Here is a 72,089-nt window from a genome sequence, read left to right on the forward strand (position 1 = left end):
GATATTTACTTCCTAGTTCAAGCATTTCTCCTTTATTGAATTAAAAAGGCATAAGGGACAAAAAACAAAATTCAAGCTAAGTAATGGACAACAAGCATTATGCAGATCAGCATTCTTGACAAACAATTCCACTTACAACCAAATAAACACTTTAGTAAGACATACAAGAATTCCCAATTTAAAGTACTTCTTCAACAACAAGGATTAAGTGTAGACACAACCTTTTGGGTTGCCGCTTTTCATTCTTCCTTCTGTTGTATCTCTTTTGAGTTATAAGGCAAATTGTCTTCAAATGTTGGCTAGTTTCCTGCATAATTCTCAAAAGTTGCTTGCTTCTCAAGCCCTTAAGTGAATGGTTAGTATGCATGAATTGAGTGTGTCTTTTGGATTTAGTTTGGTGTGGGAACACCAAACTTAATTCCTTGCCACTGCCTCTGATGCAATAAGTTAACCAATTATGAATTCTCTTGGCCTTGCTAAAGGTTATGGAGCTAAAAACTAGAAATTAGCAGATTAGTTAACTAGTTTATCAGATTGCTTTAAGCTAGCATTATGCATAAGGTGAAAATGTTTTGTATGATGAGGTTTTTAGTGGAATACCAAACTTAGAATCCTTTATTCTCCCTTAGATTGTTTTGGTGTGCAATACCAAACTTAGCTTCTTGCAATACAGATAAAACTAATTAACCTTTTCATTAAAATAGCTATGAAAAGAAAACTACCTCAGGTTGGGTCACCTCCCAACAAGCACTTATTTATTGTCATTAGCTTGACATCCTTCATTCTTGCTTAGCTTAGGTTCTGAACCTCTTTTTCCTTGTCCCATTACCCTCCTAAGTAAGGCTTTGCTTTGTGCCCATTTGCTGTGAAATGACTCTTTGTTGCTTCATCTAGCAATTCAAGATTTCCATAAGGAAAAACCTTTGTCACCAAGTATGGACCAGTCCACTTAGACTTAAGTTTGCCAGGGAAAATCTTGAGCCGTGAGTTGTACAGGAGTACTTGCTGTCCTGGTTTGAACTCCTTCTTTAAGATCTTCTTGTCATGCCACCTCTTGGCTTTTTCCTTATATATCTTAGCATTTTCATAAGCTTCTAGCCTAAATTCGTCTAACTCATTGAGTTGTAATAACCTTTTCTCTCCTGCTACCTGAGAATCAAGGTTGAGGAGTTTAGTAGCCCAAAAAGCTTTGTGTTCAAGTTCTACAGGGAGGTGGCAAGACTTGCCATAGAATAGTTGAAAGGGGGACTTTCCAATGGGTGTTTTGAAAGCTGTCCGGTATGCCCAGAGTGCATCTTCTAGCTTTTTAGCCCAGTCTTTTCTTGTGCTTCCCACTGTTTTCTCTAAGATCTTCTTCAACTCCCTATTTGCTAATTCAGCTTGGCCATTAGTCTGAGGGTGGTATGGTGTAGCTACTTTATGAATTATCCTATATTTGCGGAGGAGTTTCTGATGCCAGGGCATTTTGGCCAGTTTCACTGACCTTTTCTTTATGGTTTTAGGGTAGTTTCAAGCACTTTCTTAGGAAATAAGCAAGTTTTGGGTAAATAATCACTTACATCTTGATTCAAGCAAACATTGTGAATTTTACATGATTTCATGAGAATTATGCATGAAGTAAATGACAAAATTGAATGATGCATGTCTCATTACTTGGATTAGAACTTTGATGCACTTTATTGCTTAATTTCAGGACAAAGGAAGCAAGGAAGAACCACGTTAGTAGCCACGTTAGTCTAGCTAACGTGACCACTAACGTGGAATGGAGGCTAGCTTGCAACGTTAATGAGAAAAGTGATCGCCATTAACCCCTTCGTGAGCCTTCGTAGCCCACGTTAGTTGCCACGTTAACTATGTTAACGTGGAAGCTAACGTGGAAGAGAAGTAGAACTCCAACGTTAGTGGTAAAAGTAAGTGCCATTAACATTCCAGAGTGGTAGCTGGCCACGTTAAGAGTCACGTTAACTCAGTTAACGTGAACTCTAACGTGGATGAAGAAGATAATGCCAACATTAGTGACACTCACCTTTGTCACTAACGTTGGACTAAGCTCATATTTGCCACGTTAAGAGTCACGTTAACCTAGTTAACGAGGACTCTAACGTGGAGGGAGCAAGGAATCACCAACGTTAGTGACACTCACCTTTGTCACTAACGTTGGATTAAGCCACTATGAGCCACGTTAGTTGCCACGTTAATTACATTAACGTGGAAGCTAACGTGGAGAAGAGGGATGATGAGCCAACGTTAGTGACACTCACCTTTGTCACTAACGTTGGAGATGGCTATCAATACCACGTTAGACGTCACGTTAACCTAGTTAAGGTGAACTCTAACGTCGGAAGAAGGGGCGTTTTGAAGCGTTAGTGACAAAGGTAAGTGTCATTAACGCTCTCGAAGATTTGGCAAGCCTACGTTAAAGGCCACGTTAACTATACTAACGTGAACTCTAACGTAGGGAGAAAGGGGTACTCTCAACGTTATTGGAAAAGGTAAACCCCAGTAACGTTTGCGAACGGCCAAGAAGCAACTTTAGTGGTCACGTTAGTGCCACTAACGTTGAAGTTAATGTGGACCATTTTTGGGTTAGGAACGTTAGTGAAAAAGGTGATTGTCACTAACGTTCTCGACCCCACAGTTTCACTTAATGTTAACACCACTAACGCCCCAAGCTACAGTCCATACCTACTGCACACTTTCTCTGCAAGTAAAGCTAAGCCCACTGAAGAAGATAACTGCTTCAACTCAAGATCCAAAGGCCCATATCCAAGACTTGAAGAAGCAACTAGAAGATCAGAAGAATAGTATAAATAGGGAGAACTTTGAACTAGAAGGGAGCTTTTGGGGGCATTATTAGAATTACTCTCTGTATTTTTTACTTTCTCTGCAACTTCTAGTTTAACTTTTCAGAATGCATTCTCCATCTTTGTTTTCCATTCCCAGAGCTATGAACAACTAAACCCCTTTCATTGGGTTAGGGAGCTCTGTTGTAATTTGATGGATCAATAATAGTTTTTATTATTCTTCTTCTTTCTTTTCTCTTGATTTTACTAGAAAGCTTTCAATCTTCATCCAATTGAGTAGTTATCTTGGAAAAGAAGCTATTCATACTTGAATCTTTTCGAAACCTTGGAAGAGGAATGAAGAGATCATGCTAGAAATGCTTTCTCATGTTGGACCAAATTGGGGTTTGGATGGATATAGTGACATATAATCCTATCAACACTTTGATTTGGAAATACATGTGGTATAATCAGTGACCATACCTCATCTCTTCTCATGAGCAATTGGACCAAGGAATTGGCTATTGATCAAGATTTGAGAGATTGAATTACCAAGGAATTGGAATTCAATCACTTAAGATTGCCAAGGAGATCAATGAATGCATTGATTGAGGAAGAGATGAAAATGAACTTGATCCGGAGGATGCAACATCTCCTAAGCTCAATGAACTCCCCATTTCTGATCTTACCCATTCTCTTTAATTTCTGCTAATTACTTTTATGATCATCTTCCCCATTCCCATTTAAGATTCTGCAATTTATTTTCCGTCATCTATTTTCAGCTCTTTATTTCCAGCATTTACATTTTTTGCTATTTACTTTCCCACCTTTAATTTCCTGCAACTCTCAAACCAAATTCTGCTTAGCTCAACAAGAACATTCCTCCAATTAAAGTTGCTTGACCAATCAATCCCTGTGGGATTCGACCTCACTCTATTATGAATTTTTACTTGACGACAATTCGGTATACTTGCCGAGGGAGATATGTTAAGAGACAAATTTCCGTGCATCAAGTTTATGGCGCCATTGCCGGGGATTAATTTTGTATCAACAATGATTAAATTGGTGGATAAATAGATTGAGCATTTTCCTTTTGTTTGATTTAGTTTCATCTGAGTAATTTACTTTCAGTTTTAGTTATTTCTTTCCCTTTACCTTTCACCCATTAGTGGTGTTACCTGCATTTTGTTTTAATATTTGGTTCACTGACCCACTAACTGTTTGATATATTGCATCACTCACACTAACAGTATTTCTGCAGAAAATATTGTCTGCATCTATCTTTCTTGCTTGTGCCTTATTGGGTGTATGACAGGTAGAAGAAGCAGGGCTTCAACTTCCTTTGATTCTGAACCTGAGAGGACCTTCCTTAGATTAAGGAGGGAAGCAAGAGGGAAGACAGTAGTTGGTGCTGAGGAAGAGGAGGAGCACTTTGAACCAGACATGGATGAGAATATGGAGAACCATCATGAAGAAGAGGCTCACAACCATAGCAGAGAAGGTCCAGCACATCAGGCTGGACAAGAGAGAAGAGTTCTGGGTTCTTACATCAACCCAAATCCAGGAAACTGTGGAAGTAGCATCCAAAGACCAACCATACATGCCAACAACTTTGAACTAAAGCCACAGCTCATCACCCTTGTTCAGAACAATTGTTCATTCGGAGGAAGTGTCCAAGAAGACCTAAATCAACACATAACCACCTTCCTGAGGATATGCGATACTGTGAAGTCTAATGGTGTTCACCCTGACACCTATAGACTACTTCTGTTTCTATTTTCACTCAAGGACAAAGCATCTAAATGGCTGGAATCCTTTTCAAAGGAGAGTTTAGCAACCTGGAAGACATGGTAAACAAATTCTTGGCAAGATTCTATCTTCCTCAACGAATCAACAGGTTGAGAACTGAGGTACAAACCTTCAGGCAGCAAGATGGTGAGACTCTATATGAAATATGGGAAAGGTTTAAGGACCTGACAAGAAGATGTCCACCAGATATGTTCAATGAATGGGTGCAGTTGCACATTTTCTATGAAGGCCTTTCGTATGAATCAAAGAAGGCAGTAGACCACTCATCTGGGGGATCTCTGAACAAGAAGAAGACCATTGAATAAGCCATAGATGTCATTGAGACTGTAGCAGAGAATGACTACTTCTATGCTTCTGAAAGAGGCAACACTAGAGGAGTGATGGAGCTGAACAATGTGGATGCACTGCTAGCTCAAAACAAGCTTATTACCAAGCAGTTGGTTGACCTTACCAAAAAGATGGAGAGGAATCAAGTGGCAGCAATCACCACCTCAGCAGCAGCTCAAGAAGGAGTGAATGAAGAAGTAGAGGGTGACCAGGAACAAGCCAACTACATTGGAAATTCACCTAGGTAGCACCATGACCCATACTCCAAAACATATAATCCCGGTTGGAGGAACCACACAAACTTTGGGTGGGGAAACCAACAGGATCAAGGACAAGATCAGAGACGCCACAACCCCAACAACAATGCAGCTCACCAACACTCCACACAGAGGTCATATCAATACCCACCTAACAACACCTCTCAACATCCATACCAAAGTCAAAATGGCCCTTCTCATCCTTCCAATCTCAACTCTCCATCATCGGAAGAAAGACTATCAAGGATTAAGACTCTACTTGAGGGCATATGTAAGGAAATCCAAGATAACAAGGTGTTCAAGGAGGAGGTGCGAGCCAATATCAAGAACCAGGGAGACACCATCAAGAGGCTGGAGTTTTAATTGGGATACCTTTCTGAGAAGATCCCCAAACCTACTGATAGCTTTCCAAGTGACACAGAAAAAAATCTGAGAGGTGAAGCAAAGAAGGTCAGATGGGAAGATTGCAATATGGTTACTATAAGTGATAAGGAGACTGAGAAAGAGCCGAACAAACCATTAGAATAACCTGAAGATACATCAGTAGGAAAACAGGAAGAGAATCATCAAGAAACCACAATCACACAGAAGGAGCTGCTGAGTCTTTATGCACCCTTTCCCCAAATACTCAATGGTGGTGTAGAGAAGAGAATATACTCAAGGTTTCTTGACATGTTTGCATCTTTCCATGTAAATATACCATTCATCAAGGCCCTCCAACAAATGCCCTCATACATTAAGTATATGAAGGAGCTGCTAACCAGGAAAAGCTCACTCAAGGGAGGACAAACAATAGTGATGAATAAGGAGTGCAGTGCTCTCATTCAAACAGAGTTGCCTACAAAAAGGAAGGACCCAGGGAGTTTTCACATCCCCTGTGCCATAAGAGAAACACTGATTGATAAGGGACTCTGTGACCTAGGAGCAAGCATCAACTTAATGCCTCTATCTCTAATGAAGAAGTTACAGATCAATGAGCTAATGCCCACAGACGTAGTCATCAGGCTGGCTGACAAAACTCAAAAACAAGCAGTGGGAGTGGTTGAAAATGTGTTGGTGAAAGTGGAAAACTATTTCCTCTCCACAGATTTTGTCATATTGGAAATGGAAGAGAGTCCCATCCACCCAATCATATTGGGAAGACCGTTCCTAGCTACAGCCAGAGCACTCATAGATGTGGAGCGAGGAGAGCTAATACTGAGGATACATGATGAGCAACTCGCATTCAATATCTTCAAACCCTCACAAGAAGTAGACCAGGAAAACAAGGAACCAAGGGAAAATCACAACAAAGCACTGGTGGAAGAAACAAGCATTGAAGCACAAAATGTACACCTAAGAATCCCTTGGTTGATAAGCAAAACAGCTAGAAGGTGTCACAGCTAAAGGAAACTCAAGTGGAGCCAAAACCATCAGAATCATACGAGACCAGCAACAAAATCTCCCTAGGAAAAGAGACCACAAAGAGCAGGATAACAGCAAAAGAAACAAAGAAGAAGGCACCAAGGAGATGGTGGAACAAGAAGATCCCTACAGAAGATTTCTCTCCAGGGGATAAAGTGATCTCAGCTTACTTCCCAGATATCCCACCTCATCTCCCCACCATCCCATCTCAGCTACCCAAGGTTTTCACCATCAACAAAGTTCTCTTCCTAGAACATGTAGAGATCCTCGATGAAGCCAATGGATATAGGTTTACTGCAAGAGGAGAAGATCTGAAGCACTACCAGTCACCCTGACAAAAGGCAGAACGTTAAGCTAATGACGCTAAAGAAGCGCTTCATGGGAGGCAACCCATGTTTTACATGCTTTTAAAGTAGTTAATAAAACAAGGTTCATGAAATTTAAATCAACTTTGACATATCCTTGAATGCAACATATAGTGAAGAACAAGTTTGGTGTTCAAGGCACACTAAGAGAACATGAATGCAACTCATAACATGTCACTCTTAGCACCTTGAACAAATCTTCTTACACCACAGTGCCACAAACTAAGTTTGGTGTCACCAATGTTGCATACATGGACATTTAGTTGGTTAGTTGGTTTGCACTCATGAATAGCAATTAGTAACTAGAAACAAAAATTTTAAAATGTAGTTAGTCTTTCTCTTCTTTTTTTTTAAATTTTGCCGCCACTTTCCACAATTTTATTAATCATATTTTTTTTATTCTGTAGGAGAATTGATGGGACAATTGAAGGAGGATTCGGCCACCACAAAAAGAGAGGACTATACACGTGTCTTCAAGGAGATTGCATTGGGAATTGTCGCCATGCAACATTGGAAGAAGAACAAGCTTGGAAACTGAACCAACCCCATCATAAAGTTAATGATCCTTGTGCTCATCCATTGCTAAACCCCATCCGTCCATCACAAAATCACCCCATCAATCCACACCTTTCATTCACTCATCACTTTCCTATATAAGTGATTCCTAGTCCGTACTCCCCTTCACATTCCAATTCCCATTCTTTATACTTCACACCTTCGAAACCAAAATCCCTTCATCTCACCCTATCCAAACCCAACCGAATTCCACCATTTATCCACAACCCCTCAACACTTTCACACATCAACTCTTACTCATGGCATCATCGAGCTCCAAGAGGCAAAAGAGAAAGGAACCGGTTGAGGGCAGCCCTTTTGATGAAGAGAAATTCAAAACTGCATTCCATGAACTTGAATTTGAACGGATAAAGCTCAAAAAGATATTGCCTGAGTTAACATTCCAGTTCAACGAGGATGAATGCCCACAGATTCGAGAGAAGATCGAACAAAGGGGTTGGCAAAGGCTCACGAACCTAGAAGCAAAGATAAATGCAAACCTCATCAAAGAATTCTATGCAAATGTGGTCAGAGAAGACAAAACTAAGGCCCCAACCTTCAAAAGTTATGTGAGAGGAACAGAGGTGGACTTCAGCCCCAATGCCATAACGAGGGTTCTTCAGCTGAAATCGCCACATTTTGATGAGCCCAGGTATCACGTAAGAATAAATAATGGCCCCGACAATGATGAACTTGAAGAAATTGTGAATGATATGTGTGTTATAGGATCTGACTGGGAAAGGTATTCGGATAGAAGACCTCAGTTCATCAGGAGAGGAGACCTCATCCCGGAAGCCAAGGGATGGTTTGAGCTCGTGAGGAGATCTATCCTCTCAGCTGCAAATAATTCGGAGGATAACACTACTCGAGCTACTATGTTACATTGCTTAATAAAGGGTGGAGGCATCAATCTGCACGAGATTATAGCTGAGGGGATTCAAGAGTCAGCCGAGAAGAATGATCCAGGTGCTAGACTTTGGTACCCCATACCATCCTTAGACTGTGTACGAAAGCCAAGGTAGTCTTCGAGGACAACAATCCAAGTTGGGTAAACCCTGGAAGGTCAGTCACGTTACAGGGAATAACTTATGTGGCACCCGCCCAACAACAAAGAAGGCCTCAAATAAGGAAAAGAACATCACAAGAAGAACCTCACCAAGAAGAACCTCATCAGGAAGAATACCAGCAAGAAGAGCACTATGATCCAACCAATATAAATCTGGGCCACATTCAAGGAGCCATTGAGGACTTGGCAAGGAGATATATGGAAGGGCAAGAGCAACAACTACACATTCAATCCCAAAGGATGGATCGTCAAGAAGAACTCCTTTCTAATTGGATGAATCAACAAGGGGAGTGGCAGAAACAGCAAATAGAACACTACTCCCAGCTCACTCAAGCCATCAATCAAGTGACTGAAAGGCAAGAGCATCAAGATAAACACCTTCAAGAACTCAACCAACGTCAGCTAGCTCAAACAAAGGCATTCAATGAGTTCAGCGTACTTAGTGAAGGACGGCAACTACATAGGGAGGATTTCAACATAAACACTCAAACCAAGTTGAACTATATGTCTGGTCATATGCATAATCTACACTCTGCAATCCCTAGGTATGATGAGGTCCAAAAAGATCTCACAGAACAAGAGGAAAGGAAGGTGAAACAGCAGAAGAAAACATTGAAAAAGAAGATGGAAGATGCTGGCTTCTGGAAAAAGTTGATTGGAAAAAGCAAGGGAAGTGGGAGTGCAAGCACTCAAGAAAAATACAAAGAGGACAAACAAGAAGGAGAGCGCGAACAACCTCATGAGTAAAAGGTGGTGGAGTTCCCTCATTGTCCCATCTTTTTCAATTATTAAATAAGGAAAATCATGTATGAAATAGAACATGCTTCCATGGTAGTTTAGGATTTTCAATGCTATCTTTAGTATTTTTCTTGCCTTTTTCATATGTGTGCTGGTTCAAGTTATCTATCTTCATCTGCATCTTGCTTATTGTATGTTTGTCCTTTTAAGCTAAATAAAAAGAGATGTTATGAAAGACCAGAGTGGAGTTCAATTTGTGGAATAAGTCCTTAAATTTGTGGTGTAGTAATCACTTAGCTAAGTTGGTTCACCAACAAGGTGGGAAGGCAACTATCTGTCATGAATCATATGCTTGAAACACACCCCATGAGACTAGCTAAATAATAAGATCCCAATAAGAAAAAGGAAAAGAACACTAAGAGTTGAAAAAGAAAGAAAGGTAATAAAGAATAAGGCTAGGCACCAAGGGGTTGAACCTTGAGGGATGTGTTTGTGGTGCTCTTATACCAAGGATCTGCTTGGATGAATAAGTTCTTAGGAGTGCTTCATCATTTGGTAACTTGGGTTAACTAACCCGGGATTATCAACTGAAAATCCACTATCAAGAGCAACCTTGCTACAGAACATTTAGTAACCCAAAGAGGTGCTGGACACCATGACCTCAAGGAAAGAAAATAACAAACCATGTGCCTGTGGTGTGCATGTATGGGGGAGAGAGACTTGAGGGAGTAAGTCCTTAGGGGTGTTTCAACACCTAGCACCTTGAACCAACTGGTTCGGGAGTGTTGGCTGAAAACTTATCTTAAAGAGTCGCCCTCTCACAGAACACTTAGCCTAAGGATGCAATAAACCTTGGAAAGACAAAGGGATCAATAAATAACAGTCTCAAAGGGTGCCATCAAGTGAGTATTCCAAGGCATGATAAAGGTCCGAAAGCCAGTAAAGGAATAAACCTAAGTTGCTATGCATGAAACTCCATAAAACCAAGGACATGACTTCCACAAGAATGATTCATTCATCTTGTCATTTCATCCATCATTCTCTTGTTCCAGTACTTGCTTAGGGACAAGCAAGCTTTAAGTTTGGTGTTGTGATGCCAGGGCATTTTGGCCAATTTCACTGACGTTTTCTTTATGGTTTTAGGGTAGTTTCAAGCACTTTCTTAGAAAATAAGCAAGTTTTGGGTAAAGAATCACTTACATCTTGATTCAAGCAAACATTGTGAATTTTACATGATTTCATGAGAATTATGCATGAATTAAATGACAAAATTGAATGATGCATGTCTCATAACTTGGATTAGAGCTTTGATGTACTTTATTGCTTGATTTCAGGACAAAGGAAGCAAAGAAGAACCACGTTAGTAGCTACGTTAGTCTAGCTAACATGACCACTAACGTGGAATGGAGGCTAGCTTGCAACGTTAATGAGAAAAGTGATCGCCATTAATGCCTTCGTGAGCCATCATAGCCCACGTTAGTTGCCACGTTAACTATGTTAACGTGGAAGCTAACATGAAAGAGAAGTAGAACTCCAACGTTAGTGGTAAAAGTAAGTGCCACTAACGTTCCAAAGTGGCAGCTGGCCACATTAAGAGTCACGTTAACTCAGTTAACATGAACTCTAACGTGGATGAGGAAGATAATGCCAACGTTAGTGACACTCACCTTTGTCACTAACGTTGGACTAAGCTCATATTTGCCACGTTAAGAGTCACGTTAACCTAGTTAACGAGGACTCTAACGTGGAGGGAGCAAGGAATCACCAACGTTAGTGACACTCACCTTTGTCACTAACGTTTGATTAAGCCACTATGAGCCACGTTAGTTGCCACGTTAATTACATTAACGTGGAAGCTAACGTGGAGAAGAGGGATGATGAGCCAACATTAGTGACACTCACCTTTGTCACTAACGTTGGAGTTGGCTATCAATACCACGTTAGAAGTCACGTTAACCTAGTTAACGTGAACTCTAACGTGGGAAGAAGGGGCGTTTTGAAGCGTTAGTGACAAAGGTAAGTGTCACTAACGCTCTCGAAGATTTGGCAAGCCTACGTTAAAGGCCACGTTAACTATACTAACGTGAACTCTAACGTAGGGAGAAAGGGGTACTCTCAACGTTATTGGAAAAGGTAAACCCCAGTAACGTTTGCGAAGGGCCAAGAAGCAACGTTAGTGGTCACGTTAGTGCTACTAACGTTGAAGTTAATGTGGACCATTTTTGGGTTAGGAACATTAGTGAAAAAGGTGATTGTCACTAACGTTCTCGACCCCACAGTTTCACTTAACGTTAACACCACTAACGCCCCAAGCTACAGTCCATACCTACTGCACACTTTCTCTGCAAGTAAAGCTGAGCCCACTGAAGAAGATAACTGCTTCAACTCAAGATCCAAAGGCCCATATCCGAGACTTGAAGAAGCAACTAGAAGATCAGAAGAATAGTATAAATTGGGAGAACTTTGAACTAGAAGGGAGCTTTTGGGGGCATTATTAGAATTACTCTCTGTATTTTTTACTTTCTCTACAACTTCTAGTTTAACTTTTCAGAATGCATTCTCCATCTTTGTTTTCCATTCCCAGAGCTATGAACAACTAAACCCCTTTCATTGGGTTAGGGAGCTCTGTTGTAATTTGATGGATCAATAATAGTTTTCATTATTCTTCTTCTTTCTTTTCTCTTGATTTTACTAGAAAGCTTTCAATCTTCATCCAATTGAGTAGTTATCTTGGAAAAGAAGCTATTCATACTTGGATCTCTTCGAAACCTTGGAAGAGGAATGAAGAGATCATGCTAGAAATGCTTTCTCATGTTGGACAAAATTGGGGTTTGGATGGATATAGTGACATATAATCCTACCAACACTTTGATTTGGAAATACATGTGGTATAATCAGTGACCATAACTCATCTCTTCTCATGAGCAATTGGGCCAAGAAATTGGCTATTGATCAAGATTTGAGAGATTGAATTACCAAGGAATTGGAATTCAATCACTTAAGATTGCCAAGGAGATCAATGAATGCATTGATTGAGGAAGAGATAAAAATGAACTTGATCCGGAGGATGCAACATCTCCTAAGCCCAATGAACTCCCCATTTCTGATCTTACCCATTCTCTTTAATTTCTGCCAATTACTTTTATGATCATCTTCCCCATTCCCATTTAAGATTCTTCAATTTATTTTCCGTCATCTATTTTCAGCTCTTTATTTCCAGCATTTACATTTTCTGCTATTTACCTTCCCGCCATTTAATTTCCTGCAACTCTCAAACCAAATTCTGCTTAGCTCAACTAGAACATTCCTCTAATTAAAGTTGCTTGACCAATCAATCCCTGTGGGATTCGACCTCACTCTATTGTGAGTTTTTACTTGACGACAATTCGGTATACTTGCCGACGGAGATATGTTAAGAGACAAGTTTCCGTGCATCAAGTTTATGGCGCCATTGCCGGGGATTGATTTTGTATCAACAATGATTAAATTGGTGGATAAATAGATTGAGCATTTTCCTTTTGTTTGATTTAGTTTCATCTGAGTAATTTACTTTCAGTTTTAGTTATTTCTTTCCCTTTACCTTTCACCCATTAGTGGTGTTACCTGCATTTTGTTTTAATATTTGGTTCACTGACCCACTAACTGTTTGATATATTGCATCACTCACACTAACAGTATTTCTGCAGAAAATATTGTCTGCATCTATCTTTCTTGCTTGTGCCTTATTGGGTGTATGACAGGTAGAAGAAGCATAGCTTCAACTTCCTTTGATTCTGAACCTGAGAGGACCTTCCTTAGATTAAGGAGGGAAGCAAGAGGGAAGACAGTAGTTGGTGCTGAGGAAGAGGAGGAGCACTTTGAACCAGACATGGATGAGAATATGGAGAACCATCATGAAGAAGAGGTTCACAACCATAGCAGAGAAGGTCCAGCGCATCAGGCTGGACAAGAGAGAAGAGTTCTGGGTTCTTACATCAACCCAAATCCAGGAAACTGTGGAAGTAGCATCCAAAGGCCAACCATACATGCCAACAACTTTGAACTAAAGCCACAGCTCATCACCCTTGTTCAGAACAATTGTTCATTCGGAGGAAGTGTCCAAGAAGACCCCAATCAACATCTAACCACCTTCCTGAGGATATACGATACTGTGAAGTCTAATGGTGTTCACCCTGACACCTATAGACTACTTCTGTTTCCCTTCTCACTCAAGGACAAAGCATCTAAATGGCTGGAATCCTTTTCAAAGGAGAGTTTAGCAACCTAGAAAGACGTGGTGAACAAATTCTTGGCAAGATTCTATCTTCCTCAACGAATCAATAGGTTGAGAGCTGAGGTATAAACCTTCAGGCAGCAAGATGGTGAGACTCTATATGAAATATGGGAGAGGTTTAAGGACCTGACAAGAAGATGCCCGCCAGATATGTTCAATGAATGGGTGCAGTTGCACATTTTCTATGAAGGCCTTTCGTATGAATCAAAGAAGGCAGTAGACCACTCATCCGGGGGATCTCTGAACAAGAAGAAGACCATTGAAGAAGCCATAGATGTCATTGAGACTGTAGCAGAGAATGACTACTTCTATGCTTTTGAAAGAGGCAACACTAGAAGAGTGATGGAGCTGAACAATGTGGATGCACTGCTAGCTCAAAACAAGCTTATTACCAAGCAGTTGGCTGACCTTACCAAAAAGATGGAGAGGAATCAAGTGGCAGCAATCACCACCTCAGCAGCAGCTCAAGAAGGAGTGAATGATGAAGCAGAGGGTGATCAGGAACAAGCCAACTACATTGGAAATTCACCTAGGCAGCACCATGACCCATACTCCAAAACATATAATCCCGGTTGGAGGAACCACCCAAACTTTGGGTGGGGAAACCAACAGGATCAAGGCCAAGATCAGAGACGCCACAACCCCAACAACAATGCAGCTCACCAACACTCCACACAGAGGTCATATCAACACCCACCTAACAACACCTCTCAACATCCATACCAAAGTCAAAATGGCCCTTCTCATCCTTCCAATCTCAACTCTTCATATTCGGAAGAAAGACTATCAAGGATTGAGACTCTACTTGAGGGCATATGTAAGGAAATCCAAGATAACAAGGTGTTCAAGGAGGAGGTGCGAGCCAATATCAAGAACCAGGGAGACACCATCAAGAGGCTGGAGTTTCAATTGGGATACCTTTCTGAGAAGATCCCCAAACCTACTGATAGCTTTCCAAGTGACACAGAAAAAAATCCGAGAGGTGAAGCAAAGAAGGTCAGATGGGAAGATTGCAAGATGGTTACTATAAGTGATAAGGAGACTGAGGAAGAGCCGAACAAACCATTAGAACAACGTGAAGATACATCAGCAGAAAAGCAGGAAGAGAATCATCAAGAAACCACAATCACACAGAAGGAGCTGCTGAGACTCTATGCACCCTTTCCCCAAATACTCAATGGTGGTGTAGAGAAGAGAATATACTCAAGGTTTCTTGACATGTTTGCATCTCTCCATGTAAATATACAATTCATCAAGGCCCTCCAACAAATGCCCTCATAAATTAAGTATATGAAGGAGCTGCTAACCAGGAAAAGCTCACTCAAGGGAGGACAAACAATAGTGATGAATAAGGAGTGCAGTGCTCTCATTCAAACAGAGTTGCCTACAAAAAGGAAAGACCCAGGGTGTTTTCACATCCCCTGTGCCATAGGAAAAACACTGATTGATAAGGGACTTTGTGACCTGGGAGCAAGCATCAACTTAATGCCTCTATCTCTAATGAAGAAGCTGCAGATCAATGAGCTAACGCCCACAGACGTAGTCATCAGGCTGGCTGACAAAACTCAAAAACAAGCAGTGGGAATGGTTGAAAATGTGTTGGTGAAAGTGGAAAACTATTTCCTCCCCACAGATTTTGTCATATTGGAAATGGAAGAGAGTCCCATCCACCCAATCATATTGGGAAGACCGTTCCTAGCTACAGCCAGAGCACTCATAGATGTGGAGCGAGGAGAGCTAATACTGAGGATACATGATGAACAACTCGCATTCAATGTCTTCAAACCCTCACAAGAAGCAGACCAGGAAAACAAGGAACCAAGGGAAAATCACAACAAAGCACTGGTGGAAGAAACAAGCACTGAAGCACAAAATGTACACATGGGAATCCCCTTGGTTGATAAGCAAAACAGCCAGAAGGTGTCACAGCTAAAGAAAACTCAAGTGGAGCCAAAACCACCAGAATCATATGAGACCAGCAAAAAAATCTCCCTAGGAAAAGAGACCACAAAGAGCAGGATAACAGCAAAAGAAACAAAGAAGAAGGCACCAAGGAGATGGAGGAACAAGAAGATCCCTACAGAAGATTTCTCTCCAGGGGATAAAGTGATCTCAGCTTACTTCCCAGATATCCCACCTCATCTCCCCACCATCCCATCTCAGCTACCCAAGGTTTTCACCATCAACAAAGTTCTCTTCCTAGAACATGTAGAGATCCTTGATGAAGCCAATGGATATAGGTTTACTGCAAGAGGAGAAGATCTGAAGCACTACCAGTCACCCTGACAAAAGGCAGAACGTCAAGCTAGTGACGCTAAAGAAGCACTTCATGGGAGGCAACCCATGTTTTACATGCTTTTAAAGTAGTTAATAAAACAAGGTTCATGAAATTCAAATCAACTTTGACATATCCTTGAATGCAACATATAGTGAAGAACAAGTTTGGTGTTCAAGGCACACTAAGAGAACATGAATGCAACTCATAGCATGTCACTCTTAGCACCTTGAACAAATCTTCTTACACCACAGTGCCACAAACTAAATTTGGTGTCACCAATGTTGCATACATGGACATTTAGTTGGTTAGTTGGTTTGCACTCATGAATAGCAATTAGTAACTAGAAACAAAAATTTTAAAAAGTAGTTACTCTTTCTCTTCTTTTTTTTAAATTTTGCCGCCACTTTCCACAATTTTATTAATCATATTTCTTTTATACTGTAGGAGAATTGATGGGACAATTGAAGGAGGATTCGGCCACCACAAAAAGAGAGGACTATACACGTGTCTTCAAGGAGATTGCATTGGGAATTGTCGCCATGCAACATTGGAAGAAGAACAAGCTTGGAAACTGAACCAACCCCATCATAAAGTTGATGATCCTTGTGCTCATCCATTGCTAAACCCCATCCGTCCATCACATAACCACCCCATCAATCCACACCTTTCATTCACTCATCACTTTCCTATATAAGTGATTCCTAGTCCGTACTCCCCTTCACATTCCAAATCCCATTCTTTATACTTCACACTTTCGGAACCCAAATCCCTTCATCTCACCCTATCCAAACCCAACCGAATTTCACCATTTATCCACAACCCCTCAACACTTTCACACATCAACTCTTACTCATGGCATCATCGAGCTCCAAGAGGCAAAAGAGAAAGGAACCGGTTGAGGGCAGCCCTTTTGATGAAGGGAAATTTAAAACTGCATTCCATAAACTTGAATTTGAACGGATAAAGCTCAAAAAGATATTGCCTGAGTTAACATTCCAGTTCAACGAGGATTGGCAAAGGCTCACAAATCCAGAAGCAAAGATAAATGCAAACCTCATCAAAGAATTCTATGCAAATGTGGTCAGAGAAGACAAAACTAAGGTCCCCACCTTCAAAAGTTATGTGAGAGGAACAGAGGTGGACTTCAGCCCCAATGCCTTAACGAGGGTTCTTCAGCTGAAATCGCCACATTTTGATGAGCCCAGTTATCATGTAAGAATAAGTAATGGCCCCGACAATGATGAACTTGAAGAAATTGTGAATGATATGTGTGTTATAGGATCTGACTAGGAAAGGTATTCGGATAGAAGACCTCAGTTCATCAGGAGAGGAAACCTCATCCCGGAAGCCAAGGGATGGTTTGAGCTCGTGAGGAGATCTATCCTCCCAGCTGCAAATAATTCGGAGGTTAACACTACTCGAGCTACTATGGTACATTGCTTAATAAAGGGTGGAGGCATCAATCTGCACGAGATTATAGCTGAGGGGATTCAAGAGTCAGCCGAGAAGAATGATCCATGTGCTAGACTTTGGTACCCCAGCACCATCCTTAGACTATGTACGAAAGCCAAGGTAGTCTTCGAGGACAACAATCCAAGTTGGGTAAACCCTGGAAGGTCAGTCACGTTACAGCGAATAACTTATGTGGCACCCGCCCAACAACAAAGAAGGCCTCAAATAGGGAAAAGAACATCACAAGAAGAACCTCACCAAGAAGAACCTCATCAGGAAGAATACCAGCAAGAAGAGCACTATGATCTAACCAATATAAATCTGGGCCACATTCAAGGAGCCATTGAGGACTTGGCAAGGAGATATATGGAAGGGCAAGAGCAACAACTACACATTCAATCCCAAAGGATGGATCGTCAAGAAGAACTCCTTTCTAATTGGATGAATCAACAAGGGGAGTGGCAGAAACAGCAAATGGAACACTACTCCCAGCTCACTCAAGCCATCAATCAAGTGACTGAAAGGCAAGAGCGTCAAGATAAACACCTTCAAGAACTCAACCAACGTCAGCTAGCTCAGACAAAGGAATTCAATGAGTTCAGCGTACTTAGTGAAGGACGGCAACTACATAGGGAGGAGTTCAACATAAACACTCAAACCAAGTTGAACTATATGTCTGGTCATATGCATAATCTACACTCTGCAATCCCTAGGTATGATGAGGTCCAAAAAGATCTCACAGAACAAGAGGAAAGGAAGGTGAAACAGAAGAAGGAAACATTGAAAAAGAAGATGGAAGATGCTGGCTTCTGGAAAAAGTTGATTGGAAAAAGCAAGGGAAGTGGGAGTGCAAGCACTCAAGAAAAACACAAAGAGGACAAACAAGAAGGAGAGCGCGAACAACCTCATGAGTAAAAGGTGGTGGAGTTCCCTCATTGTCCCATCTTTTTCAAGTATTAAATAAGAAAAATCATGTATGAAATAGAACATGCTTCCATGGTAGTTTAGGATTTTCAATGCTGTCTTTAGTATTTTTCTTGCCTTTTTCATATGTGTGCTGGTTCAAGTTATCTATCTTCATCTGCATCTTGCTTATTGTATGTTTGTCCTTTTAAGCTAAATAAAAAGAGATGTTATGAAAGACCAAAGTGGAGTTCAATTTGTGGAGTAAGTCCTAAAATTTGTGGTGTAGTAATCACTTAGCTAAGTTGGTTCACCAACAAGGTGGGAAGGTAACTATCTGTCATAAATCATATGCTTGAAACACACCCCATGAGACTAGCTAAATAATAAGATCCCAATAAGAAAAAGGAAAAGAACACTAAGAGTTGAAAAAAGAAAGAAAGGTAATAAAGAATAAGGCTAGGCACCAAGGGCTTGAACCTTGAGGGATGTGTTTGTGGTGCTCTTGTACCAAGGATCTGCTTGGATGAATAAGTTCTTAGGAGTACTTCATCACTTGGTAACTTGGGTTAACTAACCCAGGATTATCAACTGAAAATCCACTATCAAGAGCAACCTTGCTACAGAACATTTAGTAACCCAAAGAGGTGCTGGACACCATGACCTCAAGGAAAGAAAATAACAAACCATGTGCCTGTGGTGTGCATGTATGGAGGAGAGAGACTTGAGGGAGTAAGTCCTTAGGTGCATCAGTTTTTCCATCTGTTTGTTGCAGAAATGGCCACCACCATCACTAACAAGACCCTTGGGCACTCTATATCTAGTGAATATGTGCTTCTTAAGGAATTGAAGGACAATCTGTGCATCACAGGTGGTTGTGGCTATGGCTTCCACCCACTTTGAGACATACTCCACTGCCACCAAGATGTATCTGAAAGAGTAGAAAGGGGGAAAGGGTCCCATGAAATCAACCCCCATAGATCAAATAGCTCCACATCCAGAATGAAATTTTGAGGCATCTCATTCCTTCTTGTCAGCCCTCCAGCTCTTTGGCATTTATTGCACTGGTGAACAAACTCTCTGGCATCCTTGAAGATAGTTGGCCAATAGAAGCCACTCTGCAGTATCTTTGCAGCTGTTCTTTCTGGTCCAAAGTGTCCACCATAGGCTGAACCATGGCAATGCCACAATATATCTCTCATTTCGTTTTCAAGGACACACCTCGTAATTACTCCATCAGAGCATCTCTTGAATAAGAAAGGTTCGTCCCACAAGAACCTTCTTGCTTCATTAATTAGCTTCTTCACCTGTTGCTTGGAGAATTCTTGGGGTATCTTCCTTCCCACTTTGTAGTTTGCTATGTCGGCAAACCAAGGTGCTTGCTGAACTTGAAAAAGGTGCTCATCAAGGAAATTCTCATTCACTTGCTGTGGTCTATCCTGATTGGCTTCTTGTGGCACTCTTGATAAATGATCTGCTACTTGATTATCACTCCCCTTTCTATCTCTTACTTCAATATCGAACTCTTGTAGCAACAGCACCCACCTAATAAGCCTTGGTTTTGAATCCTGTTTAGACATTAAATACTTGAGAGCAGCATGGTCAGTATATACTATAACTTTGAACCAATCAAGTATTGTCTAAACTTATCAAATGCATATACAATTGCCAAAAGCTCTTTCTCGGTGGTGGTATAATTTTTCTGTGTTTCATTTAACACTTTGTTGGCATAATATATGACATGGTGCAGCTTGTCTTTCTTTTGCCTCAACACAGCACCAATAGCAAGATCACTTGCATCACACATAAGTTCAAAAGGTAGTTTTCAATCAGGGGGTGTGATAATTGGTGCTGTAATGAGTTTTTTCTTTAAGGTTTCAAAGGCATGTTTGCAAGTGTCATCAAAGATGAAAGGGCTATCAAGCATTAGCAAATTCCTCAATGGTTTTGCTATTTTTGAAAAATCTTTGATGAACCTCCTATAAAAGCCAGCATGCCCAAGAAAGCTCCTTACTGCTTTCACATTAACAGGTATAGAAAGTTTTTCAATAATTTCTATTTTAGCTTTATCAACTTCTATACCTTTGCATGATACTTTATGCCCAAGAACTATCCCTTCAGGAACCATAAAATGGCACTTCTCCCAATTTAACACCAGGTTAGTTTCTTTGCATCTTTTCAAAACAAGAGTTAAATGATGCAGACAAGTGTTAAATGAATTGCCAAAGACAGAAAAATCATCCATGAAGACTTCTAAAAATTTTTTCACCATATCAGAGAAAATGGAAAGCATACACCTTTGAAAGGTGGCTAGGGCATTGCACAGCCCCAAGGGCATCCTCCTGTAGGCGAAAACTCCAAATAGACATGTGAAGGAAGTCTTCTCTTGATCCTTGGGGTCCACCACTATTTGATTGTACCCAGAGTATCCATCTAGGAAGCAGTAATAAGCATGACCTGCCAATCTCTCCAACATTTGATCAATAAAGGGTAGAGGGAAGTGATCTTTTCTTGTAGCATCGTTCAATCTCCTATAGTCTATGCACATTCTCCACCCAGTCACTGTCCTAGTGGGGATTAACTCATTCTTCTCATTAGTGATGACTGTCATTCCTCCCTTTTTTGGTACAACTTGAACCGGACTCACCCATGAGATGTCAGAGATTGAAAAAATTATCCCAGCATTCCATAGCTTCATGACTTCTTTTTGAACTACCTCCTTCATGGCTGGATTGAGCCTTCTTTGGGGTTGAACCACAGACTTTGATTCTTCTTCCAGAAGAATTTTATGCATATAAATGGCTAGGCTAATGCCTTTGATATCCTCAATTGTCCAACCCAAGGCTGTTTTGTGAGCTTTCAACACTTCAATCAACCTTGTTTCTTCTTCCACATTCAAAGAGGAGTTGTCATTGGCAGGGCCTCTTCTTCTCCCAGGAACACGTATTTGAGGTGAGGGGGAAGAGGCTTCAACTCCTGTTTTGGCTTCTCCTTCTCCTTATCTTCACTGGAGATTTCTGTCACTTCCTCTTCTTGTTCCTCCTCCACTTCTTCGTCCTGTAGTTCATGACAAGTGGCTTCTAACATTTCCTCTACCAGACTTTCTATCATATCCACCTTCATGTAGTTCCCTTGTTCAGGGGGGTGTTGCATTGATTTGAAGACATTGATGACCATTTGCTCATTATGCACCCTGAAGATCATCTCTCCCTTCTCTACATCAATAATAGCTTTGGCTGTGGCTAGAAATGGCCTTCCCAAGATGATTGAATTGTTTCCTTCTTCTTCTGTATCTAAAATTACAAAGTCTGCAGGGAAGATAAACTCCCCAACCTTCACTAATAGATTTTCCACAATGCCATTGGGTGTCTTGATTGATCTGTCAGCCATCACTAAAGACATCCTGGTAGGTTTGAGTTCTTCTATGGCGAGCTTTCTCATCATTGATAACGGCATCAGATTAATACTAGCACCAAGGTCACAGAGAGCTTTGTTTAAGGTCATCTTACCTATGGTACATGAAACTACAAAACTCCCTGGATCTTTGAGCTTTGGTGGAATACCCCCTTGAATCACGGCACTACATTCTTCAGTGAGAAGCACTGTTTTCTTCTCTTGCCAACTCCTCTTTTTGTTGATGAGCTCTTTCAAGAATTTTGCATATAGAGGCATCTTCTCTAATGCCTCAGCCAGTAGAATATTTATCTCCAATTTCTTAAAAACTTCAAGAAATTTAGGGAAGTGTTGGTCCTTAGTCTCCTTATTGAACCTTTGGGGATATGGCAATGGAGGTGTGAAGTTCACTCCCTGCCTGTGATCCTTGGTTGGTTCTTCCATTGCTTCCTTCCCTTTTCTTGAGATTTGTGGTTGGTCTTCTTTTTCTTGAGCTTGCTTGCTTGTTGTCATATCCTTGTTGCTGGCTTTCTCTTTCTCTGTTGGCTCTTTGTTGCTTTCCTTAGGCTTCTTGGTTGCTTCTTTGTTGTCCACCAATGTCTTCCCACTCCTTAGTTGTATAGCTTTGCACTCCTCTTTTGGATTAGGAATGATGTCGCTTGGTAATGAGCTTGATGGTCTCTCAATAGCAATTTGCTTGGAAAGCTGTCCAATCTGCCTCTCCATATTTTTCATGGAAGCTTCCTGGTTCTTTGTTGTCATTTCTTGGTGCTTCATCATTTTCTCCATTAAGAGCTCCAAGTTGGTGATCCTCTGAGAGTCTTGTGAGATTGGTTGGGTGTGGGGTGTTGAAGGTTGATGGTAAGTATTTTGGTTGGTGACTTGGTTATTGGATTGATGATGGTCAGAGTTGGGGTAAGTGTTTTGTGGTTTTCTGTATGTATTTTGGTTGTTATTCTACTGATTGTTGTGGTTTGTGTTTTTCCAACTGTTTTGGTTTGAATTCCTTTGTCATGGCTGTTGAGTCTGAGTGTGATTGTCTCCCCATTTGAGGTTGGGGTGGTTCTTCCAGGATGGGTTATAAGTGTCACCATAAACCTCATTGTGTTTAGAGCCTTGATTGTGCATGTAATTCACTTGTTCTTGCTGTTGATCTTCACAAGCTTCTTCACCTTGCCCCCATGTGGTTGATGGCTGACTTGTATTTACTGCTGCAACTTGGAGGCTATCAATCATCTTGGCCATTTGCTCAAATTGTTGCTAAATCTGCTGCTGCATCATTTTGTTTTGAGCTAGGATTAAGTCCACTCCTTCCAACTCCATCACTCCTTTCCTTTGTGATGGTTGGCGTTGCCTTTGGTGAGCAAAGAAATATTGGTTGTTAGCCACTATATCAATGAGATTTTAGGCCTCCTCTGCAGTCTTCATCAATTGTAAAGAGCCCCATGCTGAGTGATCCAGAGCCTCCTGAGATTTCAATGTCAAGCCTTCATAAAAAATCTGCAGTATGTCCCATTCATTGAACATTTCAGGAGGGCACTTCCTGATTAGAGCCTTGTATCTCTCCCATGCCTCATAGATGGGTTCAGTATCCATCTGTGTAAATGTTTGTACTTCAGTCTTCAATCTAATAATCCTCTGAGGCGGGTAAAATTTGGCAAGGAACTTGCTCACTAGATCTTTCCAATTGTTGATGTTATCTCTTGGAAAGGATTCCAACCATTGAGTAGCTTTGTCTCTGAGGGAAAATAGAAATAACAGCAGCTTGTAAATGTCAGGATGTACACCATTGGTTTTGACAGTATCACAAATCCTCAGAAAGATGGATAAGTATTGGTTTGGGTCTTCAAGTGGTTCTCCTCCATAGGAGCAGTTGTTTTGAACCAAGGTGATGAGCTGTAACTTTAGTTCAAAATTGTTTGCATTAACATTTGGGGTAAGAATGCTACTCCCACAATGTCTAGGATTTGCAAATGTGTAGGAAGCCAAAACTTTTCTCTGTGGTGGATTGTTGTTGTTGTTGGCTGCTCCTGCTGGTGGATTTGTTGGGTTTGTTGAGTGTTCCTCCATATCTTGGAATTCTTCTTCTGAATCCTCTTCTCCAACAATGCCTTTCCCTCTTTCTGCTCTTCTTAATCTCCTGAGGGTTCTTTCGTCTTGTTCACAAAACGAGGGTATAGCTCCCCTTGTCCCTGACATACAAACTAAACATAAAAATCACACAAAACCAGAAAAATAGTAACACTTCAATCCATTTCTAGAGTGAAGTTTTGGTTAGCTTAGGCAAAAATTCAAACAATTAATGTGTTAGTCAAAAATAAAGAAAAATTGCTTAATCTAGATCACCACCTCACTTAATCATTGTCAACCTAATCAATCCCCGGAAACGACGCCAGAAACTTGATGTGTTGGAAAACGATCCAACACAAAATTCACCGACAAGTGTACCGGGTCGCATCAAGTAATAATAACTCACGTGAGTGAGGTCGATCCCACACGGATTGAAGGATTGAGCAATTTTAGTTAGGTGGTTGATTTAGTCAAGCGAGCAAGATTTGATTTGAGTGATTTGTAATTGACAGAAGCTAAATTGCATGAACAGTAAAGGGAGAGGGGCAATTGACTGTAAATTAAAGGGCAAAGAAAGTAAAGAAGCTGAATCTTAAAGTGCAAACAGAAACTTAGATTGCAAGAAATGTAAATGACTGAAACTTAAAGTTCAAGAAATGTAAATTGCTTGAATTATAAAAGGAATTGGGAATTGGGATTGCAGAAATTAAACAAGAGAAAGTAAAATTGCAATGGATAGAAGAATAAAGGATGAATTAAACTAAAGTGAATCTCAAACAGAAAAGTAAATCAGCTTGAAGAAGCATTCAGCAAATGAACTAAAATGAAAATGCAGATCTCAGGGGTCAAGAGACTAGAAAACTAAGTTTAGATCTCACTACCTTCCTTGATCCAATTCAGAAAATAATTGCAGACAAAATGAAAGATGAAAATCAGTAAAAAAACTTGAATTGTGCAAAAAGGAACAAAGAGATCTCAAGGTGAGGTTGAGACAGAATTTCCTCAACTCTTCACTTTCAAGACTCAAGCAAGCTTTGCAGAAAAGAAAACAAGAAAACCCAGAGAGGGGGAGAACTCAATTCTCCTCCCAATTCTCCAAGATCCAAAATCAATTTACAGAATGAAAATTCTCAAAGAAGAAAAGGTGAAAGTAAAAGTTCCGGTCTTTTCTAAATCAAACTAGATTCTATTTATACACTTCCTTCTATTGATCATTAAGCCTTGAATTTGGGCCTTGGCCTTGATGGAATTGGGTTAAAGATAGCCCCGGTTGATTGCTCTTGGTCTTGAGAAGAACTCTGTTACATTATGGGCTTTAGGATCATTCACGTTTGAGTCAACGTTTGAGGTAAACGTTAACTCAAACGTTTGCGTGTTAGCATTATGCAGAACGGTGCTTTTCTGTCACTCATGTTTGAGTTCATGTTTGAGGTCAAACGTGAGCTCAAACGTGCTCCCTCCAAGGCAATTTTTGCAGCCAACATTTGACCTCACGTTTGAGGCAAACGTTGGCGCAAACGTTAGTCCTCCTGGGTGTGTTATTGTGCCAACGTTTGACCTCAAGTTTGAGGCAAACATTGGCGCAAACGTTGCTTCCTCCAGGGTTAATTTTTAAGCCAACGTTTAACCTCAAGTTTGAGGCAAACGTTGGTGCAAACGTTGCTTCCTCCAGGGTTAATTTTTGAGCCAACGTTTGACCTCAAGTTTGAGGCAAACGTTGGCGTAAACATTGGCATCTCCTGGGTATATTTTGAGCCAACGTTTGACCTCAAGTTTGAGGCGAACATTGGCGCAAACGTTGGCATCTCCTTGGTATATTTTTGAGCCAACGCTTGACCTCAAGTTTGAGGCAAATGTTGGCACAAACGTGAGCTCTTCCCAGGGTGGCTTTGCTGCCTTCATTTCCATTGCTGCCATTCCCTTTCTTCAACCTTCCTCCAAGCCTTTTGGTCACCTGTCATCAATCAATAAATACATCAAAGCTATGCTAAAATCATGAGACTTCTTCTCATCCTTGACATATAAGCAATTATAGCACAAAACCTCATGAAAATACATCAATTTACTCATGGTTGATTGAATCCAAATACACATGAATTTCTACCCAAATGGCTTACTTGTAACTCAAGAAAGTGTATAAAACTTATTAAAAACAACGGAAAAAGACTAGTAAAAATAGGCTAACATGCCTTGGCATCAGTTAGTTAGTAGTTGTTGATTGTTAAGTGCTCTTGCTTACTTGCATATTTTTGTTTTGCTTTTCATAATTGCATGGTTTTCATTGCCTCCTCAGTTGAATGACACGGTCGCTTCCAGACCCGAGCTTGGCCACTTTTGATCTAGAAATTAAAAGAACTTTAACTCATATAAGGCAAGCTCGGCGCCGGTTAGCTTTTGTGGATAGTGAATCGGGACCCCTTGGGGAAACCTCCCGCTCACTATCACCACCCATCCGTGACTATCATTCTCCAATCAACGAGGAGACTCTATATTCATCTGTGGGGAGTACTAAACTCTCTTTGAGTGACTCAGGTGACACCGTCATGGCGGACCCACCTCGAAGAATCACCTTGAAGGAGGCCGGAGCTCCTGATCTTGACTTTCAACCGCTTCAAATCTTGTATCCGGCTTTAGACCCAAATTTTGAGCTCAAGTCCGGCACGATAAACTTGCTTCCCAAATACAATGGACTGCCTGGGAAAGATCCTCTGAAGCATCTAAAGGATTTCCAAGTTGCATGTGCAACTACGAGAAGACATGGGGCGGATGAAGCCGCGGTGTTGGTCTTTGCTTTCCCTTTCTCTTTGGAGGAGAAAGTGAAGGAGTGGTTTTATACTCAACCAGGTGAAGTTAGATCCAATTGGAACTTGTTGCGTAAAGAGTTTTTGGAAAAGTTCTACCCTCCCCATAAAACCGACAAGTTACGAAGAGAGATCTCTTGCATTGTGCAACGGGATGGGGAGACTTTGTATGAGTATTGGGAGAGATTTAAGAAGTTGCTGGAGGCTTGTCCTCACCATAGGATTGATGAGTTGGTTCTTATCAGTTATTTCTGTCAAGGAATGCACCACCAAGACAAGCTTCTCTTAGATGCCGCGAGTGGAGGATCGTTGACCAAAAACAAGACCGCTGCCGAAGCATGGGAAGTCATATCTGATCTAGCAGACTCTACTCTACTCAACCCTATTCTAACCAAGACCCTCGAGAAAATGACAATCTTGTTGCGACAACTCACCCAAGGGCAACAAATCCCTCAAGCTTTGATAGTTGCCCCACCTCAACCTCCAAGAATTGAAGGACCACCAAAGATATGTGGTGTTTGTGCATGTAACACTCATTACACCGATGAGTACCCTCAGCTCCAAGAGGACACTACATTGGCGGTAGCTAACTCCTATCCATAAAGACTAAACTACAGCCAAGGACCCTACCAACATGGAAGCAATCAAAACCAAAGGTGGAACCAAGCCCCTCAAGCTCAACCCAACCAAAATGCTCAAGTCTACTACCATCAACATCTCCAAGGTCAACCACAATACCAACAATCATACCAACAACCCTCACAATCTCAACCTCAACCGAAATACCAACACCCCCATAGTAGGCCTAGCCCTCTGGTGCACGAAATTGTGATCCCTGGTAATGGCTCCAAAAACTTGGTGCTCTAATCTTAATTCATAACTTCGATACAACTAACCAGCAAGTGCACTGGGTCCTCCAAGTAATAAAACCTTACGTGAGTAAGGGTCGATCCCACGGAGATTGTTGGTATGAAGCAAGCTATGGTCACCTTGTAAATCTCAGTCAGGTGGATATCAAATGGTTATGGAGTTTTCGAATATTAATAATAAATAAACAGAAAATACAGATAGAAATACTTATGTAACTCATTGGTGAGAATTTCAGATAAGCGTATAGAGATGCTTTCGTTCCTCTGAACCTCTGCTTTCCTGCTGTCTTCATCCAATCCTTCCTACTCCTTTCCATGGCAAGCTTTATATAAGGCATCACCGTTGTCAATGGCTACATCCCATCCTCTCTGTGAAAAAGGTCCAAATGCTCTGTCACGGCACGGCTAATCATCTGGAGGTTCTCGATTATACTGGAATAGGATTCACCCTCCTTTTGCGTCTGTCACTACGCTCAGCACTCGCGAGTTTGAAGTTCGTCACAGCCATCCCTTCCCAGATCCTACTCGGAATACTACAGACAAGGTTTAGACTTTTCGGATCTCAGGAATGGCCATCCATGGGTTCTAACTTATACCACGAAGATACCAATAACTCGGACTCGGTCCCTGTATTAGATATCCAAGAGATATCCATTCAATCTAAGGTAGAACGGAAGTGGTTATTAGGCACGCATTCATGGGGGAATGATGATGACTGTCATGATCATCACATTCATAGTGAAGTGCGAATGAATATCTTAGAAGCGGAATAAGTTGAATTGAACATAGAACAGTAGTACTTTGCATTAAATCATGAGGAACAACAGAGCTCCACACCTTAATCTATAGAGTGCAGAAACTCTACCGTTGAAAATACATAAATGATAATGGAGTTCATTGGTCTTGGCCCCAGAGGGGAACCGGAGTAACCAAGACTGTGAATAAAATGATAAAAAGTTCTATATATACTAGACTAGTTACTAGGGTTTACAGAAGTAAGTAATTGATGCATAAATCCACTTCCGGGGCCCACTTGGAGTGTGCTTGGGCTGAGCTTGAAGTTTACACGTGTAGAGCCTTCTTTTGGAGTTGACCGCCAAGTTGTAACGTGTTTTTGGCGTTCAACTCTGGTTCGTGACGTGTTTCTGGCGTTTAACTCCAGACTGCAGCGTAGAACTGGCGTTCAATGCCCTTTTGCGTCGTCTAAACTCGAGCAAAGTATAGACTATTATATATTGATGGAAAGCCCTAGATGTCTAATTTCCAACGCAATTGGAAGAGCGCCATTTTGAGTTTTGTAGCTCAAGAAAATTCCCTTTGAGTGCAGGGAGGTCAGAATCCATTAGCATCAGCAGTCCTTCTTCAACCTCTGAATCTGATTTTTGCTCAAGTCCCTCAATTTCAGCCAGAAAATACCTGAAATCACAGAAAAACACAAAAACTCATAGTAAAGTCCAAAAATGTGAATTTAACATAAAAACTAATAAAAACATCCCTAAAAGTAACTAGATCCTACTAAAAACATACTAAAAACAATGCCAAAAAGCGTATAAATTATCCGCTCATCACAACACCAAACTTAAATTGTTGCTTGTCCCCAAGCAACTGAAAATCAAATAGGATAAAAAAGAAGAGAATATGCTATAAATTCCAAAATATCAATGAAACATAGCTCCAATCAGATGAGCGGGACTTGTAGCTTTTTGCCTCTTGAATAGTTTTGGCATCTCACTTTATCCATTGAAGTTCAGAATGATTGGCATCTATAGGAACTCAGAGTTCAGATAGTGTTATTGATTCTCCTAGTTTAGTATGTTGATTCTTGAACACAGCTACTTTATGAGTCTTGGCCGTGGCCCTAAGCATTTTGTTTTCCAGTATTACCACTGGATACATAAATGCCACAGACACATAATTGGGTGAACCTTTTCAGATTGTGACTCAACTTTGCTAAAGTCCCCAATTAGAGGTGTCCAGGGTTCTTAAGCACACTCTTTTTTGCTTTGGACCTTGACTTTAACCGCTCAGTCTCAAGTTTTCACTTGACACCTTCACGCCACAAGCACATGGTTAGGGACAGCTTGGTTTAGCCGCTTAGGCCAGGATTTTATTCCTTTAGGCCCTCCTATCCACTGATGCTCAAAGCCTTGGGATCCTTTTTATTTACCCTTGCCTTTTGGTTTTAAGGGTTATTAGCTTTTTGCTCTTGTCTTTTGGTTTTAAGAGCTTTTGGCTTTTTCTGCTTGCTTTTTCTTTTTCTATTTATTTATTTTTTTTCGCCATTTTTTTCTGCAAGCTTTGTATTCACTGCTTTTTCTTGCTTCAAGAATCATTTTTATGATTTTTCATATTATCAAATAACATGTCTCCTTGTCATCATTCTTTCAAGAGCCAACATATTTAACATTCTTAAACAACAACTTCAAAAGACATATGCACTGTTCAAGCATTCATTCAGAAAACAAAAAGTATTGTCACCACATCAATATAATTAAACTAAGTTGAAGGATAAATTCGAAACTCATGTACTTCTTGTTCTTTTGAATTAAAAACATTTTTTTTATTTAAGAGAGGTGATGGATTCATAGGACATTCATAACTTTAAGACAAGGTTACTAAATACTAATGATCATGTAATAAGACACTAACATAGATAAGCACTTAACATAAAGAAAATGAAAAACAGAAAATTTGAGAACAAGGAATGAGTCCACCTTAGTGATAGTGGCGTTTTCTTCTTGAGGAACCAATGATGTCCTTGAGCTCTTCTATGTCTCTTCCTTGTCTTTGTTGCTCCTCCCTCATTGCTCTTTGATCTTCTCTAATTTCATGGAGGATGATTGAGTGCTCTTGATGTTCCACCCTTAGTTGTCCCATGTTGGAACTCAGTTCTCCTAGAGAGGTGTTGATTTGCTCCCAAAAATTATGTGGAGGAAAGTGCATCCCTTGAGGCATCTCAAGGATTTCTCGGTGATGAGCTTCTTCATGCGTCTCTTGAGATCCATGAATAGGCTCTCTTGTTTGCTCCATCCTTTTCTTAGTGATGGGCTTGTCCTCATCAATGAGGATATCTCCCTCTATGTCAATCCCAGCCGAATTGCATAGATGGCAAATGAGGTGAGGGAAGGCTAACCTTGCCATAGTGGAGGACTTGTCAACCACCTTGTAGAGTTCTTGAGGTATAATCTCATGAACCTCCACCTCTTCTCCAATCATGATGCTATGGATCATGATGGCCCAGTCTATAGTAACTTCAGACTGGTTGCTAGTGGGAATGATTGAGCGTTGAATGAACTCCAACCATCCTCTAGCTACAGGCTTAAGGTCCAGTCTTCTCAGTTGAACCGGTTTGCCTTTTGAGTCAATCTTCCATTGAGCTCCTTCTACACATATGTCCATGAGGACTTGGTCCAACCTTTGATCAAAGTTGACTCTCCTTGTGTAGGGGCGTGCGTTCTCTTCTATTATTGGCAAGTTGAACGCCAACCTCACATTTTCCGGACTAAAATCTAAGTATTTCCCCCGAACCATGGTGAGATAATTCTTTGGGTTCGGGTTCTTACTTTGATCATGGTTCCTAGTGATCCATGCATTAGCATAGAACTCTTGAACCATTAGAATTCCGACTTGTTGGATGGGGTTTGTTAGAACTTCCCAACCTCTTCTTTGGATCTCATGTCGGATCTCCGGATACTCATTTTTCTTGAGTTTGAAAGGGACCTTGGGGATCACCTTCTTCTTGGCCACAACATCATAGAAGTGATCTTGATGGGCTTTGGAGATGAATCTTTTCATCTCCCAGGACTCGGAGGTGGAAGCTTTTGTATTCCCTTTCCCTTTTCTAGAGGATTCTCCGGTCTTAGGTGCCATCAATGGTAATGGAAAAACAAAAAGCTTTATGCTTTTACCACACCAACTTAGAATATTGCTCGCCCTCGAGCAAGAGAAGAAAGAATAGATGAAGAAAAAGAAGAAATAGAGGAGAGGGAGAGAGAGTTGTGTTTCGGCCAACAAGGGGAAGAGAGGGTTGTGTTGTGTGAAAATGAAGAAAAATGGAGGGGTTTATATAGTGGAGGGAGAGGGGTTAGGTTCAGCCATTTAGGGTGGGTTTGGGTGGGAAAGTGATTTTGAATTTTGAAGGTAGGTGGGGTTTATGAGGTAGGTTTATGGGAAAGAGTGGATGGATGTGAGTGGTGAAGGGGTAGTAGGGAAGAGAGGCTTGAGGTGATTGGTGAAGGATTTTGGGGAAGGGTGTTTATTGGGAAGAGAGGATGAATGAGAAGAGGGAAGAGTATGAGTGGAGGTAGGTGGGGATCCTGTGGGGTGCACAGATGCTGAGATGATCCTGTGGGTCCATAGATCCTGAGGTGTCAAGAAATTGCATCACTGCACCAATTAGGCATGTAAAATGCCTTTGCATGCAATTCTGGCGTTTAAACGCCGAATTGGTGCTTGTTCTGGACATTCAGCGCCCAGATGCAGCATGTTTCTGGCGTTGAATGCCAATTCTATGCTTGTTTCTGGCGTTCAGCGCCAGCTTTCCTCAGTGTGCATTTCTGGCATCTGAACGCCAGGATGCTGCTTGTTTTGGGCGTTCAACGCTAGATGCTCCTTACTGGCGTTTAAACGCCAGTAAGTCCTTCCTCCAGGGTGTGATTTTTCTTCTGCTGTTTTTGATTCTGTTTTTTATTTTTCTATTTATTTTGTGACACCACATGATCATGAACCTAATAGAACATGAAAGAACAATAAAAATAAAAATAAAATTAGATAAATAAAAATTGGGTTGCCTCCCAACAAGCGCTTCTTTAATGTCAATAGCTTGACAGTGGGCTCTCATAGAGCCACACAGGTGATCAGGTCAATTTTATAGACTCCCAACACCAAACTTAGAGTTTGGATATGGGAGTTCAACACCAAACTTAGAGTTTGGCTGAGGCCTCCCAACACCAAACTTAGAGTTTGACTATGAAGGCTCTGGTTGACTCTGTTTTGAGAGAAGCTTACTGTGCCTCTTTTCCATCTTTACAGAAAGGTGACCTTGAGTTTTAAACACAAGGAAGTCCTCATTCAATTGAAGGACTAATTCACCTCTGTCTACATCAATCACAGCTCTTGTTGTGGCTAGGAAGGGTCTTCCAAGAATGATGGATTCATCCTCATCCTTCCCAGTATCGAGGATTATGAAATCAGCAGGGATGTAAAGGCCTTCAACCTTTACTAACACGTCCTCTACTTGTCCATAAGCCTCTTTTCTTGAGTTGTCTGTCATCTCTAATGAGATTTTAGCAGCTTATACCTCAAAGATTCCCAGTTTCTCCATTACAGAGAGTGGCATGAGGTTTATTCCTGACCCAAGGTCACATAGAGCCTTCTCAAAGGTTATGGTGTCTATGGTACAAGGTATTAGGAACTTTCCAGGATCCTGTTTCTTCTGAGGCAGTCTCAGTTGATCCAATGCATTTAGTTCATTGGTGAACAGGGGAGGTGCATCTCCCCAAGTCTCTTTACCAAATAAATTGGCATTCAGCTTCATGATTGCACCAAGGAACTTGGCAACTTGCTCTTTAGTAACATCTTCATTCTCTTCAGAAGAAGAGTACTCTTCAGAGCTCATAAATGGCATAAGGAGGTTCAATGGAATCTCTATGGTCTCTAGATGAGTCTCAGATTCCTTTGGTTCCTCAGAGAGAAACTCCTTATTGATCACTGGACGTCCCAGGAGGTCTTCCTCCTTGGGATTCACGTCCTCCCCTTCCTCCTTGGGTTCGGCTATGATGGTTATATCAATGGCCTTGCACTCTCCTTTTGGATTTTCTTCTGTATTGCTTGGGAGAGCACTAGGAGGGGTTTCAGTGATCTTCTTACTCAGCTGACCCACTTGTGCCTCCAAATTTCTAATGGAGGACCTTGTTTCATTCATGAAACTCAGAGTGGCCTTAGATAGATCAGAGACTAAATTTGTTAAATTAGAGGTATTTTGTTCAGAGTTCTCTGTCTGTTGCTGAGTGGATGATGGAAAAGGCTTGCTATTGCTAAGCCTGTTTTTTCCACCATTATTAAAGCCTTGTTGAGGCTTTTATTGATCCTTCCATGAGAAATTTGGGTGATTTCTCCATGAGGGGTTATAGGTGTTCCCATAATGTTCACCCATATAATTTACCTCTGCTATTGCAGGGTTCTCAGGATCATAAGCTTCTTCTTCAGAAGATGCCTCTTGAGTACTGTTGGATGCAGCTTGCATTCCATTCAGACTCTGAGAAATCATATTAACTTGCTGAGTCAATATTTTATTCTGAGCCAATATGGCATTCAGAGTATCAATTTCAAGAACTACATTCTTCTGAGGCGTCCCATTACTCACAGGATTCCTCTCGAAAGTGTACATAAACTGGTTATTAGCAACCATGTCAATGAGTTCTTGAGCTTCTGCAGGCGTTTTCTTTAAGTGAATGGATCCACCTGCAGAAGTATCCAATGACATCTTAGCTAATTCAGACAGACCATCATAGAATATATCTAGGATGGTCCATTCTGAAAGCATGTCAGAAGGACACTTTTTGGTCAGTTCCTTGTATCTCTCCCAAGCTTCATAGAAGGGTTCACCTTCTTTCTGTCTGAAGGTTTGAACATCCACTCTAAGCTTACTCAGCTTTTGAGGAGGAAAGAACTTGGCTAAGACAGCCTTGACCAGCTTATCCCAAGAGTTCAGGCTATCCTTAGGTTGAGAGTCCAACCTTATTCTAGCTTTGTCTCTCACAGCAAAAGGGAAAAGCATGAGCCTGTACACTTCAGGATCTACTCCATTAGTCTTAACAGTATCACATATCTGCAAGAATTCAGTTAAGAACTGAAAAGGATCTTCAGATGGAAGTCCATGAAACCTACAGTTTTGTTGCATCAGAGAAACTAATTGAGGTTTAAGCTCAAAGTTGTGTGCTCCAATGGCAGGGATGGAGATGCTTCTTCCATGTAAATTGGAATTAGGTGCAGTGAAGTCACCAAGCATCCTCCTTGCATTATTATTATTTTCGGCTGCCATCTCCTCTTCCTGTTCGAAAATTCCTGTAAGGTTGTCTCTGGATTGTTGTATTTTAGCTTCTCTTAGTTTCCTTTTCAGAGTCCTTTCAGGTTCTGGATCTGCTTCAACAAGAATGTTCTTGTCCTTGCTCCTGCTCATATGAAAGAGAAGGGAACAGAAAAATAATAATAGGGATCCTTTTTACCACAGTATAGAGGTTCCCTTGTTGTGAGTAGAAGAAAAGAAGAGTAGAAGAGAAAAGAAAGGAGAGTCCAAACAGAAGGGTGAGGAGAGCAGAGATATGAGATGAAGAGAAGTGTTAGTAGATGAATAAATAAATAGAAGAAGATGAGAGGTGAGAGGATTTTCGAAAATTAAAAATTAAAATTTAAAGTTAAATTTCGAAAATAGTTTTTGAAAAAGGTTAGTAATTTTCGAAAATTAGGAATGAAATAAAATTAAAATAAAAAATTAAAATATTTAGTTAAATTAAAAAGAAATTTTGAAAAAGAGGGAAGAAATTTTCGAAAATTAAAGGTAAAAAGTTAGTTGGGCAGTTTTACTAAAGATAAGAAACAAACAATCAATTAGTTAGTTGAAAGAGATTTGAAATTCAATTTTTAAAAAATAAGAAGATAAGAAGTTAGAAAAGATATTTGAAAAAGATAAGATAAAAAGATATTTTTGAAAAGATATGATTGAAATTAGTTTTGAAAAAGATTTGATTTTAAAAATCACAATTAATGACTTGACCCACAAGAAATCACAAGATATGATTCTAGAACTTAAAGTTTAAATTTTTCTTAACAAGTAAGTAACAAACTTGAAATTTTTGAATCAAAACATTAATTGTTGATAATATTTTCGAAAATTATGAGATAAAATTAAGAAGAAGATTTTTGAAAAATATTTTTAAAATTTTTGAAAATAAATAAGAAAAATGAAAAAGATTTAATTTTTGAAAAAGATTTTGAAAAAGATAAGATTTTTAAATTGAAAATTTGATTTGACTCATAAGAAACAATTGAATTTTAAAAATTTTTGAAAAAGTCAATCCAAATTTTCGAAATTTATGAGAGAAAAAAGGAAAGATATTTTTTTTATTTTTGAATTTTTAATGATGAAAGAGAAAAACAAAAAAATTGACTCACAACATGAAAATTATGAATCAAAACACATGATGCATGCAAGAACACTATGAATGTCAAGATGAACACCAAGAACACTTTGAATGTCAAGATGAACATCAAGAACTTATTTTTGAAAAATTTTTAAGAAAAGAAAACATGTAAGACACCAAACTTAGAAATTTTTCATGCATAGACACTATGAATGCAAGAATGCATATGAAAAACAAGAAAAGACACAAAACACAAAAATATGAAGATCAAACAAGAAGACTGGACAAGAACAACTTGAAGATCATGAAGAACACTATGAATGCATGAATTTTCGAAAAATGCATAAATTTTTTTTTTTTAGAAAAAAAATGCAATTGACACCAAACTTAAAAATTGACTCAAGACTCAAACAAGAAACACAAAATATTTTTTATTTTTATGATTTTATAAATTTTTTTGTATTTTTGTATATTTTTTTTTCAAAAAACATATAGGAAAAAGAAAATAAGAAATTCAAAAATTTTTAATAAGAATTCCAGGAATCTTTCAATGTTAGCCTAAAGCTTCAATCCAAGGGTTAGACATGGCTTAATAGTCAGCCAGCTTTAGGATATAAATCAGGCATGCAACAGCTGATACTTCATCCAACTCCATATACATGCCTTTTATGTTGACAAGTGGAAGCCTCAATCCAAAAGAATTTGGATATGGCTTTACAGCCAGCCAGGCTTCAACATGTTACCATGAAACTCTAGAATTTATTCTTAAAAATTCTGAAATAATTTTCGAAAACAAAGGGAAAAACTTTTTTTTTTTGAATATTAATTGGGAAAAACGAAAAAGAAGAAAATATTTTTGAAAAATTTTTGAAAACTTTTTGAAAATAAAATAAGAAGAAAATTACCCAATCTGAGCAACACGATGAACCGTTAGTTGTCCAAACTCGAACAATCCCCGGCAACGGCACCAAAAACTTGGTGCACGAAATTGTGATCCCTGGTAATGGCTCCAAAAACTTGGTGCTCTAATCTTAATTCATAATTTGTCACAACTTCGATACAACTAACCAACAAGTGCACTGGGTCGTCCAAGTAATAAAACCTTACGTGAGTAAGGGTCGATCCCACGGAGATTGTGAGTATGAAGCAAGCTATGGTCACCTTGTAAATCTCAGTCAGGCGGATATCAAATGGTTATGGAGTTTTCGAATATTAATAATAAATAAACAAAAAATACAGATAGAAATACTTATGTAACTCATTGCTGAGAATTTCAGATAAGCGTATAGAGATGCTTTCGTTCCTCTGAACCTCTGCTTTCCTGCTGTCTTCATCCAATCCTTCCTACTCCTTTCCATCGCAAGCTTTATATAGGGCATCACCGTTGTCAATGGCTACATCCCATCCTCTTTGTAAAAAAGGTCCAAATGCTCTGTCACGGCACGACTAATCATCTGGAGGTTCTCGATTATACTGGAATAGGATTTACCCTCCTTTTGCGTCTGTCACTACGCCCAGCACTCGCGAGTTTGAAGTTCGTCACATCCATCCCTTCCCAGATCCAACTTAGAATACCACAGACAAGGTTTAGACTTTTCGGATCTCAGGAATGGCCATCCATGGGTTCTAACTTATACCACGAAGATACCAATAACTCGGACTCGGTCCCCTGTATTAGATATCCAAGAGATATCTATTCAATCTAAGGTAGAACGGAAGTGGTTGTCAGGCACGCATTCATGGGGGAATGATGATGACTGTCACGATCATCACATTCATAGTGAAGTGCGAATGAATATCTTAGAAGCGGAATAAGTTGAATTGAATATAGAACAGTAGTACTTTGCATTAAATCATGAGGAACAGCAGAGCTCCACACCTTAATCTATGGAGTGCAGAAACTCTACTGTTGAAAATACATAAGTGATAATGGAGTTCATTGGTCTCGGCCCCAGAGGGGAACCGGAGTAACCAAGACTGTGAATAAAATGATAAAAAGTTATATATATACTAGACTAGTTACTAGGGTTTACAAAAGTAAGTAATTGATGCATAAATCCACTTTCGGGGCCCACTTGGTGTGTGCTTGGGCTGAGCTTGAAGTTTACACATGCAGAGGCTTCTTTTGGAGTTGACCGCCAAGTTGTAACGTGTTTTTGGCGTTCAACTATGGTTCGTGACGTGTTTCTGGCATTTAACTCTAGACTGCAGCGTAGAACTAGCGTTTAACGCCCTTTTGCGTCGTCTTAACTCAGGCAAAATATGGACTATTATATATTGCTGGAAAGCCCTGGATGTCTACTTTCCAACGCAATTGGAAGAGCGCCATTTGGAGTTCTGTAGCTCAAGAAAATCCCCTTTGAGTGCAGGAAGGTCAGAATCCATCAACATCAGCAGTCCTTCTTCAACCTCTGAATCTGATTTTTGCTCAAGTCCCTCAATTTCAGCCAGAAAATACCTGAAATCACAGAAAAACACACAAACTCATAGTAAAGTCCAGAAATGTGAATTTAACATAAAAACTAATAAAAACATCCCTAAAAGTAACTAGATCCTACTAAAAACATACTAAAAACAATGCCAAAAAGCGTATAAATTATCCGCTCATCACCCTCCTCAAGTTAACCAAGCCCTTCCCTCTAATCAACCTCACGTGAATGACACAATTCACACCTTCATGCAAGAACAATGAGAGTTCCATAAGAAACAAGAGGCATACATGGCTACCATAGCCGATGCCCTTTTTCCGTTTAACTCTCCCCCCTTAACCCGCACAAAACACCCAACAAGCTTCATCTTCGAGTAGTTTGCCCTCCCAACCTCAACCCAACCCTAAGGGTAGCATCAATGCCATTACCCTTAGGAGCGGCACTAAACTTGATAAAAATGTTGCTATGCCTACAAGGTTAAGTGAAAAAAACGAACAATGAAGAGGTAGGAGATGAAGTGGAAGCGATGAGGGATGAAGATGAAAGTGTTGACAAAAGCGAGGAAGAACCACCCAAGGTCAAGGAGCCAAAGGGAAAGACCTTGCTTGAAGAGCCTTTGCCCATTCCATTCCCAACTTTAGCCAAGAAGGCCAAGAAACAAGAAGAGCTTGACCCTAATATGGTGGAAGTTTTTAAGAAGGTTGAAGTCACCGTCCCCCTCTTCCAAGCCATTCAACAAGTGCCCAAATATGCCAAGTTCCTTAAAGATATTTGCACTCACAAAGACAAGCTTGGCAATCTGAATACAAAGCCGGTAGATGATTCTATCTCTTCTTTACTTTCTGAAAAATATAATGATCCCGGCCCATGTTTGGTCACTTGCTTGATTGGTGGGATGAAATTCATGGACTGTATGTGTGACCTGGGGGCGTGCGTAAGCATTATGCCACTCCCCATTTATGAAATATTGAATTTGTCACCCCTAAAGAGGTCTGGGGCGAGGTTTGTGCTAGCCGATAAAAGTATTGTGTCAGTTGTTGGGATTGTAGAGAATGTCCTGGTTAATATTCAAGGATTGCTCTTTCCAGCTGATTTTCACATTTTGGAGACCCCTCCCATTGACTCAAACAAGCCATCATCCATACTCTTTGGAAGGCCATTCTTAAAGACGCCCCGTTTTAAGCTAGATGCACATTCCGGAGTCTATTCTTTTGAGTCGGATGGCAAGTTGGTCAAGTTCACTTTGGAGGAGTCAAACAAGCCCATTCTTGAAGCCTATTCTATTTTTGGATGCGACATCGTTGAAGATCAAGTGATTGAGGATGGGAAGGAACAAGAAAAAGAAGATGTTGCCAAGAAGTCAAACTCAAAGGATCACACTCAACCCAAGAATGCCAAGGAGTTGGAGATTTTCCTCCTTGGTAAAGTTTCCAAGTGACAAATGAAACCATGCAAGTCCAACTTAGGACTCTAAACCAAAGTGCTCGGTGGGAGACACCCCACCATGGTAACTTTGTTCCAATTTTATCTCTTGTTTATAGCCTTTTGAATTATTTGCTTTCTTGTGACATAATGGTTAGTTTAGGTTTGGTTTGATGAATTTTGAGTTGTATAAGTTGATTTACTTGTGGACTGTGAATTTGTGCTTATTGAATGATTTGGGGTTGGTATGTTGATATACTAAGGGTAGGAACCTTAGTTTTGAAGAGAAAAGAATTTTCTGAAACAGGACATCTGTACGTCCGCACCCACCTGTGTGTGCGCACAAAACCGTGTTTTTCGTCACCTATGCGGCCGCACGTATCTGTGCATCCGCACATGCCCTTGTATGCCCTCTGGTCGCAGTGCCAGCATAGCCTGTGCGTGCCCGCTGCCCATTCTTCTTTGATCTGTGCGAGCGCACGTCTTCGTGCGTACGCACACAACCCCTCTCATACTTCATCTGTGTGGCCGCACAGATGTGTGCGCCCGCACACTGCTTGATAGCCCCTCTGGTGGGAGCGAGAGAACAGCTTGTATGCCTGAACAACCTCCCCCATTTCTAACCCTTGTGCGTGCGCACGGACCTGTGTGCGCACGCATACATGCCTTTGTCCCCAAGTATATAAAAAAATAAAAAAAAGGGAGCTTCTCTGTGCGGTCGCACGTCCTTGTGCGTCCGCACGCCCTTTTACAACCTCTCTGGTCACAGCGATCGCACGCTGTGTGCGTTCACATCCTTCGTAGTTTTCATCTCTATGCGTCCGCATAGGCCCTTGTGCATCCACACACGACGCGTTCTGGGCAATAACAGGGCAACCTGCCCTGTTGAGAGGCAGCTTTCTTCTTTTCTTTCTTCTCCTTCGCTGCTCTCTTTCTCTCTTCTGAGCCCAGCTCCGCCGGTCCCTGCCGTCGGCCACCACCGTCGTCAGCCCACCGCTGGCGACCCTTCTCTCTTTCTCCCTTTTCTCTTATTCCTCTTCTCTTTTCTTTATTTCTTTCCTTTCCCTCTCCTTTCTCTTTACACCACCGGTGAGTTCCCTCTTCCGGTGCTTCTTTTTCCAGCGAACCCAAACGCCGTGATTTCGCAGTGGCTATAATGAGTGCCATTGTTTCTCCCTCGTTCTTGTCCTACTCAACCTTTATATCTTAGGTTCTTGTTTCTCCTTTCTTTTTATGTTAATATTTTTGCACTTGCTTTCATTTCTTTTATGTTGCTTAGATTCAATTATCTGCTTTCTTTGTTCCTTCTTTGTATTGCAAAGTGTTGTTGCTTGATTGTTGGGTTGGTTATGAACATATTTGAGCTTAATTATGATGAACTTGCACATTGCATACCACATGTTCGAGAAAATGCCTCAATGAACATTTTGTTTGTTTCATATGACTTGGCCATCATATGTGTTCAATTTATCTCTTGTTAAGCATATTGTATGAATGGTGCAACTTCTATTATGACTTTTGATGGTAGAAAATTGAAATCACCAATACATTTTCTTGTTTGTTGATGTGAAATTTTGGTTGTAAATGCATTGTGTTGGTGTAATATAAGTTTCATTGTTCATCTTGGAATTTCAATTGAGTAACCGCTCTACGAATGTTCAAATTTTGATGATATCTTGATCAAACATCTTTTGGGCTTCCAATTGAGAACATTGTAGGTGTGATTACTACTTTTTGAGGATGAACAATGGACAATCCCTTTTTGGTGCTTGCTTGAAATTATTGGCATTTCTCTGTTCTATATTTGCAACTTGAGCACTAAATCGTGAAGCTTTGAGCTATGAATTGCCTTAAGGGTGTGATTGCAGTGATATCCGGTGGGTGGGTGTGTTCCAACCACGCGCAACATTGGAATATACACACCGTGTTTCTTACAAATCACACTACTTCTATAAGCTCTTTTAGCATTGTTAGTGCTTCCTCAACGATTTCACTTTATTGTTGTCCTATGATCTCAAAGTTCTTTTATTTGTATTTTCAGGATGAGGAAGAAGGGTAAGACACCGGTTACTTCACCGGTTGAGCAAACTACCACTCCCTTCCCTGATATTTGGTGGCATCGCCAAGGTCGTAGACCGGATACCTTGGTTAACCAGAGAGCCAACTCTCAATTCAAGGCTATTAAGAAGCGTACAATCCATTGGGAGCGGCCATTGAAGGTTTCAAGCCAATACAAGGCGACTATCCACCAAAGGATCACCTCGCTTCATTAGGAGTTTCTCGAGCAAGAACCCATTGAAGTCAATGAGACTATGGTGCGGAAATTTTATGCAAACTACCAAGCTTGGGAAGCGAATTCAGTCTTCCTCCGAGAAAAGATGTTGGATACATCCAATCAAGCTCTAGAAGCTATTCTGAACATCCCCCACATTCCACTTGAGAAAGATGAATATTCCAAGATCAAAGTGGATGTCTTCAAGGAAAGAGTATCTCTGACTCCCATTCTTGAGAGAATAGGCCGTCCTGGTGCATCTTGGGAGTATAGCAAAGGGAGGAATTTTATTTCCACTAGTATTGCATACTCTGATTTGAATACTGAAGCTCGTATATGGCATCAGATTGTGGCGGACTACATCATCTCGAGCACCCACTATACCCATGTGAGATTTAGAACTGCTTTGCTACTATGGGCTATTATGAAAGGGAAGCATATAGCCATCTTGCCTTTATTGCGCAAATCGATTTGAAAATTAGTTGAGAAGAAGAATATCAGCATTCCATTTCCGTCGATGGTGATGCGCTTAGCAAACGCAGCGAGGGTAGAGAGGCGACCAACGGACATTATGTTCCGGACTCCTAGAGGCAACAAGTTCATTCCGAGGGGTGATTTGGAAAGATCAACAAACACTACCCCCTCCAAGAGGAAGACACCCATAGCACCACCATCAAGTCTACCACCTTCATCAACTGCTTTACCCTTTCTCCGACCTCTTCCGGATTTATTTCGAGACATCTTGCACAATATCCACCATATGGAGCACTTAGAGCGCAAACATTTTGAGTGGATAGTGGCAAGGCTAGAAGGAAGATGCCCCGGCCCGATTCCTAGAGATTCATGCGAGCTAGCTGGGGAGGAGCATGATGTAGTTGACCATCCCACTCATGAGTCCACCAGCTGAAGGTGGCCCCTCTTCATCCTCCTGGATCGTGAGCATGCACAGAGGACCGTGCACAAATTAAGTGTGGAGGAGGATTAGGATCGATGACTTCAAGGGGGTAAAAAACATTTCTCTCTTAAAGACACTTTGCAATGTTTCTTGTAGTACTTTTCCTTTATTTTGAGTAGCTTTATTTCTATTGCATCTTGTTTTGTTTGCTGTAAATATTTCTTTATCACTTATGGATAGTTAGTAGTTAATATTTGCATGTTGCATGATAGAATGAATAAGTTGGTGAAACACCAAGGAATTTCCATGAAATTTTCCTTTTAAGGCCATACCATTGATTGAATTGAAGAAAAATTTGTTTACCAACTTGCTTGGAGTCTTTTGTTTGTAGAACATGGAAACGAGCTAGAACAACATACCTTGTGAGATTTGAGCTTTAATAGATGGTTGCACTTTTCAGCCATAATATTGTTCTTGTGTGTGATTATACTCCCTTTTTGATTGTGATCATTGATTTGCATGATTCTTTATGTCCTGTATTTATGTTTGGATGCATTTAGCATGATTGAGACCATTTTTTATGATAAACTCACTAACCTATATGGCCAACCCTTGCATTCACCTTTGTGAACCCCTTTGAGCATATGAATCCCCTTTTGTTCTAATGATAGCACATTACTCCCCTTAAGCAGAAAACCATTGATGTTCTTGAATTATTCTTTGATTAGCTTGGGTGGATTAGTGTGTAAATTCTAAGTGTGGGGGAATTTTGGGAAGCATTGGTGATAAAGGCATGAACTCTTGGTGAAAAGAAATTTTGGGCAATTAGGTAATGCTCATGCATTTCACTAATTAAAACATATGCATTTATAGTTCAAAAAAAAAAAAACCTTGTGCATAACAAAGTATGAATAAAAAGAGTAAATAAAGGATGCATATGCCATGTTTGAAAAGAAAATGCATGAGTGAAGGGAGATAGGAAAGAGAAAATGGGTAAAAATGTTGTATTGTTATGTGTACATAGGTGATGTAGGATTAGGTGGACATTCGAGCTAATCAAAGAACTAATTCTTTAAGTCCACTTGACCATATTTCATCCTACCTAACCCTAACCCCATTACATCCCTCTAAAGACCTCATGATACTTGTTATTCATGCATTAAATACTAATTGATTGTTAGATGACTTGCAAATCTTTGAAAAGCATGATAGAAGGGGAATTGAGTTGTTAAACCCCTAAACATTGAGCGAATTGAGTGGATACAGATCCGGTGAGGGGTTTGATCGCTCAATCCTATGTTCTTACGCTTCATATTGCATCTTCTTGCAAGTTGTTTGGTTGGATAGCTTTGATAACTTCAATTCAATTCTTTGGACATTGATCTTAATGCATGAACTCTTTGCATTGGCCCTATAGTTTCTTGTGATGGATTGGAATTTCATGGTTTGTTTCTATCAACTCTTATCATAGTATATTTTGGTGATTGGTCTTAGGATAGTTGCATGCATTTAAGTAGTATATAGCATAATTCACTTTCCCTTTCATATATCTCCTTTGTGTGTTAAGCATGAGGATATGCTAGTGTTTAAATGTGGAGGAATTGATGAATCCATATTTGATTATGATTTTTTGGTTAGAATTTGATGGATTTTCATCATATAAACTTGTACTTATTCCCTTGAATAGCATGCTTTTGAACTTTCCTTCCAAATTGCGCTTGATTATGAAAATATGCTCTTTAGTGCCTATTTAATCTATTTTTATTCCATTTGCCTTCCATTCGATGCCTTAATATTGTTTGTGAGTGATTTCAGGTGTATAAGATAGGTATGGATTGAAGAAAATGAAAGAAGAGCATGCAAAGTGGAAGAAACAAGAAGAATCAACGGAGATGAGCTCAGAGACGTGTGCGTGCACACAGCTACCCGTGCGTACGCACAGCCGGCCAATCAGAGCACGTGGAGTGTTTCGAGCGCATCGCGCGTCCAGCCTAGCATCACTTAGTGTGCGTGCGCAGCCCCTTGTGCGTACGCACAGGCCTGGATTTGTCGCGAGGTGTGCGGACGTACGCATCTGTGCGTCCGCACAGGTGTCCGCATATGACTTCATTAAAATAGCACGTGACTCGCGATTCGGGGGCTTTGGAGGCCCATTTCTGAAGTCTTTTAGCTCATATTGGAGGGGGAATGAAGGACATAACATAGCATATCATTAGGGTAGTTTTAGGAGTAGTAGTAGGAAGCTTTAGTTAGTTTTTCTCTAAATTTTTCATCATCTCTATTAAGGTTTATATTAGGGTTTTACATTCAAGTGCCATTTTCATTTTTGATCTTGGATTTTACTAGATTTCATTGTAAGTATTCTCTTGTTATTACTCTTTATAGTTACATTGCCATTACTCTTTCTTCTAATTCAAGTTATAGTTCAATTTTGCTTCTCTCTTGCAATTTTAATTTTTTGTTGATGAATTTGATGTTTGATGTTTATTTCATGCTTCCTTGTGTTATTCTTGTTGATTGAGATTAATTGTTGCTTTTAGTTTCAAGCCTTTTCTCTTTTTCTCCATGTTTAAGGTTTATGCCCACCAAGTGTTTGACAAAATGTCAAACATGGTTTTAGGCTAAATTTTTTATTCTTGGCTTGGGTAAAGTGAGCAATTAGGTTTCTAGAGTTGGAATGTCCAACATTTAGTTTCAATTCTTGGATTGTTAATTGTTCTTGTTCCCACTAACGCTAAGTTGTTGCTAAGCCAATTAGCAAGCAATTTATGATTTGTGGGTTGGGATTAATCCATCATAATTGTCATAGTTGTGGTTCCAACAAGGAAATGACCCTTAGCTCACTCCAAGCCAAGACTCTTTTTGATGCTTTTAATCTTTCATACATTCCTATGTTAATCTCTTTTATACTTTACTTGTTTATATTACATAGTCAGTTCTTTAATTTCTTTATTAGTTCAATCATTACAATTTTGCATGTTCTTTTATTGCTTTATGTGTTCATTTCTTTAATGACAAACCCTTGATCACTACAACCGAATTTGCACACTCATTGTTCTAGAAGTACTCCTTGGGAGACGACTCAGGAGTTTGAATACTCTTGGTTATTTGATTTGAACTGTGACATCTTTGATTAAACTTTGATTGTGAGAGTTCATTGTTGGTTTGGACTATGCTACCAACGAAGTGATTCTTATTTTGATTGATTCTGAACCGGCAATAACTCTCTCGTCAGTATGAACACTCATCCTCTGATGAGGATGATGAAACTAGGGAAGAGCAAGTTTCTCGGTACCTAGGAGCTCTTATGAAGCTAAATTCCAAGTTATTTGGAGTTAAGACATTGGAAGAAGAACCTCCAGTGCTTACAAAAGAACTCAATGCTTTAGGTCATCAGAAGCTACCTCAAAAGCTTCTGGATCCCGGACGCTTCCTAATTCCTTGCACCATATGCACCATGAACTTTAAGAAGGCTCTGTGTGACCTAGGGTCAAGTATAAATCTCATGCCAGTCTCTGTAATGAGAAGTTGGGAATCTTTGAGGTACAAGCTGCAAATATCTTACTAGAAATAGTAGACAAGGCAATGAAGAAGCCATATGGCTTAGTAGAGGATGTCCTGGTGAAGGTTGAAAACTACTACATCCTTGCAAACTTCATAGTCTTGGATATAGGAGAGGATGAGGATGAATCTATCATCCTCGAAAGATCTTTCCTAGCCACTGCAAATGCTATCATTGATGTAGCTAAGGGAGAACTGGTTTTCCAACTAGGGGAGGATCACATCTTGTTCAAGATGCCTCACCCTAATTCTCTCTTTGAAAGAAGAGAGATAACTGTGCAACACCTAGTGTTCTAATCCTCTCTCTCAGTGCAGAGCTTTACTGAGCCACCAAGTACCAATTCTAAGTTTGGTAGGACAGCCATCATCAAGCTCTAAGAATAATGGTACTAAGAAGAAATTACCTAAAGGCTGGAGGGACAAGAAGGTCCCCACTGAAGGCCTTTCACCTGGCATGAGAGTTGTCTTCACCAAGAAACCAGTCATACCACATACAGTGAGTCGTATCCAGTCTTTAGAGCATGTGGAGCTCATCCATGAGAAGACAGGAAGAAAGTTCATTGTAAGGGGCGAAATTCTGAGCCCATATCAATCTACGTAAGGAGCTAACCGTCAAGGTAGTGACGTTAAAGAAGCATTGTTGGGAGGCAACCCAACCATATTTAGTTATTTCCATTTCTTTTAAGTTTATTCTGCATGATTAATTCTATAAGTTTGTTTTTCTTTAAGTTATTTCTTTAGGTCCATGATCATGTGCAGTAGTCAGAACAGAGACAGAAAGCTTCAGAGATAGAAAACAGAATCCCTGGAGCAGAGACCAAGCTGGCGTTGAATGCCAGCCAAGGCGCATGGAGCTGGCGTTCAATGCTAGCCAAGGGCAGAGGTTGGGCGTTCAACGCCCGAGGAAGTAGAAGATCTGGCGTTGAACGCCAGAAAGGAGTCCCTCCTGGGCATTCAACGCCACAACTAGGAGGAAAGTTGGCATTGAACGCCAGCTATGGTGTAGCAACTGGGCGTTCAATGCCCATATGGAGGGCAGAGAATTCAATTACCCTAGCCTCTCAGGACTAGTGGGTCCCACAGCATCTTCACCTACGCCACCTTCTTTTCTCTTCTTTTCACACTTTCCCATACACTTTTCCCTATAAACCCTCAACCAATCACCCCCATTCATCTTCCCCAAAACCATCATCACTCTCACCAACCCCCACCCACTACAATTCAAAATTTTCCACCCATATTTTCCCCCTATTCATTCGAATCCTACCCACACAATCCCTATAAATACCCCATCTCATACCACTTATCCCACACACTACTCATACACCATAAAGCCCTCACTTGGCCGAATTGCTTTCTCCCTCCATCTCCATCAATTTTCTTCTTCTTCTTCTACTCCATTATTCTCTTCTGTTTATATTTACTCGAGGACGAGCGAAGCTTTAAGTTTGGTGTGGAAAAGTCGTGCTTTTTGCTTTCCATTATCACTTATGGCACCCAAGGTCGGAGAACCCTCTAGAAATATAAAAGAAGAGGCCATAGCCGCTACCTCCGAATCTTGAGAGATGGAGAGATTCATCACCAAAGCCCACCAAGACGACTTCTATAAAGTTGTGGCAGAGAAAAGGTGATCCCCAAGGTCCCTTTTAGGCTTAAGAAGAATGAGTATCCAGAGATCCGATGTGAAATCCAGAGAAGAGGTTGGGAAGTCCTAACCAATCCCATCCAAGAGGTTGGGATCTTAATGGTGTAAGAGTTCTATGCTAATGCATGGGTCACAAAAACCCATGACATTAGTGTGAACGCACATCCTAAAAATTGGAGCACCATGGTCCGAGGAAGAATCTTGGACTTTAGTCCGGAAAGTGTGAGGTTAGCGTCCAACTTGCCCTTGATGCAAGGAGACCCACATCTTTACACTAGAAGAGTCCACTTTTATCAAAGGTTGGATCAAGTACTCTCAGACATCTGTGTGGAAGGAGCACAGTAGAAAAGGGATTCCCAAGGCAAGCCTATTCAACTAAGAAGGCTTGACCTCAAGCCCATAGCTAGAGGATGGTTGGAATTCATCCAACGCTCTATCATCCCTACTAGCAATCGGTCTAAAGTGACCATAGACCGAGCCATCATGATCCATTGCATCAATGTTAGAAGTGAGGTGGAAGTACACGAGGTGATACCTCAAGAGTGTACAAAGTGGCATACAAGCCTTCCACCAAGGCAAGGCTAGCTTTCCCTCATATTATCTGTCACCTATGCTCTTCAGTTGGAATTGTCATAGAAGGTGACACTCCAATTGAGGAGGACAAGCCCATCACTAAAAGTAGGATGGAGCACCATAGAGAGCCAGCACATGACCCACAGCAAGAGCATGTGGAGCCGCCTCAACATGAGATCCCTGAGATGCCTCAAGGAATGTATTTTCCTCCTCAAAGCTATTGGGATCAATGGCATACTACTACGGGAGAACTAAGCTCTAACATGAATCAGCTGAGGATGGAGCTTCAAGAGCATTCCACCATCCTCAATGAAATTAGAGAAGATCAAAGAGCTATGAGGAAAGAATAATAGAGACAGGGGCGTGACATTGAAGATATCAAGCGCACCATTGAGTTCTTTAGAGGAAGTGGTAGCCGCCTGATAAACCATAATTTTATGGTTTATTTTATATTGAATTGAGTAGATTTTGTCAACTATTCTCACACTTATTCATGTAAATTGCATGTTTTTAAGTTTCCTTCCAAATTTAGTGCTATGATTGAAAACATGCTTTCTAGGTCTTAAAATTGCTAATTTTTAATCCTCTTTTATTACCATTCAATGCCGTGATACGTGCGTTAAGTGATTTCAGGTTTTATAGGGCAGGAATGGCATAAAGGATGGAAAGGAAGCATGCAAAACTGGAAGGAACATAAAGAATTGGAAATTTGAGAAGCTGATGTCGACGCGTACACATGGATGACGCGTACGCGTGACAAGCGTCACGTGCCTCAGTAAAGAGAATTCGCTGTGGGTGATTTCTGAGCTATTTTTGGCCCAGTTTCAAGCCCAAAAAGGAAGACAAGAGGCTGCAGAGTAGAGCTGCAAAGGGGACTGACAATTGATTCACACATTTTTAGGTTTTAGATGTAGGTTTCTAGAGAGAGAGGCTCTCTCCTCTCTCTAGGTTTTAGGGTTTTCAGTTTTATTTCTTCTTAGATTTATATTTCCATTTTGCTTTAATTTAGTTCTATTCTACTTTTATTTGTTCTAGTACTTTAGTTTACCTACTATACTTGTTGATTCCTTTATGTTGCCAATTTAGTTTATGAATTCTTCTTGTTTTCTTTGATTCCTATTAATGCAAATTACATTTTCATGTTTATGATTGCTTTCTTTAATTTGCCGTTATTGTTCTCTTGCAATTGCTAGTTTTAGATTTTACTCTTCCTTATTAGTTTTCTATGCTTTTATTTTGTGCCTTCCATGTGTTTGATAAAATTCTTGGGTGGATTTTAATTTAGATTTTTATGTTCTTGACTTGGATTGATTAATTAGAGACTCTTGAATTGTCCAAGTCTCTTGTTGATTGGTAATTGAATTAGCTTGAACTTCACTAAATCTAGTCCCTCACTATGAGTTGACTAGGACTTGTGAACTCAAGTTGATTGTATACACTTGACTTTCCTTCATTGGTTAGAGGTTAACTAAGTGAAGGCCATTTACATTTACCATCACAATTGACGATGATAATGAGGATAAGACTTCTAATTCTCTTTCCTTGCTAAGAGCTTTCTTGGTTATTAGTTTATTTTGTTGCCATTTTACTTTCTTGTTTCTTATTTCAAAACCCCCCAAAAGAAGTACATCATAACCATTAATAAACACACTTTCCTGCAATTCCTTGAGAGACGACCCGAGGTTTAAATACTTCGGTTTATTTTTATTGGGATTTGTACTTGTAACAACCTAATTAAACGTTGATTGAGGTTTAATTGTAGGTTTAGATCTATACTTGCAACGCGATATTTTTGTGAAAATCTTTACCGACATTTTTCCTCCATCACCGCAGTCACTAAGGTGGTCCTGTTCCATCACTCCTTGCTTTTATTTTATTTTTCTGTTTTCTATTATGTTTTACTATCTGTTCTCTTGTTCTTGTTGCATGATCATTTCTATCTGTGTCTTAAAGTTATAAAATGTTCCATATATCTATCACCTTGCTTAAAAAAAATTTATTTGAAAAAGAATTGAGAGATGCATAAATTTCGAGTTATATAATAGCCAATTATTTTGATGTGGTGGTATTACTTTTGTTTTCTAAATATATGAATGAACAGTGCATATTTGAAATTAGAGTCAAGAATGTTGGCTCTTGAAAGAATGATGAAAAAGGAGAAGTATTATTGGTAATTTGAAAAATCCAAAAAAAATGATTCTTGAAGTAAGAAAAAGCAGCAAAAAAAAAAAGAAAAAGAAAAAGCATGTTGCAAAAAAAGAAAAACAAATAACATATATGCATGCGAGAAAAAAAAAGCAATAGAAAAAGCCAATAGCTCTTTAAATCAAAAGGCAAGAGCATGGGTCCAAGGCTTTGAGCATCAATGGTTAGGAGGGCCTAAAAGAATTAAAATCTTGGCCTAAGCACTCCAAATGAACAGTGTCCCTAACTATGTGCTTATGGTGTGAAGGTGTCAAGTGAAAAGCTTGAGACTGAGCAGTTAAAGTCATGATCGAAAGCAAAAAAGATAAAAGAGTGTGCTTAAGAACTCTGGACACCTCTATCTAGAAATTCCAGCAAAGCTGAATCACAATCCGAAAGGGTTCACCCAGTTAAGTGTCTGTGGCATTTATGTATCCGGTGGTAATATTGGAAAACAAAGTGCTTAGGGCCACGGCCAAGACTCTAAAAGTTGTATTCAAGAATAAAAAAGAACTAAACTAGGAGAGTCAATAATATCATCTGGATTCTAAGTTCCTAAAAATGCCAACACTTCTGAGCTTCAATAGATAGTGAGATGCCAAAACTATTCAGAAGCAAAACGCTACTAAGTCCCGCTCATCTAATTGAAACTGAGCTTCATTGAAAATTCAGGAATTTATTGTATCTTACTCTTCTTTTTATCCTACTTTGTTTTTAGTGGCTTGGGGACAAGCAACAGTTTAAGTTTGGTGTTGTGATTAGCAGATATTTTATACGCTTTTTGACATCATTTTTATATAGTTTTTAGTATGTTTTGTTTAAGTTTTATTATATTTTCATAGGTTTTAGTGTAAAAATCACATTTTTGGATTCTACTATGAGTTTTTGTGTTTTATGGTGATTTCAGGTATTTTTTGGCTGAAATCTGAGTGTTTTGACAAAGTCTGATTCAATGGCAGAAAAAGCATTGCAGATGCTGTCAGGATCTGACCTCCGTGCACCAGTATCCCAACTATGTGTTTATCCTCTTCAAGAGGAAGAGTATTTGCCTCTTTACCATAACATGATGCTCTTCTTTTACGAGGATTTTTATTTATAGAACCAACTGGTCTACCACGCTTTTGGCATGTGTTTGCATTATTAACCATTTGTCTAATAGGGATATCAATTCAAATTGAAGCATTTTAGCTAGTATCTAGAATTTCGTTATTTTTTAATCAGAAATGTATTAGGCAATTCATTTGCAATTTTCTATAAATGTATACTTTTTTGAACTTTTAATTCACATTGCTCGAATTGAGGATCCAAATGTATTAATGATGATGCATTCTAGTTTAGCTGTTTTTTCAGCTATTTATTCCCTTCTCTTAATGTTGGAAACATTGTCTTAGTAAAGTGATAATCTGCAAATCGAATTTTAAATACATTTCTCATTTGTATCTCTAGATACCTCACAATAGAAGGACATAGATACCTCACAATAGAAAAAATATTATATCCACATATATTCTCAATTTTTTTTGGAGCCTCATTTTGATGTGATTAGGTGGAGCAATTGGAACATATATCATACATCCAAATATTCTCAAATGGGATATGTTTGACTGTCGGCCAAAATCCAATTGTAAAAGAGAAAATATGTGGTAACTTGTTGACCTTAAATAAATAAGTGCTATAGCATGTAAAATATCATGTCCCCAAGTAAAAATTGGAAAATTCTTTGTCACAAGTAAGGGTCTAGCAATCTAATAGAAGCGTTTGATAAGTAATTTTTCTAGCTTATTTTATGTATGAACATGAGTGATGCGTGCTTCAAATGTTCGTGATATGAAGAGTTCAACTGTTATTTAAAAGATATTAGTTTACATTTTTAGAATATTTTAATTTAATTTTATGTATTTTTATTTTATTTATTTAATTACTAGATTGGAGTCTTATGTTTATGGGCTTTAGGATTTTTTTTGTTTTAACCTAATAAGAGATTATAAATACCTCCTTAGCTATTGTAGTCATAGTATAGAATTTTTAGAGGTTTCAAAATCCCTTTTTGGTTTCGTGATGAAACCATGGTGTGGATAATTGAGGTTGAGGAGTCCCTCTCTTGTTACATCGGGAAATTGAGTAGAAGGTTGAGGAGTCCCTTCGATTCAATTTCCAAACTATGGCATTGACAAGTTAGGTTGAGGAGTCCCTTTCTTGTTGCATCAAAAAATTGGGTAGAAAGTAGAGTGATTCTCTTTGTATTCAATTTCAATCTATCCTTTTTATTTCTATTTCAATTTTAATGTATCTTTTTTTATTCACTTTAAATCTTTATCTTCTTATTTATCTTTTATCTCTTTATTATTTGGTATCAGAGCTCAAGTATTAGATTAATTCTTATTAATCTATATTTGTTCTTCTTTTATCATAAAAAAAAAGAGTCCAATGTCTGTCACGTCTTTCTTTTTGTTCTTGTGTTCTTGTTTTCGTTTGCGTTTCATTATTGTTAAAAAAAAGAAGCATAAAGTGAAAAAAAAAACAAAAAAATAGAAATTATCTTCCTTGTAATTATTGTCCTTTTCATATATTATTTTTTCCACCTACAAGATTCGAGGACGAATCTTTTTTGAAGAGGAAGAGAATGATACATGCTTCAAATGTTCGTGATATGAAGAGTTCAAGTGTTATTTAGAAGATATTAGTTTACATTTTTAGAATATTTTAATTTAATGTATTTTGATTTTGTTTATTTAATTACTAGATTGGGCCTTATGTTTATGGGCTTTAGGGTTTTTCTTTGTTTTAACCTAATAAGAGGTTATAAATACCTCCTTAGCTATTGTAGTCATAGTATAGAATTTTTAGAGGTTTCAAAACTCCTTTTTGGTTTCGTGATGAAACCATGGTGTGGACAATTGAGGTTGAGGAGTCCCTCTCTTGTTACATCGGGGAATTAAGTAGAAGGTTGAGGAGTCCCTTCGATTCAATTTCTAAACTATGGTGTTGACAAGTTAGGTTGAGGAGTCCCTTTATTATTGCGTCAAGAAATTGGGTAGAAAGTAGAGTGATTCTCTTTGTATTCAATTTCAACTTATCCTTTTTATTTTTATTTCAATTACAATTTATCTTTTCTATTCAATTTCAATTCTTGTCTTGTTTATCCTTTATATTTTCGTATCATTTGGTATTAGAGCTCAGGTATTAGATTAATTCTTATTAATCTATATTTGTTCTTCTTTTATCATAAAAAAAGAGTCCAGTGTATGTTGCATCTTTCTTTAAGTTCTTGTTTTCGTTTGCGTTTCATTATTGTTTAAAAAAAAAGCATAAAGTGCAAAAAAGAAAAAAAACAAAAACAAGGAAAAAAATAAAAAAAAATTATCTTCCTTGTAATTATTGTCCTTTTCATATATTATTTTTTTTCACCTACAAGATTCGAGGACGAATCTTTTTTGAAGAGGAGAAGAATGATACGTGCTTCAAATGTTCGTGATATGAAGAGTTCAAGTGTTATTTAGAAGATATTAGTTTACATTTAAAGATGAATTATTGTCCTTTTCATATATTATTTTTTTCCACCTACAAGATTCGAGGACGAATCTTTTTTGAAGAGGAGAAGAATGATACGTACTTCAAATCTTCTAAATAACACTTGAACTCCTCATATCACGAACATTTGAAGCACGTATCAATGAGTTACATGATGTTCAACACTTATACCAGTGGCCATGCAATAAGCATCAAAGGTTTAGGAATTAAATTTACTAGCATTATTAAGGCGAATTGTTTTGATTGAATTTTTTAAAAATTGTGTTTTTAATTTTATATTTTGCGCAAATTGTCTCGCGAACATCAAATCGCGAGATAAAAATAAGCACACATGAGACCATTTTAAAGATGCATTTATTAGGATCATGAAGTATCTAAAAGATCCACATGGTCGATGAATTAGTCCATATATATCACCTTAAATCCGCTCAAAGAATTCAACAGATTCAAATCCAATCTTTGTTGCTAATGACCTTATAATCAGTTTTCCTTGAGAATATACAGCACAACATAACTCGCTAGATTGAAGAATCTTATGGCTCGTTAATAAATGCCCTTGTAAGTTTTCAATGATTCACGTTATTATTGTTCTAGGGTGACCTAATCTTTCATGCCAAATAGTGGATTTATTTGGGCTAATAAACTTCTGGTTTAGTAAAACATGTGATTCAATTGTTTTAATATGAATATAATGTAAAGCCCGGTTAATTAACGGCTAATTAACCCATAAATGAGAATTTATTCTAGAAAGCCTAAAATGATATTTTTATGGCTTAATATGATAGAGGAAATTGAGACGAGAATTTCGGTACCAATTTTATGGAAATCGGACCAAGATTGGACCGAACGGGCCAAACTGGTCCAACCGGACCCAAAGTGGGCCCTTGGCCCAACATAACTAAACCAAAACCCTAGTTTTCAGCACTCTCTCTCTCCTCACACAACACCAAACACGCTGAAAAAGAGAGGAAATGGGGGAAGAACACTCTCTCAAACCTCTATCTCTCACTTGATCTTCAAACCACCATAACTTTTGATCTAGAGCTCCGATTGCCGCTCCGTTTGCGGCCACGCGTTCACCGCGGAGAGCTCTACAAAACCCATACAACTAATCTTGAGGTAAGCTACGTGTTTCTGTTCGAAATTCCAGCCCTTATTTTCGAGTTTCATGGGTAAAATGTTGAGATTTTGGGTTCTTTGATGTTATAGGACCCAACTCTCTTGAAGGAGAAGGTTAATCTTGTCTCCTTGGACCTTGGGTGTGGTAAGATTCTCAACCCTAGTGTGATTTTGTTGTTCTATGATGTTTGGGTTTTGAGATGTTGTGTATGAGTATGATGGTTGTGGCTTAGGTTGTGTATGTGTGGGTATTGGAGCTTGATTGGTGACTTTGAAAAGCTTGGAAAGGGTTTGGTGGTGAAAAATCTGTTCTTGGAGGTGTTGAGGCCTTGAGAGCTTGTGGATAAGTGGTTTGGAAGTGCTCCGGGGGAGCTTGAGAAAATCGGCTAAGGTATGGTTTCGGTTTCCCGTATCTAATATGTAATGTGGTAGGAAATACTTAGGCTAGAGGCCCTAAGATAGGCATTGAATTGTTGATGTTGTTGAATGATTGAGATATATGATGTGGTCATATATGTGATGATGATTATTAATGCCTTAGTGGTATGATGTATGAGAAATATGCATGTTGTGATATATATACTTGATGACTGGTTATGGTTGAATTGTGGGTTGAACCATGTTGATGGTGAGTATGATGTTGATTGTGTACAATAATAATTTATTGGAATTGGTGTTGTTGAGAATCGGCATGAGGAATAGTATATGATATATCAATGTGTTTGAGTTTGAGCCACTTGGGTGAAGTGGGGTAAAATGATGAGATAGTGATTTTGGTAATTTGTGGTAATGTGTCAATGTGTGAGTTGAGGAGGCTTGATGTTGAATTTGATATATTTTGATTGATTTCAAAGAAACGGGATGAACTTGGCATGTTTTGATTGGTTTTGAAAAGAGTTGGAAATGGCTTGTTTTGAAATTGGCACTTTGTGGTTTTGTATGAAAATATGGTTTTTGGGCACACTTTGGCGGGACATAACTTGGACTACAGATCTCCGTTTTGTACCAAATCTGTTTGGAAATGAAATTGGATCCGGGATGTCCATGCCGTTCAAAGAACGGGTGAAAGACGATTTAAAATGAGGAAGTTATGTCCGTTGGAAGATTGGGGTTTAAATCTGTGAATTCTGCAGCTTTTAACTTAGAAAATTTTTAGCAGAATGACCCCTTGCGCGTGGGCGTACCTGGCGCGTACGCGCCGATCTTCCAGAAAGCGCCATCCACGCGTGCGCGTGATGTGCGCGGGCGCGCCGATTGTGCTGCACCCAATGCCCAGCCATTTTCCAGAGAGTTATGCCAGAACTGTGCCAGTGTTGTGCCTGGGGCACGAGAACACCCGCGCGTACGCGTGGTTGGCGCGTGCGCGTCGATTGGCAAATCTTTAATCCACGCGTTAGCGTGCATGACGCTTGCGCGTCGATGAGTTTTTGAGGCCATCCACGCGTGCGCGTGGAGTGCGCGTACGCGTGGCCCTGTTTTCATCCCAAAGTTGATTTTTGAGTTTTAAAAGCCAAATCTCATACTTCTAAGCCTCCGATCTCACCATTTATGTCTTAAATCATTATGACATGCCTAGCTATTAAAAAGGGGCTAGTGAATGAGGTAACTTGCGAGTGAAACAAGGGAAAAATGAATGATCAATGAGGATCAAGATGATTATGTGAGATGCGGAGGATGGTGGTGGAAGTGCTTGTTAAGCCATGGGCCGAAAGGCTGTAATTGCTAATGAAACGGATGGTTATGGATTTAACCATGAGCCGGAAAGGCTGTGTATAATATGAATATTGGCTGGTTCTGGACTGAACCGTGAGCCGGATGGCTGATATGGATGTTGATCCATGGATGAGAATTTATGCATGCTTATGCTGAATTATTGATAATTGAGATTTGCACTTCCACTATCAGAGGCACGAGATCCCTGGGAGGAAGCAGTGGCTAGCCACCACGTGCTCCAGGTGGAGGCTCGAGACTCTGTTGACCCTATGTCGTAAGTGTGGCCGGGCACTGTGAAAGACCCGGATGAGCTCGCCCCCGAAATATTCACCAGTGAGGGTGATGGATATGGATCATGTTTATGATCAAGTTTATAACGAGTATAACTCGAGTTGGGGATGCGCGACAGAGGGACAGTCCAATGGTTAGCTACCAGGACTTGTCGGGTTGGCTCTATAACCGACAGATGATATCATCAGCCACTAGGGACAGGCATTCATCATATGCATACTATGTGAATTGTTTGAGATTGCCTATTTGACTGCATATTACTTGCTAATTGTCTAAATGTCTTAACTGCTCCTATTTGTATATTCTTTGTCTGATATAATTGTGTTTACTATTATATACTCCTGCTGGTGGTTGGGAGGTTTGAAGGAATTGGAAAGGGAAGTATTAGTTAGACTGAAGAATCTTTAGTCAGATACCCTTATATGGTTTAGCTTGTTTATAAGCTTTGATATTATCTGGAGGAAGTTCTAGGATTGCCTTTGGCTTTCCTCTATTATTATGTATTATATATGTGGAAGCTGTTACCGTGCTGGGGACCTCTGGTTCTCACCCATGCGGATTTTGTGGTTTTCAGATGCAGGACGCGAGGCTTCTCGTTGAGGCATGCTGGAGACTTCTGGATTAGCGAAGATCCTTTGTTCTTGGGACTCTGTTTTGGTTTATATATCTTGTTTAGATACTTTTATCTCCATTAAATAATACAAACTGTGATGACTCCTTCTAGAGGGGATTTTGGAGAATAGGTTGTATGTATTTGTGTCCCTTTGGGTTTCCTTTGGGGTTTCCTTATTTTATTATATGTATATATTATTATGCTCGGACCGGTTATCTTCGCAGCCGGATTTTGAGTCTTGATATTCCCGTTTTTGACACTCTTTATATATATGATCTTGCGTTAGCTTATCCTTTTCTCGTTACGTTATCGATCGGAGTGTTACGCGTTCGAGTTACGGTTTTTGTTTACCCCTTTTTCTACAAAGGCTCCTAGTTATAATCAATTATTCATACTACTATACGTACTAAATTTTTGTTTTAGAGGTCGTAATACCTTGCCATCTCTGTCTTATGACTTAAGCATAAGACTCTGTATGGTAGGGTGTTACATTATGGTATCAGAGCAGTTCGTTCCTATAGAGCCTGAGGGATGGACTGACTATGCTTCTGTGCATTCTCTGTGTGTGTGTTATGTGCTATTAGTATATCTGCTTGATATAATTGGCATAAACGTTCATGAGCATGCATTTGGGACTTTGAAGCACTAGACTTCCGATATTGAGACTGATCAACTTAATATCGATTGTTGGGTGTGTATAGGAACCAGATGGCGCCTCGTGGACGCGGTAGAGGTAGTGTGAGAGGTCGTACGAATGCTCGTGCACCGGAGAATAACCCTAATGACCCGGTGAACTTTATGGCTGCGTTGGAGAACATGGCTGCTGCTATGCAAGCCACTGCTGAGGCTCTTGGTCAACAGATGAACAACCATGGTAATGATGGAGGTGGAGTTCAGGGTCCGATGACCTTGGCAAACTTTTTGAAGGTTAATCCGCCTAAGTTCAAGGGAACTACTGGCCCGACTGAGGCTGATACATGGTTTCAGGCTATAGAGCGAGCATTACAAGCACAAGTGGTACCTGAAGGACAGCGTGTCGAGTTTGCCACTTATATGCTCACCGGTGAAGCGTCGCATTGGTGGCAAGGCATCCGACGTCTTCTGCAGCAGGGTGATGACTATATCACCTAGAATGTCTTTCAAGAAGAGTTCTATAAGAAGTACTTTCCGACTTCTGCTAGGACGGCTAAGGAACTTGAATTGTTACAGCTGAAGCAGGGTACTATGTCCATATCAGAGTATACTGACATGTTTGAGGAGCTGTTCAGGTTCTCTCGTATGTGCCAAGGGACTCCGGTGGAATATGAGGAATGGAAGTGTGTTAAGTATGAAGGAGGACTCCGTAGTGATATCTTCAGTTCAGTAGGACCAATGGAGATTAGGACTTTCTCCGAATTAGTGAACAAGTGTAGGGTTGCTGAGGAGTGTGTGAAAAGGGCAACCGCTGAGAAAGGGAGTCACAAAGGTTCATTTCCACAGAACTGAGGGAAGGGCTTTGCACCTAGAGGTCCGTCTTTCAAGAGGGGAAGCTCTTTCAGGAGGCCCAACAACAACAACAATTTCCAAGGGAAGAAGTTTGGGAAGCAACCTCAGAATGAACAAGCTTGTACTAGGTGTGGGAGTCACCATCCGGGAGTACCATGCAAGGCCGGATGGGGTTTGTGCTACAATTGTGGAAAGGCGGGGCATAAAGCCGCAAGTTGTCCAGAGAAGCAAAAGCAAGGTGCTGGGAAAGCACAACAGACTGGTCGGGTGTTCACCACCTCAGCTGTGGGTGCAGAGGGATCCGAGACACTCATTCGAGGTAACTGTGAAATGGCTGGTCAAACTTTAAATGCTTTATTTGATTCGGGAGCATCGCATTCATTCGTTGCATTTGAGAAAGCCCATGAGTTAGGGTTGAAGATCGTAACCTTAGGTTATGACTTAAAAGTGTATAATGCTACCCATGAAGCCATGGTAACTAGACTAGGATGCCCGAAAGTTTCGTTTAGGTTCAAGCAGCGTGATTTTGTCCATAATCTAATCTGCTTACCGATGATCGGTCTTGATCTTATCTTGGGATTGGACTGGTTATCCGAAAACTATGTCCTGCTTGATTGTTCTACCAAGTCGGTGTACTTTATGCCGGAGGATACAGAAGGGCCGGTTGTGGTGAATAATTATTACTTGAATTCAATGATGGTGAACTGTTCTGGAACCGAATGTCAGGGTATCCTGTTGTTAACCGCGGGTGTTTCGGGTGATGATCAAAGGTTGGATCAGATTCCGGTAGTGTGTGAGTTTCCGGAAGTGTTTCCCGATGATATTGAGGAATTTCCACCTAACCGAGAGGTCGAGTTTGCTATTGAATTGGTGCCTGGGGCGGGACCAATCTCAAGTGCTCCTTATAGGATGTCACCGTTAGAGATGGCCGAGCTAAAGTCTCAGTTAGAGGAATTGTTGGGTAAGAACTTTATCCGACCAAGTGTTTCCCCGTGGGGAGCTCCAGTGTTACTGGTAAAGAAGAAAGATGGAAGTATGCGACTCTGTGTGGATTACAGGCAGCTGAACAAGGTCACCATAAAGAATAAGTACCCATTGCCGAGGATTGATGATCTCATGGATCAGTTACAAGGAGCTGGGGTTTTCTCTAAGATTGATTTGCGATCCGGTTATCACCAGATAAGGGTGAGGGGTGAGGATATCCCTAAGACCGCTTTCAGGACTCGTTATGGTCATTACGAGTACACTGTAATGTCCTTTGGGTTGACGAACGCTCCTGCAGTATTCATGGATTACATGAATAGAGTGTTCCGTCCGTTTCTGGATAAATTCGTGGTTGTCTTCATTGACGATATACTAATTTACTCCAAGACTGAAGAAGAGCATGCGGAACACTTGCGGACCGTGTTGCAGATTTTAAAGGAGAAGAAACTCTATGCGAAACTGTCTAAGTGTGAGTTCTGGAAGAGTGAGGTGAAGTTTTTGGGTCACGTGGTGAGTAAGAAGGGAATAGCCGTAGATCCAACCAAGGTAGAAGTTGTGATGGATTGGAAGCAACCAACCACAGTAACTGAGATAAGGAGTTTTCTGGGTTTAGCTGGCTATTACCGAAGGTTCATCAAAGGCTTTTCGCAATTAGCTTTGCCGTTGACAAAGTTAACTCGCAAAGACACTCCGTTTGTTTGGACTCCTGAGTGCGAGGAGAGCTTTCAGACATTGAAGAAAAAGTTGACCACTGCACCTGTGTTAGTGTTACCTGAGCCGAATGAGCCATTTGAGGTGTATTGTGACGCCTCATTGAAGGGTCTAGGGTGCGTGCTGATGCAGCACCATAATGTGGTGGCGTATGCCTCACGACAGTTGAGACCTCATGAAGTTAGTTACCCTACGCACGATTTGGAACTCGCTGCGGTTGTGTTTGCCTTGAAGGTGTGGAGGCATTATCTCTATGGGGTTAAGTTCCAAGTTTTCTCTGATCATAAGAGCTTGAAGTATCTCTTTGATCAGAAAGAGCTTAATATGAGGCAGAGAAGGTGGATGGAATTGTTGAAGGACTACGACTTTGAGTTAAATTACCATCCTGGAAAGGCGAATATAGTGGCGGATGCGTTAAGTCGAAAGTCGTTATATGCGTCTTGGATGATGCTTCAAGAGGAGAAGTTGCTCAAGGGATTCGAGAGTCTAAAAATTGGTGCTCGAGAAGTATCTGGAACCTTGTGTTTGAGCCGATTAGAAATCTCGAGTGACTTTAAGTCCGAACTCCTAAAGGCTCATGAAAATGATGAAGCGTTATGGAAGGTGTTACCGGCTATCGAGCAAGGAAAACAGTGGAGAGTGTCGGAAGAAAAAGATGGGTTATGGAGATTCAAGGGTAGGATCATTGTGCCGGATGTTGGCACTTTGAGGCAAGATATCTTAAAGGAGGCACACAAAAGCGGATTCTCCATTCACCTGGGAAGTACTAAGATGTACCATGATTTAAAGGCGATGTTTTGGTGGCCGGGTATGAAGAATGATGTGGCGGAATATGTTTCAAAGTGCTTAACTTGTCAAAAGGTAAAGATTGAACATCAAAGACCTTCCGGGATGTTGCAACCCTTAGAGGTTCCGCAATGGAAGTGGGAAAGTATTGCAATGGACTTTGTGTCGGGATTGCCAAGGACTAGGACTGGTTTTGATGCTATCTGGGTGATCGTGGACCGACTGACGAAGTCAGCTCACTTTTTACCCGTTCGGATGACTTACACCCTTGAGGAGCTAGCTCGGTTATACATAAAGGAGATTGTGAGACTCCATGGTGTACCTGCTACTATAATCTCTGATAGAGATCCTCGTTTCACTTCGAGGTTTTGGGGTGCATTTCAGAAAGCTTTTGGAACTCGATTAAGCTTGAGTATAGCGTACCATCCCCAAACAGATGGTCAATCCGAGAGGACGATCCAAACACTAGAGGATATGTTGAGAGCTTGTGTTTTGGACCAACCGGCGAGTTGGGATCGGTATATGCCGTTAGTAGAGTTTTCATACAATAATAGTTACCATGCGAGCATCGGAATGGCTCCGTATGAGGCTTTGTATGGGAGAAAATGTCAATCTCCACTATGTTGGTATGAAGCTGGAGAGAAAGGCTTGTTGGGGCCGGAAATGATAGCTGAGACCACTGAACAAGTCAAGAAGATCCGAGATAGGATGCTTACGGCGCAGAGGCGTCAAAAGAGTTACGCCGATCAAAGGCGGAAGCCCTTAGAATTTGAGGCAGGAGATCATGTTTTCCTGAAAGTTACTCCAACTACAGGAGTAGGTAGGGCGATTAAGGCAAAGAAGTTGAATCCTCGATACATTGGTCCATTTCAGGTCCTGGAGAGGGTTGGACCGGTGGCGTATCGGATGGCTCTACCACCTTATCTCTCGAACCTGCACGACGTGTTTCACGTGTCGCAGCTTCGGAAGTACACTCCTGATGCTAGCCATGTGTTAGAACCTGAGTCGGTTCAGTTAAGGGAAGATTTGACGCTTCCAGTGGCTCTGGTCAGAATTGATGATACTAGTATTAAACGGTTGCGTGGAAAAGATGTTTCATTAGTCAAAGTGGCATGGAGTCGAGGCGGTGTTGAGGAACACACTTGGGAACTTGAGTCGGAGATGCGAGCGGATTATCCGCATTTATTCTCAGGTAATTGCATTTGAATTTTGTGGGCAAAATTCCCAATTAGGTGGGTAGAATGTAAAGCCCGGTTAATTAACGGCTAATTAACCCATAAATGAGAATTTATTCTAGAAAGCCTAAAATGATATTTTTATGGCTTAATATGATAGAGGAAATTGAGACGAGAATTTCGGTACCAATTTTATGGAAATCGGACCAAGATTGGACCGAACGGGCCAAACTGGTCCAACCGGACCCAAAGTGGGCCCTTGGCCCAACATAACTAAACCAAAACCCTAGTTTTCAGCACTCTCTCTCTCCTCACACAACACCAAACACGCTGAAAAAGAGAGGAAATGGGGGAAGAACACTCTCTCAAACCTCTATCTCTCACTTGATCTTCAAACCACCATAACTTTTGATCTAGAGCTCCGATTGCCGCTCCGTTTGCGGCCACGCGTTCACCGCGGAGAGCTCTACAAAACCCATACAACTAATCTTGAGGTAAGCCACGTGTTTCTGTTCGAAATTCCAGCCCTTATTTTCGAGTTTCATGGGTAAAATGTTGAGATTTTGGGTTCTTTGATGTTATAGGACCCAACTCTCTTGAAGGAGAAGGTTAATCTTGTCTCCTTGGACCTTGGGTGTGGTAAGATTCTCAACCCTAGTGTGATTTTGTTGTTCTATGATGTTTGGGTTTTGAGATGTTGTGTATGAGTATGATGGTTGTGGCTTAGGTTGTGTATGTGTGGGTATTGGAGCTTGATTGGTGACTTTGAAAAGCTTGGAAAGGGTTTGGTGGTGAAAAATCTGTTCTTGGAGGTGTTGAGGCCTTGAGAGCTTGTGGATAAGTGGTTTGGAAGTGCTCCGGGGGAGCTTGAGAAAATCGGCTAAGGTATGGTTTCGGTTTCCCGTATCTAATATGTAATGTGGTAGGAAATACTTAGGCTAGAGGCCCTAAGATAGGCATTGAATTGTTGATGTTGTTGAATGATTGAGATATATGATGTGGTCATATATGTGATGATGATTATTAATGCCTTAGTGGTATGATGTATGAGAAATATGCATGTTGTGATATATATACTTGATGACTGGTTATGGTTGAATTGTGGGTTGAACCATGTTGATGGTGAGTATGATGTTGATTGTGTACAATAATAATTTATTGGAATTGGTGTTGTTGAGAATCGGCATGAGGAATAGTATATGATATATCAATGTGTTTGAGTTTGAGCCACTTGGGTGAAGTGGGGTAAAATGATGAGATAGTGATTTTGGTAATTTGTGGTAATGTGTCAATGTGTGAGTTGAGGAGGCTTGATGTTGAATTTGATATATTTTGATTGATTTCAAAGAAACGGGATGAACTTGGCATGTTTTGATTGGTTTTGAAAAGAGTTGGAAATGGCTTGTTTTGAAATTGGCACTTTGTGGTTTTGTATGAAAATATGGTTTTTGGGCACACTTTGGCGGGACATAACTTGGACTACGGATCTCCGTTTTGTACCAAATCTGTTTGGAAATGAAATTGGATCCGGGATGTCCATGCCGTTCAAAGAACGGGTGAAAGACGATTTAAAATGAGGAAGTTATGTCCGTTGGAAGATTGGGGTTTAAATCTGTGAATTCTGCAGCTTTTAACTTAGAAAATTTTTAGCAGAATGACCCCTTGCGCGTGGGCGTACCTGGCGCGTACGCGCCGATCTTCCCGAAAGCGCCATCCACGCGTGCGCGTGATGTGCGCGGGCGCGCCGATTGTGCTGCACCCAATGCCCAGCCATTTTCCAGAGAGTTATGCCAGAACTGTGCCAGTGTTGTGCCTGGGGCACGAGAACACCCGCGCGTACGCGTGTTTGGCGCGTGCGCGTCGATTGGCAAATCTTTAATCCACGCGTTAGCGTGCATGACGCTTGCGCGTCGATGAGTTTTTAAGGCCATCCACGCGTGCGCGTGGAGTGCGCGTACGCGTGGCCCTGTTTTCATCCCAAAGTTGATTTTTGAGTTTTAAAAGCCAAATCTCATACTTCTAAGCCTCCGATCTCACCATTTATGTCTTAAATCATTATGACATGCCTAGCTATTAAAAAGGGGCTAGTGAATGAGGTAACTTGCGAGTGAAACAAGGGAAAAATGAATGATCAATGAGGATCAAGATGATTATGTGAGATGCGGAGGATGGTGGTGGAAGTGCTTGTTAAGCCATGGGCCGAAAGGCTGTAATTGCTAATGAAACGGATGGTTATGGATTTAACCATGAGCCGGAAAGGCTGTGTATAATATGAATATTGGCTGGTTCTGGACTGAACCGTGAGCCGGATGGCTGATATGGATGTTGATCCATGGATGAGAATTTATGCATGCTTATGCTGAATTATTGATAATTGAGATTTGCACTTCCACTATCAGAGGCACGAGATCCCTGGGAGGAAGCAGTGGCTAGCCACCACGTGCTCCAGGTGGAGGCTCGAGACTCTGTTGACCCTATGTCGTAAGTGTGGCCGGGCACTGTGAAAGACCCGGATGAGCTCGCCCCCGAAATATTCACCAGTGAGGGTGATGGATATGGATCATGTTTATGATCAAGTTTATAACGAGTATAACTCGAGTTGGGGATGCGCGACAGAGGGACAGTCCAATGGTTAGCTACCAGGACTTGTCGGGTTGGCTCTATAACCGACAGATGATATCATCAGCCACTAGGGACAGGCATTCATCATATGCATACTATGTGAATTGTTTGAGATTGCCTATTTGACTGCATATTACTTGCTAATTGTCTAAATGTCTTAACTGCTCCTATTTGTATATTCTTTGTCTGATATAATTGTGTTTACTATTATATACTCCTGCTGGTGGTTGGGAGGTTTGAAGGAATTGGAAAGGGAAGTATTAGTTAGACTGAAGAATCTTTAGTCAGATACCCTTATATGGTTTAGCTTGTTTATAAGCTTTGATATTATCTGGAGGAAGTTCTAGGATTGCCTTTGGCTTTCCTCTATTATTATGTATTATATATGTGGAAGCTGTTACCGTGCTGGGGACCTCTGGTTCTCACCCATGCGGATTTTGTGGTTTTCAGATGCAGGACGCGAGGCTTCTCGTTGAGGCATGCTGGAGACTTCTGGATTAGCGAAGATCCTTTGTTCTTGGGACTCTGTTTTGGTTTATATATCTTGTTTAGATACTTTTATCTCCATTAAATAATACAAACTGTGATGACTCCTTCTAGAGGGGATTTTGGAGAATAGGTTGTATGTATTTGTGTCCCTTTGGGTTTCCTTTGGGGTTTCCTTATTTTATTATATGTATATATTATTATGCTCGGACCGGTTATCTTCGCAGCCGGATTTTGAGTCTTGATATTCCCGTTTTTGACACTCTTTATATATATGATCTTGCGTTAGCTTATCCTTTTCTCGTTACGTTATCGATCGGAGTGTTACGCGTTCGAGTTACGGTTTTTGTTTACCCCTTTTTCTACAAAGGCTCCTAGTTATAATCAATTATTCATACTACTATACGTACTAAATTTTTGTTTTAGAGGTCGTAATACCTTGCCATCTCTGTCTTATGACTTAAGCATAAGACTCTGTATGGTAGGGTGTTACATATAACACATAAAAAAAAAAAGCATAGGCAATTTTTTCAATATAACTTTTTTTTATTTGAATCGCAATTAGTAATACAGAGGAACTCATTGTATCCTCATTTACTATCCCAATATGATATTCATTCTTACGGATATCTTTAAAACTCAACAAGTTCTTTGGAGGCTTTGTAGATAACAACGGATTATGTATAATGAGTTTTGTTTTCCTAGAAAATAAAATAACAGCTCTTCCGGAGCTATTAATCATTTTACTTGTACCAATAATAATAGCAACATTTATCTTTTCATGTACAAAGTTCGCAAAATCAATTTTACTTTTGGAAAAAGTGTTTGTACTTACACTATTTACAAAATAAATGTCTTCTTCTTGTACCTTCATTATTTTCTTCAAAAAAAAATGTAAAAATATAATTCAACGTACGTATGATTTATATTTAAAATTAATTTTCTTATAAAAATCACAATTCAATCATTTTGTTAATGCATATATATGTAATAAGTTAAATTATATTCTTACTTGCATAGCTATCTTTATTGTATATATATATTATAATGCACAAATTTATTTATTTATTATTTGAAACTTATATAAAAGGACAAATTTAAAAGTAAATACATTTAAACGTAAATACGTAAAAACATACATTAATATATCAAAAATTAAATATACAACAAGAAAAGAAATTATTCAATAGTTTTATTATTGATCAAATGACTGATATTTTCTTTAACATTTTAAAAAAATCAAACACATTATACGAGTTGTGGTAGGAGCATCTTTTGAGATAAAATTAGTTTCTATCTTTTTTTTATTCCCTTTTAAAGATACTTGGTAGAATTTAACTAAGCATAGTTATTAAAATTAGATCGGACCGACTAATTCGACCAGAAAATTAATAAACCGAATCTTTGATTGATTCAGTCCAATATTCTAATCGTTTAAAGAAAAAACTGGTAATAATCGTATAGAACTGATGTAAATTGTTAACAAAAGAAAGTTCCTCCTTAGGTCCTCTTGTATGTGCAAGAGCTTGGCTACCAATAGGCCAAGTTGCTTTCCTTTACATTTGTCTTTTTTTTTGAAATATATAACATATACAAATTAAATTATATTTTTAAAATTTATATTTATTAATTATAATTTAAACGGTTCAACTATGATTTACCGGTTGAACTAGTGAACTAATAGTCTGATTAATTCGATTACTGGTTCGTTTTAGATAATTATGTAACTATGTATTTTGGCGTACGACAAATATGTGACCAATGACCTTTACCACCACAACAATGACTTCTGCTTTTTATATTTGTGCCCGCTTTTCTTTTCTTTATTATCCCACTTTTTGTAAGATCTTTTATTTTTGAAGAATCTTTTCTTCTTTTTTCTATCATATTTATTACCGAAATAATGACTTTTATTATTTTTGGAATTACAATGTGTCATATTCACTTCTGGGAATGGAGCAGAGTTAGAAGGGTGAGTTTCATGAATTTTCATGAGCAATTTGTTATTTTGTTCTACCACAAGAAGGCATGCAATTAATTCATAATATTTTATAAATCCCTTCTCTTGATATTGCAAGCGCATATTCGAGGCATGAAATATTGAAAAAATATTTTCTTCAACACATTTCTTTGGGTAATATTTTTCCCACACAGTTTTAATTAGGAGGTTATTTTGAACATTGCGAAATTATATTTAGCGATAGATCTAAAATCATGTAACCGCAAATGTAACTATTTATATCGGACATTTGGAATGATCACCGATTTTTTTTGTGATAATATCTTTCCTCTGAGCTCTTCCATAGCTCTGTTAGGTTGTTATGATAAGATATTTATTTTTTAATCCTTCGTCAAGATGATGATGAAAGAAAATCATTATCATAGTGCAATCTTTTAGCGTTATGTTATTGTTTGTCTTAGTGATATTATCGAGACCTATTGAGTCAATGTGAGTTTCAGCATCTACAGTCTATATCATAAATAATTTTTTCAAAAATATAAAGTTGTACAAATTCTAAATAAAAAAGATTTGACATAACTAAAATTTTTTACTTTAAAATCTTTTTACTAATAACGTGTTGTGAAAAATATAATAAAAATAGATAAATAGAGATAACGATTTATATATGAGAATATAAAAAAAATTGTATTTTAATAATATTCTTACAATATAATACTTGATAATATGAAAATAAATTTTTTATTTCACAAAAATAATACATAAGAATTCAACACAAGAGCTAAATAATGTAAACTTGTAAATTTAATGTGTCTTGAAATTTTTTCTTTATGATTTTATAGACGAAAATTTTAAAGTAAATAAATAATAGTAACATATTTATCTAACCCACCTATTAATTAGCAAGAACACATTATAAAGATCCATACTCTATTAATTGATAATATCCATTTTTATTATGATGGAACATTTATAATTAATAATATTCTATATTTTATTATATATAATAATATTCCATAATATCACATCCACGGTAATAAACATTTTATAACATTTAGTATTTATTTTATTTATTTAAAATGAAATTCACAAGTTTGGCCATCTCACTAATTGTTAATTAATAAATCGTGTTTGTATCTTTTTTTTTTTTCGGTTGTGCATGTGCATATACACTTTCTGGTGTTTTTTGCGTGCCTTTTTTTATTGTTTTGTGTGTTTACCTATTTGATTCCTTCTTGTCGTGTTTCATCTTTCATGTGATACCTGCCTACGCTCTCGTTGCCATCCATAATTTTCAATACAACTATGTCAGTATGTTATATGAATATAAAATGAAAAATTAGATACTAATAAGTAATTGGCCAATTTTTGTGTTGCAGTGTCCATACAAAAATTTAATCTTTATTTATTTGTATCAATTTGAAGAACTTTTTTCTGATTTAAAATGATAAATGTAAACATTTTTAATTTAAAAGTTAAAATTGCTGTAATAATTGAAACGTAAAAAAGGATTTCCTTTTTATTTCATATATAGCAAAAACTTTAGGAAGTTATGCACTAGTTTAGAAAAAAATGTTGATTATATTATTTAAAATATTTAACAATATTATAAAATGAATTTGATATATTATTAATTAAAAAATAGAATCGTTTTAAGCATTCAATACCATTAAAAATTTTAAATTCTTTTTTTCCCTATAAGTTTTTAATTTTTAAATGAATTCATCTAAAAAAAAGGACCTAAATGTACTTTAACATAGCTAAAAATTTCAAAAGAATTAGTTCTTGTATCTCTAGGGAACTAGCCAAAAAAAAAAAAAACAATTAGAAATAGTTAAACCAAAATTTTTTGTTAAGCTCATCAATAAAAGATATATTAAAAATATCAAAAGCACTCTTGTTTTGCTATTTTATGTCTTAAATATATTTAATAATATAATAATAATTTTTTAAATTTTTTTATGCATTCATTATATTAAAAAAAATTAAAAAATAATTTTAACGATTTTTAATAAAATAATTTTTTAGAATATTCTTAAAATATATCCATAAAATAGAAAAATACTATATGAATAAAAGCAAAATAAAAACAAAAATAAAAGGCCGTTGCAGTTTTCCAAAGCATCCTTGAAACTTGTAATGATAAATCGTAATTCCTCGTAACTATATGTCAGTGCGTGCAGTCGTAGACTCGTAGCTGCTACTTTGTCCAATGACAGTCCATGCACTGCATTCCAACATACTTTACTTTTTCTTTTCTTTCCCCTGCCTTTGACTTTCTTCTTCTTCTTCTTCTTCTTCTTCACTTTGCTACTCTTTGCTCTTTGTTGATACAGCCACACTTACCATTCCCATTCCCATTCCCATTCCCATTTCAACTCCATTGCCACCATGTCTCTCTCCACCCACATCACTCCCCTCGTTTGCTCCTGTTCTACTTCAGGTCTCTTCCTTTTGATGGTTTTCGTTTTGTAATCCCTTTTTTATGAACGAATACTTGGGCGGCAGTTTCAAAAATGGCGTCTTTTCTATTGTTCTCATGGATTATGCATGTTTTTACTTTCTTGAATTTCGTTGCTTAATTAGGCGCATGGCAGTATTCTAATAAGTTGAATCCTTGGGACACTGATTTTATTGGATGGTTCTTATTTCTTTGTTTTGTGTTGTTGAAAGTGGAAGCGGAAGCGGAAGCGGAAGCTCTTGTCCTATTTTGTTTGGTTTGAAACTTAGGTTTTAGAAATTTGGTTTGTGCTTAAATCAATTTGTTTTCAATGATGATCGTATTTATCAACCGAGTCTTTTCGAGAAGCATGGTGGAGAAGAGGGATGAAACCCTAGATATTTTGCCACTCCTGCTGGTTCTGCCGCCGCATCGCTTCCCTCTATTCTGCTCTGTTTCTATTTCTGTTGTGCTTAACTACGCATGCCTCATGGTTGTTCTGCTCTTATGTTCTGATACATATTCATATTCACATTCAGTAATATTTTAATATGCATATAACGTTATTCTCCTACATGGTGTGCATATACTGAAACTTTCAAGACGAGTTCATTGCTTGGTTTGATCACTTTCAAAGTCAGTTAGGTACACACGTAGGTCATTTTTATGAGTTCAAATAGTTTCTATAGACTAGAAATGAGAATAAAATTGTCACATTGATTATCTAAACGACTATTTTGAGACACTAAAAATTTGCAGATCAAAATGGCTCACTCGTGTACCTACAAGGACCAAAGTGAGCATTAACTGGTGGAAAAAAATGGGTTTGGGTAATATGTAAGTTTATGATAATTAAAAGGTTGAAGCATCACATCTTGTGTAGCACAATTATGACGGGTTCTAGATATTATGTTTAAACCATTTTACACTTCAAATCTTTTATTCTTCAAACCCGTCCCTTTCCTTCTAAAACTTCAACTCGAAAATATATCTTTAGCGTTCTCTTGCTGCTCATATAACATTTAATTTTGTCTAGTTCTGGTCTCTGGTTAGTTGATTTAGAGTTTTCTCTAAGTCAGAATTATCATATGTTCTTGTTCTATATTCAAATGAAAAATGGTGCTTATCTATTATATTACTTCACTATTGGCTGGTATATGTCTTTGTGTTCAACAGATACTTTCATGACTGCATCAAAGGTAAAGAAGGAAAATCACAGAACAGCTTTGGTACGACATGCATAATCATTTTTTTTCCTTCGCTTTTTCTTTTTTCTCTCTGCTGACCAGGGGAAATTGCAGTGCCTAGAAGAGTCTAAAGAAAGAATCACAAAAATGTTCAACAAGGTTGAACTTTCTGTCTCTTCATACGACACAGCTTGGGTCGCAATGGTTCCATCGACAACTAATCCTGATGCACCATTGTTCCCTCAGTGCTTGAATTGGTTGTTGGATAATCAACTCTTTGATGGATCATGGGGTCTACCTAATCATGATCCGTCATTCATGAATGAATCTCTGCTGTCTACCTTAGCATGTGTCCTTGCATTAAAAAAATGGGGTATTGGTGAAGATCAAATTAACAAGGGTAAATATGATTTTCTCCTTGCTATTATTATCACTTGCTGTGATGTTATACAAATGAATTTTGATATTCTTTGCAGCTCTCCAATTTATCAACTCAAATATTGCCTCAATCAATGATGAGA

The 72,089-nt window shown here is 39.3% G+C and overlaps 1 protein-coding gene and 3 non-coding genes across 6 annotated transcripts in view; 2 read left to right on the forward strand and 2 right to left on the reverse strand.

The window, feature by feature from the left end:
- Nucleotides 1–13,625: 13,625 nt before the first annotated feature.
- Nucleotides 13,626–13,732, reverse strand: LOC112774376 (small nucleolar RNA R71). Its single transcript, XR_003188869.1, has one exon. It is a non-coding gene; the product is annotated as a small nucleolar RNA R71 (small nucleolar RNA).
- Nucleotides 13,733–26,591: 12,859 nt separating this feature from the next.
- Nucleotides 26,592–26,698, reverse strand: LOC112773863 (small nucleolar RNA R71). The gene has a single exon (XR_003188388.1). It is a non-coding gene; the product is annotated as a small nucleolar RNA R71 (small nucleolar RNA).
- A 7,183-nt stretch (nucleotides 26,699–33,881) lies between these two features.
- Nucleotides 33,882–33,989, forward strand: LOC112774604 (small nucleolar RNA R71). Its single transcript, XR_003189083.1, has one exon. It is a non-coding gene; the product is annotated as a small nucleolar RNA R71 (small nucleolar RNA).
- A 36,053-nt stretch (nucleotides 33,990–70,042) lies between these two features.
- Nucleotides 70,043–72,089, forward strand: part of LOC112771489 (ent-kaurene synthase-like 1) — a 6,263-nt gene continuing 4,216 nt past the window's right edge. The window contains exons 1-4 of one of the 3 annotated variants that reach the window (XM_025816254.3): nucleotides 70,043–70,384; nucleotides 71,558–71,610; nucleotides 71,683–71,968; nucleotides 72,045–72,089. The exon at nucleotides 72,045–72,089 is cut by the window's right edge and continues 136 nt beyond it. In XM_025816254.3, the coding sequence (XP_025672039.1) occupies nucleotides 70,333–70,384; nucleotides 71,558–71,610; nucleotides 71,683–71,968; nucleotides 72,045–72,089 (436 nt within the window). In that variant the 5' untranslated portion in view covers nucleotides 70,043–70,332. Of the gene's footprint in view, nucleotides 70,385–70,614; nucleotides 71,611–71,682; nucleotides 71,969–72,044 lie in introns of all 3 variants that reach the window. The other 2 variants (XM_072225950.1, XR_011876755.1) reach the window with 2 other exon arrangements.

This window comes from Arachis hypogaea, chromosome 18 (assembly GCF_003086295.3).
Source record: "Arachis hypogaea cultivar Tifrunner chromosome 18, arahy.Tifrunner.gnm2.J5K5, whole genome shotgun sequence".
NCBI classification, from domain to species: Eukaryota; Viridiplantae; Streptophyta; class Magnoliopsida; order Fabales; family Fabaceae; genus Arachis; species Arachis hypogaea.